The 70,870-nt window shown below is 45.0% G+C and overlaps 3 protein-coding genes and 1 pseudogene across 5 annotated transcripts; 3 read left to right on the top strand and 1 right to left on the bottom strand.

Annotated features, from left to right (window-relative positions):
• The first annotated feature begins 20,645 nt into the window (after positions 1-20,645).
• Positions 20,646-23,640, top strand: LOC129143177 (PRAME family member 10-like). The gene is made up of 3 exons (XM_054678097.1): positions 20,646-20,932; positions 21,329-21,907; positions 23,019-23,640. The coding sequence occupies exons 1-3, from the start codon at positions 20,646-20,648 to the stop codon at positions 23,575-23,577; spliced, it is 1,425 nt and encodes a 474-aa protein (XP_054534072.1). The 3' UTR covers positions 23,578-23,640.
• Positions 23,641-31,540: 7,900 nt separating this feature from the next.
• Positions 31,541-48,543, top strand: LOC129143179 (PRAME family member 15-like). Of its 3 annotated transcripts, XM_063789162.1 has the most exons (5): positions 31,541-31,585; positions 39,389-39,421; positions 44,342-44,650; positions 45,318-45,899; positions 47,648-48,543. In XM_063789162.1, the coding sequence occupies exons 3-5, from the start codon at positions 44,358-44,360 to the stop codon at positions 48,207-48,209; spliced, it is 1,437 nt and encodes a 478-aa protein (XP_063645232.1). In that variant the 5' UTR covers positions 31,541-31,585; positions 39,389-39,421; positions 44,342-44,357; the 3' UTR covers positions 48,210-48,543. The 3 variants fall into 3 exon arrangements, with proteins under 3 accessions (XP_063645232.1, XP_054534089.1, XP_063645236.1); XM_054678114.1 differs by lacking the exon at positions 31,541-31,585 and having other exon boundaries at positions 39,367-39,421; XM_063789166.1 differs by lacking the exons at positions 31,541-31,585; positions 39,389-39,421 and adding an exon at positions 40,887-41,561.
• LOC129143178 (heterogeneous nuclear ribonucleoprotein C-like 1) lies at positions 31,999-33,548 on the top strand. Its single transcript, XM_054678111.2, has one exon. The coding sequence runs from the start codon at positions 32,014-32,016 to the stop codon at positions 32,890-32,892; it is 879 nt and encodes a 292-aa protein (XP_054534086.1). The 5' UTR covers positions 31,999-32,013; the 3' UTR covers positions 32,893-33,548.
• Positions 48,544-65,483: 16,940 nt separating the features above from the next.
• LOC469820 (PRAME family member 1-like) lies at positions 65,484-68,545 on the bottom strand (annotated as a pseudogene).
• Between the last annotated feature and the right edge of the window lie 2,325 nt (positions 68,546-70,870).

Here is a 70,870-nt window from a genome sequence, read left to right as displayed (position 1 = left end):
TGGCCACATCGAAATTATCAACACGTTTCGTTAAGACAGTTAAAACAGCTTTAAAAAGACAGTGATGTCCACCCTAAGAAAATGGATTAAAAAGCTCCTTTATCCAATGGTCACCTGGGTTTTATGTTTTATAACAGGGCAGGTCATATGTGGGTTCAGGTTGAAAAGGGAACCACGGAGGGTGTGACTGATCACAAGACTAAGGTTAAGGCTTCACTGAAGGAAATCAGGACAGAGTGACAAAGTGAGGTGGGGGCTGGGCAGGATGGGACCGGGTGTTCTAATAGAATCCTGGAAAGGAACCAAGACAGCATAAAACATGGTGGGTATTTTGTGGGCATCTCCACAGAAGGATTGAAAGACTCTGTCTAGATTGAGTTTAAAAATTAAAAAGGGAATAATTACAAAAGAGACAGTGCAGACTCCTCAAACACGACATTGTCTTTGAGGGCAGAGGAGGCAGATACAGTCTTGGCCTCTACTACAAGGGAAAGCGTGTTTACTCCCAAAAATGATGGGCTCGCCTCAGAAAATCAGCCTGGGAAGATGGAATCTGAGAATGTGAGCTGGGGCAGATGCCAGAGGAAGGAAGGAAGGAAGGGAGGGAGGAAGGAAGGGAGGAAGAGAGAGAAACTCAGCCTTCCTGTCTTTAAGAACGGTGCACACATCTGGTTGTATTGTGTGCAAATGTACAATACAGTTCCCCAACAAAACCTGGAAGCTCTATTTCATGTTAAAAGATCTGCTAAGTTCAGGGATGGCTCCCATCCTAAGCAGGATCACACAGTCATTCTTCTGCTATTTTAGGGCACAAAGTAGCAAGAACGTCCCCCGCCTCCAGAAAGTCCTCCAGGCCTTTCTCTCCCATTCCATATGAAACCCAAACAGCTCGGAGATGCCACTGGCTTCCAAAACTGCAGTACTTTGAAGGATGTTCTCCATCATGGAATATTTCTGTAAATGTTCTTTCTCCACATTTCTGACCTCACTATCAATGCCCTGCTATGTGTGCAATCGAGTTAAACTGAAACGTGCTCAGTGCGGCTTCTACTTCACCTGCCCTCACTTTGTGAGCCTGAGGCTGAGGGTGAGCTCAGCACCAAAGGTGATCCTGAGTGTCTCTGTTGATTGAGCATGCACAAGGCACAGCAGGGACTGGTACCATTCATCCAAGATCTCAGCTCTCCCTCACGAGGAATCTAAGGCATGTTGCTATATTCCCCATTTTTAAAGTGGTGACCCTGAGACTTGGCTAGGGAGAGGAACCTGCCCGTGTTCAGGCAGCAAATGATGGACAGACCCCTCAGGTGAGGGGCTTAGAGGATCCCCTAAGGATTTCAATAATCTAAATGTTGAAAAGAACTGATTGACAGACTTTCCCTTCCTGCCCAATTCAGAAGGTCCAGCACCATCCCCAGGACCCCATTGAGAATCCCGCACATGGGGGCATTTCTACCATGTCCTGTCACCTGTTCTTCTCAAGGTGCTCATCTGCTGTCAAACTCAGAGCAGCCTTCAGAGCCCCTCTGAGAAGATGACCTGACCCCTTCTCCACTCACAGAATCTCCACCAGAATACCAAAGCTCCCCCAGGCCCTTACTCAGGGTCTCTAGAATATTTCTGAGCTTCTGTTTCCCTCCTCCAGCCTGAGCTGTCAAGGCAGGTATCTCTTTATGCATCCTGGATACCTCAGCCCAAATCTCCTGAACAACAGAACATGGCCACAATGCTGGGAGACCCTCACCCCAGAGCAGTCATTGAGGAATTCTCCCAAAATTCTATTGAGCTATTTTGGTGAACATGAGAAGCCATAAAGCAGGGAGTTCCTCAGCTGCTGCTCTGGCCCTAAAGAGGCCCCTGGGACTGGACTGCTGGAGGGTGACCCTGCCTGGCACGCAGGAGACCTGAGTCCTCTGGTCTTCCTATGGGTGCCAGGCTGAGAAGAGGTCCTGGGAAATGTCCCGGTGCAGGGGCCATCCCTTCCCAGGCTCCCCTGACTCAGCCTTAGAGCTGACAAGGCTGCACCTGGAATGCAGTCAGTCTGTTTCTGTCCAAGTCAGGTCTCTTCTTAGCCTGAGCTGTTCACTCTCTGTGCATTTCTAAGAGTCAAACTCCCTGTTCTGGCCCTGTTGCCCTTCTCTGGTCCTCAACCGGGTCTGATTCCAGGTCAGATTCATGCACATCGTGAGCTAAAGTAGGGGCTTCCTCTCTTTCTTCCTCCAGTCAAGTCTGAGGACAAGGTCACTCTGAAAGCAGACACTTGATGCTGAGGGAGGTGCTCAGAGCCTGGGGTGGGAGGAGGTCTGCACCCTCACTCCGGGCTGGACGGAGCCAGAGGGACTGAAAGTAGGAATGGGGCCAAGAAGGGGCGTGACCAGAGGAGCTGATGGGGCTGAAATAAAGGGGAAGGAAGGAGGTGGCAGCAGAGCAGGCAGCCAGGTTCTCTGGCTCTCACAGAGCTGTGTCTCTGAAAGGCAGGGACTTGTGTCTGAGACCGTGGGGCACTGGGGCTTGGACTTGGGTCTGTGAGTTCCCAAGACATTTTATGTGCCCTGGTCTGAATGAGGTTTTAGTGGCTGCCCCATCCTGCCCCAGGGGGCACAGAGTCAGGAGAGTGGGGAGTCCCAGGAGAGGAAGAGCGGGTGGCGAGTGTCCATCCTGGATCCAAAGACAAGCAGCAGGTCAGAGGGAAGCAGCTGTGGCTTGAGGCCAAGAAAAGGATTCTCTTTGGAAATCATGCAGCTCCATCTTTTCACTGGTCAGAGCCTTATGGGACAGTGAGGACTGGGCTTTTCAGGAGGGAATGAAAGAGAATGGGGTCTGGCTCAGAGTCCCTGACATCCAAGTTATTCCAAACCTCCTCTGACAAGCAAAGGGAAAATCATGGAGGATGGAAGTCAAACCAAGGCTCACGTGGCTGCCCAGAGCTTTCCAGTGGATCCAGAGAGGGCACAATGATCCTCAGTCAGAAAAGTCCTCCAATGTCCAGCACTGAGACCCAACAAGAGTGCCTGGAGGGGACTCTCTGTGACACGTCTGAAGAGAAGATTCTGGCACATGTGACTCCTCCCACACCCTCTGCCTCCCCCTGAATCCTCTCCCCTTGGTTCATTCAAAGACCTTCACTGAGCACCTGGGATTGCTTCCTGCAATTCCGGGTGCTACCAGGGAAGATGAATAAAATGCAAGGAAGCTGGAAAATGAACTCAGCAGAGGACACCAGGCTCAGCACTGCAGTCCCGGTCAGAAAAATGACTGTGCAGGCTGCGAGGTGCAGAGCGATCATAATAACCCATGGGGATAATCACAGGTGTCCCAAATCCTTTAATCACTTTTTGTTGGAATATGAAGAGGTCTCTCACTGCTGAATATAAATATACAGGGAAGTGAAAAACATTAGTAAAACGAACATTTACTAAGTGCAACGTGACTCAAAACACTGAGAAGCCAAGGGCTTTATTTCTTTGAAACAACTTGCCAAGGCAGTTTGAACAGTGATCATCTTGCTCCTGGGCTCAGCACCGCAGAGGCAGCTGGTGTCTTCTCCACCTGGGAGAGTTGTCCTGCTTTTTTTTAAGTTGGGATAGGCCAGTGAGTCGGGAAGTTTGTTCATCTTGGGCTTGGGGTACAGGAGGAGTTGGTGGGGTGCCTGTGGCCACTCCACTGCCCTCTGGGATTAGGAGGAGACAGTGGGGTCAGGACTCACCCCCGGCCTGTGCTTCAGGTGATCCCTCTCCGTCCTGTGGATGTGGGGTTGGGAGCAGGTTTGGGGTCCTCGCCTATCCCCATTGGCTCTTCTTGGGAAGATGAATTTATGGGGCACCTGCAGGTGGCCACGTGTGGGAAGGAATCTCAGAACTTACATGGATCCATGCAAATGAGGCTTCCTTCAGGCAGACACAGGAACTCTGAGCCTCCCTGATGCTGCAGGCACCTGGGTTTGGGGACCCTCTTAGAGACAAATGCATGGAGCGTCCCAGCAAGTTTCCCTGTCTCCCAGCTCCTCCCCGGGCTTCTGCATCTGGGAGTCAGGGCCGGATCAAGAGAAGCCCTGCGGGGAGTGGGAAGGACATAGGATTCTCAGGGTCTCAAGTTCAGCTTTTAACATTATCCTCAAAGGTGGGGTTTTTCCCAGAGGCCTCCTTTCCACAGATCCCATGCCTTCTTGCTGGACTCACGGGAAACTTGCCCTGCTAGAGACATGGGATATTTTACTTTTCTCTGCCATGGAGCCATGCTGGAGAGCTGTGACTTCCTAGCTGACCACACACACACATAAACATGTAAACACCATGAGGTCATTGTAGGGATGCCCACTGGGCCTGCGGTTCTCGATAGCACCCAGTTCATAAAAGCCTCCCTTCCACTCACCTGGGGCCTGGAGTCATTGGCCTCCTCCTGTCTCATTGATCCAGCATTTGGCCTTGACTGGCCAGTGACTCAGACCCCAGCAAGAAGGACAAAATGACTAGTTCACGTGCTTTAGGGGAAACACAGAGAGAATGAGAAGACCAGTGTCTGAAGTGGCAGGTTGTGAATTGACTCAGGGAGATGAGACTGGAGAGGTGCAGCCAGGGGCAAGGGTGACTCAGGGGTCATTGGCAGTTTGGGGTTAGGGTTGTGAGGCCACTTGAAGCCTATTTTCCACATCCCCGAGGTGGCTGAGAGGACCGTGTTCCCTGGGGGGATAACCAGAGGGCAGGGACATGCATCAGAAGATTCTTGCACTGTCCAGACAGGAGGTCCTGGTGTCCACTTGAGTGGCCATGGACAGCATGGGGACATCCTGGAGGCAGAGTCAGCAGGACTTGCTCTTAATTCTTCCTGGGGTGGATGTGAAGCTTGTGTCCTGGCAGAGGGAGTGGCTGGCACAGGAGAGGACTCTGCCTTAGGGCTGAGTTATCCCCTGTGGCCTCAACTGTTTTCCTGATTGTGCCTGTTGTCTTTGAATGTCAACAAAAGTAGCCAACATTTATGGAGGGTTTATTATGCCCCATGCTTTGGACTCAGCATTTTTACCTGAAGATTGAGATTATCCTTCTACACATTTGATGGAGAAAGAGACAGATTCAAAGAGAGAGGGAGAAATTTTCAAGGCCAGACAGTCTGTAAGTGGTGGGACTGGAATGACGGAATGTCTGTTTGTCAACATCTTTGGCGGTGACATGATACTGTCCCAGTCCCTGCAATCTGCTGCTCATTTTCATCCTTTCAAATAAAACTCCACAGTCAGAGGCTTGTGCAAGAGTTGGGGTCCAGAGCATCAGGTCTAATGTTTGCTATGTTTATATTCACTGCCAAATCTGTTATTCCAAAGAAATTTTACTAGTGAAATAGAAATACGTTGTCTGACAGCATTACCCCCTGTGATATGGTTTGGATCGAACCATTGCTCTCCAGCCTGGCAACAGAGTGAGACTCCATCTCCAAAAAAAAGCAATTAATTATAACAACACGTCCATTCACTCTCCAAAGTGTCTGGGACTGGACAATTAATAGTCAGGCCCTCTTCTGTAGCACCATACACTAGAGCATATACGTGGATTAAAATAAATACACACACAAAATGCAAGTATATATTCTTTTTTCATTATTATTATACTTTAAGTTTTAGGGTACATGTGCACGACGTGCAGGTTTGTTACATATGTATACATGTGCCATGTTGGTGTGCTGCACCCATTAACTCATCATTTAGCATTAGGTATATCTCCTATTGCTATCCCTCCCCCCTCCCCCCACCCCACAACAGTCCCCAGCATGTGATGTTCCCCTTCGTGTGTCCATGTGTTCTTATTGTTCAATTCTCACCTACGAGTGAGAACACCTATGAGTTTTCTTCTAGGGTTTTTATGGTTTGAGGTCTAACATGTAAGTCTTTAATCCACCTTGAATTAATTTTTCTGTAAGGTGTAAGGAAGGGATCCAGTTTCAGCTTTCTACTTATGGCTAGCCAGTTTTCCCAGCACCATTTATTAAATAGGGAATTGTTTCCCCATTTCTTGTTTTTGTCAGGTTTGTCAAAGATCAGATAGTTGTAGATATGCGACATTATTTCTGAGGGCTCTGTTCTGTTCCGTTGGTCTATATCTCTGTTTTGGTACCAGTACCATGCTGTTTTGGTTACTGTAGCCTTGTAGTATAGTTTGAAGTCAGGTAGCATGATGCCTCCAGCTTTATTCTTTTGGCTTAGGATTGACTTGGCAATGCGGGCTCTTTTTTGGTTCTATATGAACTTTAAAGTAGTTTTTTCCAATTCTGTGAAGAAAGTCATTGGTAGCTTGATGGGGATGCCATTGAATCTATAAATTACCTTGGGCAGCATGGCCATTTTCACCATATTGGTTCTTCCTACCCATGAGCATGGAATAGTCTTCCATTTGTTTGTACCCTCTTTTATTTCATTGAGCAGTGGTTTGTAGTTCTCCTTGAAGAGGTCCTTCACATCCCTTGTAAGTTGGATTCCTAGCTATTTTATTCTCTTTGAAGCAATTGTGAATGGGAGTTCACTCATGATTTGACTCTCCGTTTGTCTGTTAGTGGTGTATAAGAATGCTTGTGATTTTTGCACATTGATTTTGTATCCTGAGACTTTGCTGAAGTTGCTTATCAGCTTAAGGAGATTTTGGGCTGAGACGATGGGGTTTTCTAGATATACAATCATGTCATCTGCAAACAGGGACAATTTGACTTCCTCTTTTCCTAATTGAATTCCCTTTATTTCCTTCTCCTGCCTGATTGCCCTGGCCAGAACTTCCAACACTATGTTAAATAGGAGTGGTGAGAGAGGGCATCCCTGTCTTGTGCCAGTTTTCAAAGGGAATGCTTCCAGTTTTTGTCCATTCAGTATGATATTGGCTGTGGGTTTGTCATAGATAGCTCTTATTATTTTGAGATACGTCCCATCAATACTTAATTGATTGAGAGTTTTTAGCATGAAGGGTTGTTGAATTTTGTCAAAGGCCTTTTCTGCATCTATTGAGATAATCATGTGGTTTTTGTCTTTGGTTCTGTTTATATGCTGGATTATGTTTATTGATTTTCGTATGTTGAACCAGCCTTGCATCCCAGGGATGAAGCCCACTTGATCATGGTGGATAAGCTTTTTGATGTGTTGCTGGATTCAGTTTGCCAGTATTTTATTGAGGATTTTTGCATCAATGTTCATCAAGGATATTGGTCTAAAATTCTATTTTTTGTTGTGTCTCTGCCAGGCTTTGGTATCAGGATGATGCTGGCCTCATAAAATGAGTTACGGAGGATTCCCTCTTTTTCTATTAAGTGGAATAGTTTCAGAAGGAATGGTACCAGCTCCTCCTTGTACCTCTGGTAGAATTCGGCTGTGAATCCATCTGGTCCTGGACTTTTTTTGGTTGGTAAGCTATTAATTATTGCCTCAATTTCAGAGCCTGTTATTTGTCTGTTCAGAGATTCAACTTCTTCCTGGTATAGTCTTGGGAGGGTGTGTATGTCGAGGAGTTTATCCATTTCTTCTAGATTTTCTTGTTTATTTGCATAGAGGTGTTTATAGTATTCTCTGATGGTAGCTTGTATTTCTGTGGGATCAGTGGTGATATCCCCTTTGTCATTTTTTATTGCATCTATGTGATTCCTCTCTCTTTTCTTCTTTATTAGTCTTACTAGCAGTCTATTAATTTTGTTGATCTTTTCAAAAAACCAGTTCCTGGATTCATTGATTTTTTGAAGGGTTTTTTGTGTCTCGATTTCCTTCAGTTCTGCTCTGATCTTAGTTATTTCTTGCCTTCTGCTAGCTTTTGAATGTGTTTGCTCTTGCTTCTCTAGTTCTTTTAATTGTGATGTTAGGTTGTCAATTTTAGATCTTTCCTGCTTTCTCTTGTGGGCATTTAGTGCTATAAATTACCCTCTACACACTGCTTTGAATGTGTCCCAGAGATTCTGGTATGTTGTGTCTTTGTTCTCATTGGTTTCAAAGAACATCTTTATTTCTGACTTCATTTCGTTATGTACCCAGTAGTCACTCAGGAGCAGATTGTTCAATTTCCATGTAGTTGAGCAGTTTTGAGTGAGTTTCTTAATCCTGAGTTCTAGTTTGATTGCACTGTGTTCTGAGAGACAGTTTGTTATAATTTCTGTTCCTTTACATTTGCTGAGGAGTGCTTTACTCCCAACTATGAGGTCAATTTTGGAATAGGTGTGGCGTGGTGCTGAAAAGAATGTACATTCTGTTGATTTGGGGTGGAGAGTTCTGTAGATGGCTATTAGGTCTGCTTGGTGCTGAACTGAGTTCAATTCCTGGATATCCTTGTTAACTTTCTGTCTCATTGATCTGTCTAATGTTGACAGTGGGGTGTTAAAGTCTCCCATTATTATTGTGTGGGAGTCTAAGTCTCTTTGTAGGTCACTAAGTACTTGCTTCATGAATCTGGGTGGGGCAACCCGCTCGGGTCCCCTTCCACAGTGTGGAGGCTTTGTTCTTTCGCTCCTTGCAATAAATCTTGCTACTGCTCAAAAAAAAAAAAAAAAAAAAAAAAAAAGTATGAATCTGGGTGCTCCTGTATTGGTTGCATATATATTTAGGATAGTTAGCTCTTCTTGTTGAATGGATCCCTTTACCATTATGTAATGGCCTTCTTTGTCTCTTTTGATCTTTGTTGGTTTAAAGTCTGTTTTATCAGAGACTAGGATTGCAACCCCTGCCTTTTTTTGTTTTCCATTTGCTTGGTAGATCTTCCTCCATCCCTTTATTTTGAGCCTATGTGTGTCTCTGCACGTGAGATGGGTTTCCTGAATAGAGTACACTGATGGGTCTTGACTCTTTATCCAATTTGCCAGTCTGTGTCTTTTAATTGGAGCATTTAGCCCATTTATATTTAAGGTTAGTATTGTTATGTGTGAATTTGTTCCTGTCATTATGATGTTAGCTGGTTATTTTGCTCGTTGGTTGATGCAGTTTCTTCCTAGCCTTGATGGTCTTTACAATGTGGCATGTTTTTGCAGTGGCTGGTACTGGTTGTTCCTTTCCACGTTTAGTGCTTCCTTCAGGAGCTCTTTTAGGGCAGGCCTGGTGGTGACAAAAATCTCTCAGCATTTGCTTGTCTGTAAAGTATTTTATTTCTCCTTCACTTATGAAGCTTAGTTTGGCTGGATATGAAATTCGGGGTTGAAAATACTTTTCTTTAAGAACGTTGAATATTGGCCCCCAGTCTCTTCTGGCTTGTAGAGTTTCTGCCAAGAGATCAGCTGATAGTCTGATGGGCTTCCCTTTGTGGGTAACCCAACCTTTCTCTCTGGCTGCCCTTAACATTTTTTCCTTCATTTCAACTTTGGTGAATCTGACAATTATGTGTCTTGGAGTTGCTCTTCTCAAGGAGTATCTTTGTGGCATTCTGTGTATTTCCTGAATTTGAATGTTGGCCTGCCTTGCTAGATTGGGGAAGTTCTCCTGGATAATATCCTGCAGAGTGTTTTCCAGCTTGGTTCCAGTCTCCCCATCACGTTCTGGTACACCAGTCAGACATAGATTTGGTCTTTCCACATAGTCCCATATTTCTTGGAGGCTTTGTTTTTTTCTTTTTATTCTTTTTTCTTTAAACTTCTCTTCACACTTCATTTCATTCATTTCATCTTCCATCGCTGATACCCTTTCTTCCAGTTGATTGCGTAGGTTAATGAGGCTTGTGCATTCATCATATAATTCTCATGCTATGGTTTTCAGCTCCATCAGGTCCTTTAAGAACTTCTCTTCATTGGTTATTCTAGTTATCCATTTGTCTAATTTTTCCCCAAAGTTTCTAACTTCTTTGCCATTGGTTCGAACTTCCTCCTTTAGCTCGGAGTAGTTCGATCTTCTGAAGCCTTCTTCTCTCAAATCATCAAAGTCATTCTCCATCCAGCTTTGTTCTATTGCTGGTGAGGAGCTGCGTTCCTTTGGAGGAGGAGAGGCACTCTGAATTTTAGAGTTTCCAGTTTTTCTGCTCTGTTTTTTGCCCATCTCTGTGGTTTTATCTACCTTTGGTCTTTGATGATGGTGATGTACAGATGGGTTTTTGGTGTGGATGTCCTTTCTGTTTGTTAGTTTTCCTTCTAACAGTCAGGACTCTCATCTGCAGTTCTGTTGGAGTTTGCTGGAGGTCCACTCCAGACCCTGTTTGCCTGGGTATCAGCAGCAGAGGCTGCAGAACAGTGGATATTGGTGAACCGCAAATGCTGCTGTCTGATCGTTCGTCTGGAAGTTTTGTCTCAGAGGAGTACCCAGCTGTGTGAGGTGTCAGTCTGCCCCTACTTGGTGATGCCTCCCAGTTAGGCTACTCGGGGGTCAGGGACCCACTTGAGGTGGGAGTCTGCCCGTTCTCAGATCTCAAGCTGCATGCTGGGAGAACCACTACTCTCTTCAAAGCTGTCAGACAGGGACATTTAAGTCTGCAGAGGTTATTGCTTTCTTTTGTTTGTCTGTGCCCTGCCCCCAGAGGTGGAGTCTACAGAGGCAGGCAGGCCTCCTTGAGCTGTGGTGGGCTCAACCCAGTTCCAGCTTCTGGGCTGCTTTGTTTACCTACTCAAGCCTCGGCAATGGTGGGGGCCCCTCCCCCAGCCTCGCTGCCACCTTGCAGTTTGATCTCAGGCTGCTGTGCTAGCAATGAGCAAGGCTCCGTGGGCACAGGACCCTCCAAGCCAGGTGTGGGATATAAGCTCCTGGTGTGCAGTTGTTACGCCCATTAGAAAAGCGCAGTATTAGGGTGGGAGTGACCTGATTTTCCAGGTGCCATCTGTAACCCCTTTCTTTGACTAGGAAAGGGAATTCCCTGACCCCTTGTGCTTCCCAGGTGAGGCGATGCCTCGCCCTGCTTCAGCTCACGCATGGTGCACTGCACCCACTGTCCTGCACCCACTGTCTGGCACTCCCCAGTGAGTTGAACCTGGTACCTCAGTTGGAAATGTAGAAATCACCCGTCTTCTGCATCACTTATGCTGGGAGCTGTAGACTGGAGTTGTTCCTATTCGGCCATCTTAAGTATATATTCTAAATACTTGCTATATACTTATATTCTAAGAGGTCACATGCAAATTCAAGGCTAGGTCAAAGAGTAGAGTGGCTATCTATGGAAAGGGGAGTGGAAGTGAATTATGGTAATAAAAATTAAGTATAGATAGAGATAGGAATAGATAGACATACACACATATAGCTGCAAGAAAGGGGAATGTCATGGACCAATGATGACAGCGAGCCATGTAAAAAGGCTACAATTCTTGTGATTATGTGTCTGTTTTCAGGATGGGTTGTAGCTTACCTTTTTAGAAAGGCTGATGCCACAGCCATAGTGAATAAATGATTATAAAATGTGTTTCCTTTCTGGGGCGTCTCTGGAGAAATCTCCAGTGGTAGGAGAACTCCGTTTACTGGGCGGGTGATCACACAGATAAGATTTTTCAGATCCAATGGCACTACCATTAACTTCATTATCCTTGGCATCCTACAAAGGTCGAGTGAAGAAATGGTATCTTGAAACTAAAATTAGCTAAACTAACAAAGGAGACTGGGTTAATTTTTTTTTTTTTTTTTGAGACAGAGTCACTGTTACCCAGGCTGGAGTTCAGTGGTGCTATCTCAGCTCACTGCAACCTCTGCCTCCTGGGTTCAAGTGATTCTCATGCATTAGCCTCCCAAGTAGCTGGGATTAGAGGTATACCACCACACCCAGCTAATTTTTGTATTTTCAGTAAATAATGGGGTTTCACCATGTTGCCCAGGCTGGTCAACTCCTGGCTTCAAGTGTTCCACCAGCCTCAGCTTCCCAAAGTGCTGAGATTACAGGTGTGAGCCATCATGTCCAGCAAGACTGGATTACTTTAATGAAATTGTTACCACCCCCTATAGGAAAACACAGCCAGATCCCCCATAAGGTATTTTATTTTCACCAACTGCAATCAGAAACACTGATAATTAAGTATTTACTGGAGAACCTATGCCTTTGATAATAGAACCTCATGCATCCCCTGCACTTTTTAGCTCTGATCATGTAACCAGAGGATCAACTCCAACAGATTAGTCATTGCTTAAGTTGTTACAGGTGATGACGCAAAGCCCAAATTGCTCAGGCATGTCCGATGGGAAAAAGGTTTAACCTCTTAACTATTAACACAGCCAGGCAGACTGTTTGAACTGGCATCATCTGAAACCAGTTGGAAAGATGATGCAAGCTTGGTCCACCATCCCCAGATTGGGGAGACAGGTTTAGAACTTGTCTCCTATCTGCTTGTCAGTTAACTCTTTTTTATTTTTATTTTTATTTTTTTCTTTGAGACAGAGTCTCGCTCTGTTGCCCAGGCTGGAGTGCAGTGGCATGATCTTAGCTCACTGCAACATTGGCCTTCCGGGTTCAAGTGATTCTCCTGCCTCAGCCTCCCCAGTAGCTGGGATTACAGGCATGCACCACCATGCCCAGCTAATTTTTGTATTTTTAATAGAGAGGGAGTTTCACCATATTGGTCAGGCTGATCTGGAGCTCCTGACCTTGTGATCCGCCCACCTTGGCCTCCTAAAGTGCTGGGATTACAGGTATAAGCCACTATGCCCAGCCCAGTTAACTCTTAATAAATTTTTTTTCCCAAAATGGAGTCTTGCTCTGTCACCCAGGCTGGAGTGCAGAGGTGCAATCTCGGTTCACTGCAACCTCTGCCTCACAGGAACAAGCGATTCTTCTGCCTCAGCCTCCTAAGTAGCTGGGATTACAGGCATGGGTCATCACACCCAGCTAATTTGTGTATTTTTCATAGAGACAGGGTTTCACCATATTGGCCAGGCTGGACTCGAACCCCTGACCTTGTGATCCGCCTGCCTTGGCCTCCTAAAGTGCTGCAAATATAGGTGTCAGCCACCATGCCCAGCCTTTTTTGCTTTTCTATGCACTTAGGAGAGTGAGCCCATCGTTCAGTAACAATATGACTCAGTACCGCAAGACCTTTCAAAGCCTATTTCCAGTTGGTGAAGGAGGGTTTTGATGATCACTGGACCTTCATGCCCTACCATTTGGAGACTGCATCTTTTATTTTTTTATTATTATTTTTTAATTGATCATTCTTGGGTGTTTCTCGCAGAGGGGGATTTGGCAGGGTCATAGGACAATAGTGGAGGGAAGGTCAGCAGATAAACAAGTGAACAAAGGTCTCTGGTTTTCCTAGGCAGAGGACCCTGCAGCCTGCCGCAGTGTTTGTGTCCCTGGGTACTTGAGATTAGGGAGTGGTGATGACTCTTAACGAGCATGCTGCCTTCAAGCATCTGTTTAACAAAGCACATCTTGCACCACCCTTAATCCATTTAATCCTGAGTGGACACCACACATGCCCCAGAGAGCACAGGGCTGGGGGCAAGGTCACAGTTCAACAGCATCCCAAGGCAGAAGAACCCCTCCCAGTACACAACAAAATGAAGTCTCCCATGTCTACTTCTTTCTACACAGACACAGAAACAATCTGATTTCTCTATCGTTTCCCCACCTTTCCCCCTTTTCTATTCCACAAAACCGCCATCGTCATCATGGCCCGTTCTCAATGAGCTGTTGGGTACACCTCCCAGACGGGGTGGTGGCCGGGCAGAGGGGCTCCTCACTTCCCAGAAGGGGCGGCCGGGCAGAGGCGCCCCCAACCTCCCTCTAGGACGGGGCGGCTGGCCGGGTGGGGGCTGAACCCCCACCTCCCTCCCAGATGGGGCGGCTGGCCGGGCGGGGGCTGAACCCCCGCCTCCCTCCCGGATGGGGTGGCTGCCGGGAGGAGACGCTCCTCACTTCCCAGAAGGGGAGGCTGCCGGGCGGAGGGGCTTCTCACTTCTCAGACAGGGCGGCTGCCGGGCGGAGGCGCTCCTCAATTCCCAGACGGGGTGGCTGCCCGGCGGAGGGGCTCCTCACTTCTCAGACGGGGCGGCTGCCGGGTGGAGGGGCTCCTCACTTCTCAGACGGGGCGGCTGCTGGGCGGAGACGCTCCTCACTTCTCAGACGGGGCGGCTGCTGGGCGGAGACGCTCCTCACTTCTCAGACGGGGCGGCTGCCGGGTGGAGGGGCTCCTCACTTCCCAGACAGGGCAGCCGGGCAGAGACACTCCCCACCTCCCAGACAGGGTCGCGGCGGGGCAGAGGCACTCCCCACATCTCAGACGATGGGCGGCTGAGCAGAGACACTCCTCACTTCCTAGACGGGGTGGCGGTCCGGCTGAGGCTACAATCTCGGCACTTTGGGAGGCCAAGGCAGGCGGCTGGGAGGTGAAGGTTGTAGCTAGCCGAGATCATGCCACTGCACTCCAGCCTGGGCAACATTGAGCACTGAGTGAACGAGACTCCGTCTGCAATCCCGGCACCTCAGGAGGCCGAGACTGCCGGATCACTCGCGGTTAGGAGCTGGAGACCAGCCCGGCCAACACAGCGAAACCCCGTCTCTACCAAAAAAATACGAAAACCAGTCAGGCTTGGCGGCGCGCGCCTGCAATCGCAGGCACTCGGCAGGCTGAGGCAGGAGAATCAGGCAGGGAGGTTGCAGTGAGCCGAGATGGCAGCAGTACAGTCCAGCTTCAGCTCGGCATCAGAGGGAGACCATGGAAAGAGAGGGAGACCGTGGGGAAAGGGAGAGGGAGAGGGAGGGGGAGAGGGAGGGGGAGAGGGAGGGGGAGAGGGAGAGGGAGGGGGAGGGGGAGAGGGAGAGGGAGGGGGAGAGGGAGAGGGAGGGGGAGGGGGAGGGGGAGAGGGAGAGGGAGAGGGAGAGGGAGAGGGAGAGGGACTGCATCTTTTAAAATGACACCAAGGGAAATCTGCCCATGAGCAGCATTGGATGGGACCATACCAGGTGACTTAAAATTAAGGATAACCAAGGAACAAAGCCTTTCTTACAAGTAGACATCATCACATGGTAGACAGCTTTTTTAAGAAAATGGGACAAAACTCCATTTGATCTCCTTCCATTGACTGAGACTTGGTTTTGTTTTGTATTAACACAAAATGATCAAGCCTACATTTTATTTTGTTACGTACTTTCACCAGTCAAAGCAAACACTTTCTAAGGTCTCCTATTCAAAATTTAGCCACTCTCACTAACCAAAGCAATTACTGGCTATGGAGTCATTTAGATGAATGGGAAGGATCACAACTAATTGTAGAATCTGCTCTCACACGTGGTTGGTTAATATTTATAATTAAATGACTTGGCACTGAGCAGAAGCTATAGATGCAAATGAGTGGCCTATGACTCTTGTTGATTTCATTACTTGTAACTTATCTCCATGCATAGGAAACATTAGTGTAACCGGGTCTAATCTAGGTAGTGTCCCAGACTCCCCCTAGAATCAAAGTCTTCCATTTGACACACATTATGAAGACTGAAATGCTATAAGTATTGACATAGACACAGAATCAGAACATGACCATGTTACCCTCTGCCATATAATCAGAGAACTTACTGAAACTAGACATTTGTTCATTGGAAACTCGAGGCAAATAGAATGCATCTATAGCTCTGCTATATGAAATAAACAATAGTTTCATTTATTGGATGCATCCGTACTCAGCACATATTTGGAGAAGACCCTATTCATTCTTCAATGGAGATGACATGCAAGGATTCTTTAATAAAATTCATAAAAATATTTTTTCATCCCACCCCAGTTCAAACTGTCACCATGCAACCTGGTGTCAGTGGAAGGTAAGGCTCTTAAGGCAGAAATAATTAAATAAATCTTCATTGGAAGCTAAATGTGAGAATCAATGTGGAAGACACAGACCAACAAAGTGGGTGTGTTCCAAAGTCTGTTACAAGTTGGAATGCTTTTGTGAGAAAAGTTAAAAGAAGGGAATGAGACTCCTCCTATCAGTTTTTTTTTTTTAAATTTTCTTTTGTTTTACTGACCTGGCAAGGCTCAAATAGAGTTGAGTTTTTGTTTTGTTTTTGTTTCTTCCATTGGAAGGTACAATACAGAGGTTACAATCATTGACTTTAGCTGACAACATAACAAGTTAAACATTTTCCTTGCAAGACAACCAGTGAAACTTCATGATCAGAATCAAATCAGTGTCCTTCTCACTGTCAGGGGGTGAAGCTTCATCAATACATGTAGAGTTTGAGGCACTCATGAACTCAAGATCAGATTCTTTACTCAGGGACAGAATGTAAGCCAATCATAAGACCTTCCACAGGTGGTTAATTTGGACTCCTGAAAAATGTGACCTGTAAGTTTTCACTGGCAATATGCAGGTGCACATATGACAAATAATAACCAGGACCATTATATCACCCCCAGCTGGTGGGGAATGGGATCCTTTTGACCCTTTCTCTCCATAATACCAGGCTACTCATCTTGTGTGGCAATAAAATATATGGTCTACTTCACAGAGAAAGAGATTCTTTTTAAAAAAAAAGGATTTTTATTATGAAATGAGCAAAGCAATGGGAATAGATGTGAGATTATTCAGGGAGGTAAAGGAAGACAAAGGTTTTGAAAGGAAAAATCAGGAGAATTACATACACTGTTTTGGAAGACTCATTCTTGGTCACAAATATCAACACCAAGGGGGCCTCAGTGCAATGTTGGAAAGATTCCTCCTCCACACCCTCAATAACCCCCAACATGTTTACCAAGTCTTGGTTCACTCCCCGGATCCCATTAAAACACACAGCTCAACCCTGACCAGCCTCCACCTTCACTTCCCTTTGTAATTTTGACATGACTTTTTTACAGGACCATCAGGTTCCTATGCCTGCAGCACAGTAGCATACTAATATTCTTAGACAGCAGGGTTTGCAGCAGAGAGTTTAACGATCACAGGGTGGCAAAATGAAAAGCTGGGAGGAGACCCTCAAATTCATCTCCCCAAGAAGTACTGAGAGTTTTCAGAGGATCATGGATAGCAAGGGGCTGGAAAGTTGGTGCAGTTTGGTGGCAGTAAGAGGTATGAAGTCATCAGGATGTCAAAACTGCATTCCTTGGTGAGTTGGTGCCTTGCAGGGCCCTTCAGATCACCTGCCATCAGTAGCTTCACTGACATGCAGAACCTGAAAGAATATGTCAAATGAAAAAGTTAATGTTTTACAAGGCCTAAATTGTTGTCTGCAGGGCAGTTAAGGGGAACTGTAATCTAAGGTCTACATGATTTTGGGACAGTAGGCTGCCAGCAACCATGAGGAAGCAGGTCAGAGAGCAAGCTGACCTTATGATGAATGCTGAATGCGCTGCAAGCTTGGTTTATGTTTGTTTCTCCCCCTCCCTTCTTCACTGATTAAATTTATAAAGTTTATAAGTATGGTTGCAATTTCTTCCAGAGTAGCCTTAACCTAAGCCCTGAGACCACTCAAGCCCTCAGTGACACCTCTCTTCCACCAGCAGGAGTGAAAAAATTGCTACCTTAGGTGATATAAAACCCACAAGACCATTCAATACATGGAGATTTTTATTCTGATTTTGTAGGGACGACTCCTCTGTTTTTATAAAGCTATTTTAACTATAAAACATTTTTGTGATTTTGATGTGGCCAAAGATCTCCCAACAATACTACTTTCAGATTTTAGTTTTCTGTCTAATATCTGGGAAAGATTAGACCCTTCCCTGCCTCAAACTCAGGACTATGCAGGTCACATATTAGTGAAATTCCATCAGTGTTTGTGAAGTTCCTGAATGAATGAATTTTTTTTTTTTCTGACAAAGTCTTCCTCTGTCACCCAGAGTGGAGTGCAATGGTGCAATCTTGGTTCACTGCAACCATTGCCTCTTGGGTTCAAGCGATTCTCCCACCTCAGCCTCCTGAGTAGCTGGATTACAGGCATGCGCCATTGTCCCTGGCTAATTTTTGTATTTTTGTAGAGACGGGGTTTCACCTTGTTGGCCTGGCTCATCTTGAATGTCTGAACTCAGGTGACCCACCCAACTTGTCCTCCCGAAGTGCTGGGATTACGGGCGTGAGCCACCTTGCACGGTCTTGAATGAATGCATTCTTGATTCCCACCCTATCCCTAACACTGTCAATTTCTTGATTCATGAACTTAATATGGATATCTGATATGAATGGATATCTGATTCAATCCATTAATCTGGGGAGAGCCAAAAACCCAATCAGGATTAACTGGGTGGAGCTTCAGAAATGCAATCAGATATCACTTGTTGATTGGAAGCTAGCAGTGGATACGTGGAGGGGTGTGGGTGGGAGTTGTGATTAGAAAGGTCAATAAAAGCTTCTAAAGACCCACAGAAGAGACACAAAGTCTTCAAGTCTGGAGTTCCTGCTTGGTTCTTCCTGAGGTCTGAGCACCCTGCAAACTGAGTCCAGATCTGGTAAGTCACTAATCTCTCTGTAAGGACACTCCCATCTGACCTACAGTCAGCTGGTCTGGGATGGTGACAGTGCAGCCTAAGATGGCATAGAGTTATATCCTGTTTTGTTTTTTTTCTCATATGAACAATTTGAAGCTTTGCATTTTTTCCTCTAAATGCAGTTTTGTCTTTATTTCAAAAAATTGGATTGTGCTTTGGTTTATGTCATTTCAAAATTCTTGAAGGGAGCAGTGACTCATGCCTTTAACCCCAACACTTTGGGAGACCAAGGCGGGAGGATCATTTCAGCCCAGGGGTTTGAGACCAACCTGGACAACACAGCAAAAACCCATCTCTATAAAATATTCTTTATTGAACGGGGGATGGAGTCTTGCTCTGTTTCCAAGGCTGGAGTGCAGTGGCACGATCTCAAATCATTGCAACCTCTGCCTCCCAGGCTCAAGCAATTCTCATGCCTCAGCCTCCTGAGTATCTGGTATTACATCCAACTGCCAACTTGCCTGGCTAAATTTTGTATTTTTAGTAGAGGTGGGGTTTCACCATGCTGGCCAGGTTGGTCTCAAACTCCTGACCTCAAGTGATCCACCTGCCTTGGCCTCCCAAAGTGCTGGGATTACAGCCATGAGCCACTGGTGCTTGGCCTCTACAAAATATACATATTTTTTAATTAGCCGGGCATGGTAGCATGCATCTGTCTTCCCAATTGTATGGGTTGCTGACATGGGAGAAACAATTGAGCCCAGAAGATTTTGGCTGCAGTGAGCCATGCTCACACCGCTGCTGTACTCCAGCCTGGGCAACATTGTGAGACCCTATTAAAGAAAAAAAATCTTAACCAAAGAGGATCTTTGACCTTAATTTTAAACCAATCACATCCTCATTGTAACTCTTCCACCCAAACGGAGACATGGGTGTGGAGGTGCATGCCTGTAATCCCAGCTACATGGAAGGCTGAAGCATAAGGATCACTTGAACCTGGGAGGCAGAGGTTACAGTGAGCCGAGATGGCACCACTGCACTCCAGCCTGGGTGATGAAGTGAGACTCAGCTCCCCCGACACGAAAAAAATTAAATTATACCACCCAGGTGATCATTGGATTCATGAAGATTTCTACTGTGTTTTCTTAGGGACTGTCATGTCTATCTTTGTAAAACTGTTTTAACTCTGAAATATTTTGATAAATTTGATGTGGCCAAGGATCTCTCAACAAAGATACTTTCAAGTTTTTTTCTTTCTGTCTAATGTCAGGAAGAGATTCAACTCTTCCCTATCTCACACTCAGAACTACAAAGGACACATATTAGTAAAATTCCATGTTTGTGGAGTAAATCAGTGAATGAGTCCTGGACTTTCACCATATCCCTAAATATTTCACTTTCATGGATGAATAACTAATTTGATAGTTAATCTGGAAGAAAGACAAAAATCCAACCATGATTAACTGGATGGAGCTTAAGAAGTCTAATCCAATGTAGTTCTCCCTCTCTCTCTCTTTTTTGAATCTAGCCAATTTCCCAGGCTGGATTGTAGTGGTATAATCTCAGCTAACTGCAACCTGTGCCTCCTGGGTTCAAGCGATCCTCCTGCCTCAGCCTCCCTAGTAGCTTGGACTATAGGCGCAGACCACTGCACCTGGCTAATTTTTGTAATTTTAGTAGAGGTAGTGTTTTACCATGTTGGCCAGGATGGTCTCAAACTCCTGAACTCAGATGATCCAATGCCTCTGCCTCCCAAAGTGCTGGGATTACAGGTGTGAGTCACTGTGCACAGCCAAAGTGGTTCATTTTGAACATGTGTAAGAGGTGTGTACTGGAAACATCTGTGTCTTGCGAATGATGCATAACACTGTCACATAGCTTTCAAAGCTTCTTGCTGAAATTTTCAATAATGAGGCCGGGAAGAGGATTACGCCTGTAATCCCAGTACTTTGGGAGGCCAAAGTGGGTGGATTGTTTGAGTCTAGGAGTTCAAGACCAGCCTGGACAACATAGTGAAACCCACTGTCTTTACAAAAAGTCAAAAAATAAAAGATTAGCTGGGCATGAGATCCGAGCTTCAGAGATCCTCGGTAATATTTCCCAGTGCTATGAGTTTATTGCAACAGTGGCTAATAATTCATGGACTAGGAGGGATCTTGCCTGCTCTTTAGAGGTTGGGACACACTCTTCTTGGTACCAGAAGGGCAGAACTATGCCTCTGTGGCCACTTATTGCAGAATGGAATTGGAGTAAACTGAGGGCTCTTTCACACATGCTAGAGAAATGACTTTGGCCCTAGGAGAAGCGGGGATTGCAGGGGATTGGCCCGAGAAACTTGCCTTTTCACTTGATTGTCCTCTAGAGTTTTTCCTTGGAGATTTCTCAGAATGAGCCTCCAGTCCCCATCCAGACTGCTGGAGCTGGCAGGGCAGAGCCTGCTGAGGAACCAGTTCTTGACCATCTTCACCCTGGATGAGCTGCCCAGGGAGGTCTTCCCTCTGATGTTCATGGAGGCCTTCAGCATGAGACGTTTTGAGGCCCTGAAGCTGATGGTGCAGGCCTGGCCCTTCCTCTGCCTCCCTCTGGGATCCCTGATGAAGACACCTCATCTGGAGACCTTGCAAGCTGTCCTGAGGGGACTTGATACACTGGTGGCCCAGAAGGTTCGCCCCAGGTGAGGTGACTCAGGTGGCTTGCGGGGAAGGGTCCAGGCATCCAGGGAAGGGACAGCTGGCTCAGGAGGAGTGGTGGGGTTGGGGAGCTAGGGTGGCTCAGAGCCTTCTGACAGTGCCCATGAGAGGCCTTGGCCTTTGCCCAGATCCTCTGGGAAAGGACTGCTCACCATACAGGGTCCACTGAGGAAACAGGAGCCTGCTTCCTCCCAGCAGAAAGTAAAGGTATTAGAAGTGGGTACAAGGCAGAATCCAAGGGGGAACAGGATGGAGAAGAGACAGAAGGAGGAGCACTGAGGACAGGAGCAGCTGACTGATGTCCTGGATGTGGAGTGAAAGCTCAGGTCAGGGGTGGGTCCTTGCCTACATTCTGAGCTTTTCCCCTATGTTACTCACAGGAGGTGGAAACTTCAAGTGCTGGATTTGCGGGATGTTGATGAGAATTTCTGGACCATATGGTCTGGAGCCAGGGTCCTCTCCTGCTCCCCAGAGGCCATGAGTAAGAGGCAGACAGTGGAGGACTGTCCAAGGATGGGAGAGCGCCAGCCCTTGAAGGTGTTCATAGACCTCTGCCTAAAGGAAAGTACACTGGATGAATGCCTGAGCTACCTTTGTGGGTGGATCCACTACAGAAGAGGCCTAGTGCACCTGTGCTGTAATAAGGTGCAGGATTACTCAATGTCCACTTCAAGTTTCTGCAATTTATTGGAAAGGATATACCCAGACAGTATCCAGGAGTTGGAAGTCTGGAAAGAGTCCTCTCTGAATAAAACAGGAAAGTTTGCCCCTTACCTGAGCCAGATGAGCAATCTTCGTGAACTCTTTTTAGCCTTCGGTTATGAGCGTGAGTTATACGTGAGCATCCAGTGGCCGTGCATTCCTGACTTGGACTCTCCATTCCTCTGCCTGTACTACCCCCAGATGCTTTATATAAAAAAGATCAGTAATATCAAAGAGCACCTGGAGCACCTGCTCAGGTAAGAAATGATGGTGAGCTTTCTCTGCAGACCATACCACAGACTTATGTTCTTTTTCACAGTAAATGTTAATGGGCATCTACTGTGTGCCAGCCACCGGTGATGTCACAGGGAATGGGACGCTAGAATGTCAACTCATTATGCTCTTCAGTGCTCTATATCCTGAAGTGGGTATCACAAGACCAGTCAAATAAGGGCAGAGGGATGGCCTGGGGTAGATGCCACAGAGAGAGGTGTGTAGGGAGCTGGTTAGTTGAGGGTTCAGATCTAGTGAGGGTGCATTTGTGAACTCCTTGTGAGGAACAGTGTATAAAGTTAATATGATGAAAACACATTCTTCATACAGAGGATGGTATGAAAGAAGGGAAGGTGTGGCCGGTTGTGGTGTCTCATGCCTGTAATCCCAGCACTTCGGGAGGCCAAGGCAGGGAGATCATGAGGTCAGGAATTTGAGACCAGTCTGGCCAACACAGTGAATCCCCGTCTCTACTAAAAATACAAAAAAAAATGTCACCGGGCATGCAGACAGGCATCTGTAATCCCAGCTGCTTGGGAGACTGAGGCAAGGGAAGTGGAGGCTGCAGTAAGCTGGGTTGGTGCCACTACACTCCAGCCTAGGTTACAATGTGAGACTGTCTCAAAAAAAAAAAAAAAGAAAGTACATCAAACCTGTGCATTTCACAGTAGCAGCTCTGTCTTCAGCAGCTTAGCAAACTGCTCTAATTCCCTGTCTGTAAAATGTTGTTTTGAACTCCAGGAAAGATAATTGATATCAGAAGTGCATGCTTCTGGGATGGAGGGTGAGGGAGTAGGTGTGAGAGTGGTACCAATCACACAGGCAAGGGTGAAAGGACTGAGCCTAAAATGGAGTGGCCCCTGAATGATCTGGGTCTTCATCAGGCAGCACCTTGCACGCAGACCATCATCTGATGATGGGAACAAACTTGTGTTTGGGTGAAACAGGCTTCCACATTGCAGTTACTATAACACCTGTGTGGTAGTAAGGTGCAGAATTAATCAATGCCCACTTCAAGTTTACCGTTGAGATGATTTCCCACCCCCCTCCTCTAACTGGCACCATTGCCCATAACTAACTTCTTGCTCTCCCCAGGTACCTCAAGAACCCCTTGGGGGCCTTTATATTCAGTGATGCTTACCTAACTGATCGGGACATGGAGTGTCTGTCTCAGTACCCAAGCCTCAGTCAGCTAAAGGAGCTGCGTCTGATTCATATCCTAATGTGGACCACCAATCTTGAGCCCCTTGGCGTTCTGCTGGAGAAAGTTGCTGTTACTCTCAAGACCCTCGTCTTAAAGGACTGTCGGATCCAGGACCCCCAACTCAGGGTCCTCCTGCCTGCCCTGAGCCACTGTTCCCAGCTCACCACCTTCAACTTTCATGGAAATGAGACCTCCATGAATGCTCTGAAAGACCTGCTGCGTCACACAGGTGGGCTGAGCAAGTTAGGCCTGGAGTTGTATCCTGCCCCTCTGGAGAGTCTTGACTACAAGGGTCATGTCAATTGGGAGATCCTCACCCCAATTCGGGCTGAGCTGATGCGTACACTCAGGGAATTCAGGCAGCCCAAGAGGATCTTCTTTGGTCCCGTCCCTTGCCCTACGTGTGGCTCATGGCCATCTGAGAAAGTGGACTTCCATCTTTGCTCCTAGGGAAGGCCTGGTTCGTGGGATGGATAAGCTTTCTTCTGGACACTTGGGAACTAAAATATTGTACATGGGTGCATTTTTTAAATTTTTATTTTATTTTTTATATTTTTTATTTTATTTTGTTTTATTTTATTTTTATTTTATTTTATTTTTTGGGACAGAGTCTCACTGCGTCCCTCAGGATGAAGTGCAGTGGCACAATCTCAGCTCACTGCAAGCACCACCTCCTGGGTTCAAGTGATTCTCCTGCCTCAGCCTCCCAAGTAGCTGGTGTTGTGGGTGTATGTCCCCACGCCCGGCTAATTTTTGTATTTTTAGTAGAGACAGGGCTTCACGATGTTGGCGAAGGCTGACCTCAAACTCCTGACCTCAAGTGATCTGACCACCTTGGCCTTCCACAGTGCCAGGTTTACAGGTGTGAGCAGCAGGGCCCGGTCAGCCGCTTCTTCAAGGAAGCACACAGCCGCGTATTTGAGGCACGTGCTCACTGTGAGTGGAAAAACAAAGGTGACTCAGCCAGGGGCAGGACTGGGTAAAAATGCTGACTTGGCATCAATGAGGCCTTCAGGGACCTGTGTCCTAGACTTAGAAATAGAACCTGAAGTTCTAGAGTGATGCAGGAGTTACCACCGCAAGGATGGTTATTTAAAAATGTCAAAAATAAATGGAACCTGAATGGAAACTTTCTGGTGTCTTCCATGATTGATCAACCTGTTTTAGACATTTATACATCAGAAGTCTCTAGAAATCTGCCTCCTGGGTTCAAGCAATTCTCCTGCCTCAGCCTCCTGAGTAGCTGGAACTACAGGGACCCGCCACCATGCCTGGCTAATTTTTGTATTTTTTATAGAAAGGGGGGTTTCACCATGTTGACCAGGCTGGTCTTGAACTCCTGACTTCAGGCAAACCATCTGCCTCAGCCTCCCAAAGTGCTCAGATTGTAGACATGAGCCACTGCACCTGGCCTGAAATTCTGATATAAGCATAAGATGTGTAATGTTCAAATCATGGTAACAGGGATAGCCACCATCTCAAGAATTTATAATTTCTTTGTGTTAGCAACATTCCAATTCCATTGTTTTAATTATGTAGAAATTTACTATGAAGTATTGTCAACATGATTTGCCCTATTGTGCTACTGAACCCTGGATCTTATTCCTATCTGTGTTTTTATTCCCATTAACCATCCCCTTCTTATTATCCGTTTCCCAGTACCCTTCCTAGCTTCTGATAACAGTCATTTTACTATTTTTAAGTTTCGTGTTTTTAATTCCCAATTATGAGTGAGAAGATGCCATGTTTGTCTTCTATAGCTGGCTTACTTCACTTAACATAATGCCCTCCAGTTCCATCCATGTTGTTGCAGATGACAGGATTTCATTCATGTTTATGGCTGAATGATATTCTATTGTGTGTATTTACCACATTTTCTTGATCCATTCATCTGTTGATGGACACTTTGTTTGATTCCATATTTTGGCTATTGTGGATAGTGCTGCAATAAATAAGGGAGTGCAGGCTGGGTGCAGTGGTGTATGCCTGTAATCCCAGAATTTTGGGAGTCTGAGGCAGGTGGATTACTTGAGGTCACGAGTTCGAGACCAGCCTGACCAACATGGTAGTGTAGATATCTCCTGGATGTATTTATTTAATTTTGGATATATATCCAGCAGTGGGATTTATGGTTCATATGCTAATCCTATTCTTATTTTTTGGAGGAAACTCCATACTGTTTTCCATAGTAGCTGTACTAATTTACATAACTACCAATGTTGTACCAGGGTTCTCATTGCTCCATATTCTCTGTAGTATCCATTATTTTCTGTTGGATTTTTATTTTTATTTGTTCAGAGACAGAGTTTTGCAATGTTCCCCAGGTGGGTTTTGAACTTCTGGCCTCAAGTGATCCTCCCACCTCAGCCTCTCAAAGTGCTGGGATTACAGATGTGAGTCACTGCACCGATCTACTGAGTAAATTAGAATCCTCGCAGGAGGCTGTGACTGTGGGTTACCTGGTTTATATCAGTTGACACAAATGTATTAGGACCTGGGAAAGCCTAAAAGTGAATGACTACAGCAGGGTGGAAAAAGCCTGAGGAAAGTATGAATATTGTGTAACATTCTATTACACAAACCTGGGTTTATACTTTTTGTTGATAGATTTTATGCCAAAAATGTAGGAGAAAAATGCCAAGCAGGAAATGCTATCACTTCTGAAGATGAACTCATAGAGATGGAAATTCTTTCAGAATTTATTTTTCCAGCTTTTTTGGGGTTTTTTGTTGTTGTTTTGTTTTTGTTTGTTTGTTTTGAGATGGAGTCTCGCTCTGTCACCAGCTTGGAGTTCAGTGGCGCGATCTTGGCTCACTGCAACCTCCTCCTCCTGGGTTCAAGCGATTCTGCTGTCTCAGCCTCTTGAGTAGCTAGGACTACGGGCGGAGACCACCATGCCCAGCTAATTTTTGTATTTTTTAGTAGTGATGGGGTTTCACCATGTTGGCTAGGATGGTCTCAATCTTTTGACCTCGTGATCTGCCTGCCTTGGCCTCAGAAAGTGCTGGGATTACAGGTGTGAGCCACAACCGCGACCTGCCTTCTTTTTTTTTTTGAGACGGAGTCTCACTCTGCTGCCCCGGTTGGAGTGCAGTGGCGAGATCTCAGCTCACTCTAAACTCTGACTCCGTAGTTGAAATGATTCTCCTGTCTCAGCCTCCTAAGTAGCTGGGATTACAGGCCTGTGCCACCATGCCTGGCTAATTTTTATATTTTTTAGTAGAGATGGGGTTTCACTATGTTGGCCAAGATGGTCTCCATCTTCTGACTTTGTGATCTGCCTGACTTGGCCTCCCAGAGTGCTGGATTACAGACATGAGCCACCGCTCCCAGCCTATTTTTCCTGTTTTAAAAGTTGGTTAATTCTGTTGCGTTTATTTTAGAGTTTATATCAGAACAATTTACAGTAAGATACACCCCTACTAGAGCTTGTCATACAGTCAAAGACAAAGTAGTTAGTACTTTTACAAATAGTAGATATGCCTTTGGAGTGATTCATAATTTTAAAATGTTATGTAAACTATGAGAATTTCTCACTTCTAGTGGAAGCACATTAAATATACACCACGAGTGAACAAGGTTTTGTCCTGAAAGGACGTGTGTGTGTGTGTGTGTGTGTGTGTGTGTGTGTGAGAGAGAGAGAGAGAGAGACAGAGCCTCACTCATTCACCTAGGCTGGAGTGCAGTGGTGCAATCTCAGCTCACTGCAACCTCCACCTCCCAGGTCCAAGTGATTCTCCTGCCTCAGCCTCCTGAGTAGCTGGGACTAGAGGCACACACCACCATGCCTAGCTAATTTTCTTTTTGTATGTTTTGTAGAGAAGGCGTTTCACTGTTTCACCAGTGAGCCACTGCAACTGGCCAACATCTCTTTATGATAAAACTCTCCATAAAACCTCAGAATAATAAAGAGTATTTTTCACACACCCACAGCCAACATCATACTGAATGGAGAAATTGAAAGCCTTTTTTTCTATGATCTGGAGCAAGACAGCAAAAGTTCTTAATAAAATGTCAGCTAATAAATGCAACAGTGCATTAAAAAGTATTATATAGGCCAGGCATTCTGAATCTCGCCTGTAATCCCAGCACTTTGGGAGGCCAAGGTGGGTGGATCACCTGAAGTCGGGAGTTTGAGACCAGCCTGACCAAAATGGAGAAAACCCATCTCTACTAAAAATACAAAATTAGCCAGGTGTGGTGGTGGGTGCCTGTAATCCAAGCTACTCAGGAGGCTGAGGCAGGAGAATCCCTTGAACCCAGGAGACAGATGTTGCAGTCAGCCGAGATCACGCCATTGCACTCCAGCCTGGGCAGCAAGAGTGAAACTGCGTCTTAAAAAAAAAAAAAAAAAAAAAGGAAAAGAAAGTAATATATAATGGCCATTCCAGGAATGCCAGACAATCTCAGAAAAATCTATGCATAATTCACCACACTAACAAATTAAAGGAGGAAAAGCAAGGTTCCTAAAAAATGCAGAAAAATCAAAGTAAATGTATAATAACATATTTTGGAAAATGAAATGTTATATATTAAAAATTTGCATTAAACATCAGATGTAATGGATAAACATTAGCTCCCTTCCTACTGAGATATGAAACAAGGTAAGACCCTCAGCAGCTTAGGATTTAGAGGCACATAGGTATTTTGGTCAGTAGGAAAGATTCCAGATCCAGATTGATTAATTTAGGTTCAAATCTGGCTCGGTGGCCAATGGCTGTATGATCTTATCCAACTTACTTAACCTCTGTGCCCCAGCTAACTCACCCATAAAAAGGAATAATCACAAGATTGACTTCACAGAGTGCTATGAGTTAATCTATTTAAGTACTTCAAGCTGGATTTGACATAGGGCAAGCAATACTTTTATTCTTATTATATTTGAAAGATATGTTAGTTAAAAATTTGGTAAGAGACCAAGGTCTATAGTTAAGTTGATTATAAGCCTTCATTCACCCTGTTGTTCTGAAAATCTGAATGACAACAAGGACGGACAAGATGGCTCATGCCCGTAGTACCAGCACTTTGGGAGGCTGAGGTGGGTGGATCACCTGAGGTCAAGAGTTCGAGACCAGCCTGGCCAATATGGTGAAACCCCATCGTAATAAAAATACAAAAAATAGCCAGGCATGGTGGCGGGCGCCTGTAATCCCAGGTAGAGTGGAGGCTGAGGCAAGAGAATCACTCAAACCCAGGAGGTGGAGGTTGCAGTGAATCGAGATCATGTCATTCCATTCCAGCAGCCTGGCAACAGAGTGAGGCTGCATCTCCGAAAAAAAAAGAAAAGAAAGAAAATTAACTATAGCAGCATGTTCATTCACTCTCCAGTGTCCAGGACTGGACAATTGTCAGGCCGTCTTCTGTAGCACCATACACTATAGCATACATGTGGATTAAAATAAATACACATATGAAATGCCAGTATATATTCTATATACTTTCCATATACTTATATCCTATAAGATCACATCCAAATTCAAGGTTGGTCAAAGAGTAGAGTGGCTATCTATGGAAAGGGGAGTGGAAATGAATCATGGTAATAAAAGGAAATAGATATAGATATCGATATGAATAGATGGACATACACACATCTAGCTGTAAGAAAGAGGAATGTCATGGACCAATCATAACAGTGAGCCAGGTAAAAAGGCTACAATTCTTGTGATTGTCTGTCTCTTTTCAGGATGCGTTGTAGCTTACCATTTTAGAAAGGCTGATGCCACAGTCATAGCAAATAAATGATTATAAAATGTGTTTCCTTTCTGGGGCATCTCTGGAGAAATCTCCAATGGTAGGAAACCTCAGTTTACTAGGCAGGTGATCACACAGGTAAAATTTTACAGATTCAATGGCACTACCATTAATTTCACTATCCTTGGTATTCTGCAAAGGTATTCAAGAACAAATGGTATCTTGAAACTAAAATTAGCTAAACTAACAAAGAAAACTGGATTATTATTATTAATATTCTTTTGAGACTGAGCTTCTGTTGCTCAGGCTGGAGTACAGTGGTGCTATGTCAGCTCACTGCAAAATCCACCTCCCAGGTTCAAGAGATCCTCCTGCCTCAGCCCCCTGAGTAGCTGGAATTATGGGCGCACCCCATCACACCCAGCTAATTTTTGTATTTTTAGCAGAAACAGGATTTCACCATGTTGGCCAGGTTGGTCTCGAACCCCTGACCTCGTGATCTGCCTGCCTCAGCCTCCTAAAGTGCTGGGATTATAGATGTGAGCCACCACATCCAGCTGAATCTTTTTTCTTTTCTCAAAAGATAGTGTCATAGTATTGGCTTCTATGCACTTAGGACAGTGAGCCCATCATTCAGTAACAATGTGACTCAATACTGCAAGACCTTGATGCAGTATTTGAAAGACTATTTCCAGTAAGTGAAGGAGGCTTTCAGTGATGCTTAGACCTTGATGCCCTAGCGTTTGGAGATTGCATCCTTTAGAAATGACGCCAAGGGAAATCTGCGCATGAGCGGCAATGGATGGGACCGTACCAGATGACTTAAACTTAAAGATATCCGAGGAAAAGCCTTCCCTAGAAGCAGACATCATCACCTGGTAGACAGCTTTTCCAAGACAATGGAACAAGACTCCATTTGATCTTCTTCCATTGACTGAGACTTGGTTTTGTATTAACACAAAATTATCAAACCTATATTCTATGTTGCTAGGTAGTTCCACCACTCAAACCAAACACTTTCTAAGATCTTCTGTTCAAAATGTAGCCACTCGCACTAACCAAAGCAATTGCTGGCTATGGAGTCATTTAGATGAAAGGGAAGGATCATAGCTAATACTACAACGTGCTTTCATCACAGTTGGGTAGCAATTGAGGATGCTACATTCATGATAAGATTTGTAATTTTGGCATGATTTTATTACAGGACCATCAGGTTCCTATGCCTGCTGCACAGTAGCTTAGCAATATTCTGAGACAGCAGGGTTTGCAGCAGAGTTTAATGATCACAGGGTGGTTGAATGATAAGCTAGGAGGAGATCCTCAAATTCATCTCCCCAAGGAGTACTGAGGGTTTCCAGTGGATCCCAGATAGCAAGCGGCTGGAAAGTTGGTGTAGCAGTAAGAGGTATGAAGTCATCAGGATGTTGAAACTGCATTCTTTGGTGAGTTGGTGCCTTGCAGGGCCCTTCAGATCACCTGGCATCAGTAGTTTCACTGACATGCAGAACCTGAAAGAATATGTCAAATGAAAAAGTTAATGCTTCACAATGCTTAAATTGTTGTCTGCAGGGCAGTTAAGGGGAACTGTAATTTAAGATCTACATGATTTTCGGACAGTAGGCTGCCAGCAACCATGAGGAAGCAGTTCAAGCTGACCTCATGATGAATGCTGAATGAGCTGCAAGCTTGCTTTATTTTTGTTTCTCCCCCTCCCTTCTTCACTGATTAAATTCATAAAGTTTATATGTATGGTTTCAATTTCTTTCAGAGATGCCTTAACCTAAGCCCTGAGACCACTGACACCCTCAGTAGCACCTCTCTTCCACCAGAATGAGCATATAACCTGCTACCTTAGGTGATATAAAACCCACAAGACCATTCCATACATGGAGCTTTTTATTCTTATTTTGTAGGGATGACTTCTCTGTTTTTATAAAGCTATTTTAACTATAAAGCATTTTTAAAATATTGATGTGGCCAAAGATCTCCCAACAACACTACTCTCAGGTTTTATTTTTCTGTCTAATGTCCGGAACAGATCAACCCCTTCCCTGCCTCACACTCAGGGCTATGAAGGTGACATATCAGTAAAATTCCATCAGTTCTTGTGGAGTTCGTGAATGAAGGCATTCTTTTTTGTTGTTGTTGTTGTTGTTGTTGTTGTTGTTGTTGACAGAGTCTCCCTCAGTCACCCAGTCTGGAGGGCTGTGTGCAATCTCAGCTCACTGCAACCTCAGCCTCCTGGGTTCAAGCAATTCTCCCACCTCAGCCTCCCAAGTATCTGGATTACAGGCAGCTGCCATCATGCCCGGATAATTTTGTATTTTTGTAGAGACAGGGTTTCACCATATTGGCCAAGCTGGTCTTGAACTCCTGACCTCAGGTGATCCGCCTGTCTTGGCCTCCCAAAGTGCTGGGATTACAGGCATGAGCCAACTCAGCCGGCCTTAAATGAATGAATTCTTGACTTCCACTCTATCCCTAATGCTGTCAATTTCTTGATTCATGAAATGAATATGGATATGTGATATGAATGGATATTTGGTTCAATCCATTAATCTGCGGAAAGCCAAAAACCCAATCAGGATTAGCTGGGTGGAACTTCAGAAATGCAATCAGATATTGCTTTTTGATTGGAAGCTAGCAGTGCATACGTGGAAGGGCGTGGGTGGGAGTTGTGATTAGAAAGGTCAATAAAAGCTTCTAAAGACCCACAGGAGAGACCCAAAGTCTTCAAGCCTGGAGTTCCTGCTTGGTTCTTCCTGAGGTCTGAACACCCTGCAAACTGAGTCCAGATCTGGTAAGTCACTAATTTCTGTAAGGACACTCCCATCTGACCTACAGTCAGCCGATGTAGAATGATGACAGTGCAGCCTACGATGGCACAGAACTATATCCTGTCTTTTTTTCTTTTTTTCATAAGAACGGTTTCAAGCTTTGATCTTTTTTTTTCTAAATGCAGTTTTGTCTTTATTTCAAAAATGTTGATTGTGCTTTTCTTTACGTCATTTCAGAATTCTTGTTGGGAGCCATTTTGTGAAGAGAGGAAGACTGAGCTGTTTTGGCTGCATTTCTGGCCTCGAGCTGCAGTCAGCTTCTCCACGTAGAACCCGGCAGTAGGAGACTTAGAATCGAATCTCTTCTCCCTCCCTCCTCCTGTTTTTGGCTTTTGGAGAAACCTTATCATCCAACACAATGGCCAGCAACGTTACCAACAAGATGGATCCTCACTCCATGAACTCCCGTGTGTTCATTGGGAATCTCAACACTCTTGTCAAGAAATCAGATGTGGAGGTGATCTTTTCCAAGTATGGCAAAATTGCAGGCTGCTCTGTTCATAAGGGCTTTGCCTTCGTTCAATATGATAAGGAGAAAAATGCCCGGGCTGCTGTAGCAGGAGAGGATGGCAGAATGATTGCTGACCAAGTTGTAGATATTAACCTGGCTGCAGAGCCAAAAGTGAATCGAGGAAACGCAGGTGTGAAACGATCAGCAGCAGAGATGTACGGCTCCTCTTTTGACTTGGACTATGGCTTTCAACGGCATTATTATGATGGGATGTACAGTTTCCCAGCACGTGTACCTCCTCCTCCTGCTATGGCATTGGCTGTAGTGCCCTCGAAACGTCAGCGCGTATCAGGAAACACCTCACGAAGGGGCAAAAGTGGCTTCAATTCTAAGAGTGGAAAGCGGGGATCTTCCAAGTCTGGAAAGCTGAAAGGAGATGACCTTCAGGCCATTAAGCAGGAGTTGACCCAGATAAAACAGAAAGTGGATTCTCTCCTGGAAAACCTGGAAAAAATTGAAAAGGAACAGAGCAAACAAGAGGTAGAGGTGAAAAATGCTAAGTCAGAAGAGGAGCAGAGCAGTAGCTCCATGAAGAACGATGAGACACATGTGAAGATGGAGTCTGAGGGGGGTGCAGATGACTCTGTTGAGGAGGGGGACCTACTGTATGATGATGATAATGAAGATCAGGGGGACAACCAGCTGGAGTTGATCAAGGATGATGAAAAAGGGGCTGAGGAAGGAGAGGATAACAGAGACAGCACCAATGGCCAGGATGACTCTTAAGCACATAGGGGGGTTGAGAAATCTTATCCCATTGTTTCTTTACCTAGGAGCTTGTCTAACATCAAATTTTTCACCAGATCCTCTCCCTTAGTATCTTCAGCACATGCTTACTGTTCTCCCCATCCTTGTCCTTCCCACATTCATTAATTCATATTGCCCTGCACCTGGTTCCATTTTCACTTCCCTTGATGCTCCTAGAAGTTTTCTTAAGTCTTACCCTGTAATTTTTGCTTTTAATTTTGACACCTCTTTATGACTTAACAGTAAAAAGGATGTATGGTTTTTATCAACTGTCTCCAAAATAATCTCTTGTTATTCAGGGAATACGGTTCTTTTCTTTCATACATAAGTTCAGTAGTTGCTTCCCTAACTGCAAAGGCAATCTCATTGAGTTGAGTAGCTCCTGATAGCAGCTTGGAGTTAGAAGTATGTGTGTTACACCCCATATTAGTGTGCTGTGTGGGGCAGTTCAACAAAAATCTAACAATGTATTTTTGTGAATGAGAGTTGGCATGTCAAATGCATCCTCAGAAAAATAATTAGTGTTATACTCTTAAAATGTGTTTTCTAAAGTTGATACTGTGGGTTATTTTTGTGAACAGCTCCATGTTTGGGACCTTTTTTCCTCAAAATAAACAAGTCCTTATTAAACCAGGAATTTAAAGAAAAAAATTATTGTTGGGAGCAGTGACTCATGCCTATAATTCCAACACTTTGGGAGGCCAAGGTGGGAGGATCATTTGAGCCCAGGGGTTCGAGACCAACCTGGGCAACATGGCAAATCCCTATCTCTACAAAACATTTGTTTTGAGGGGTGGGGATGGTATCTGGCTCTGTTACCCAGGCTGGAGTGCAGTGGCATGATCTCAACTCACTCCAACCTCTGCCTCCCAGGCTCAAGCGATTCTCATGCCTCAGCCTCCTGAGTAGCTGGGATTATAGCCACCCGCCACCATGCCCGGCTAATTTTTATATTTTTGGTAGAAACAGGGTTTCACCATGTTGGCCAGGCTGGTCTCGAACTCCTAACCTCAAGTGATCCACCTGCCTTGGCCTCCCAATGTGCTGGGATTACACCAGTGAGCCACCAATGCCCTGCTTCTTTTTTAAAAAATTAGCCGGGCTTGGTGGCATGGATCTGTAGTCCCAGCTACTTGGGTGGCTGAGGTGGGAGAATCCCTTGAGTTCAGAAGATTGAGGCAGCAGTGAGCCATGTTCACACCACTGCTGTACTCCAGCCTGGGCAACAGAGTGAGACCTTGTCAAAAAAAAATCTTAACCAAAGAGTTTTTTAAGACAACCAATTAATTGTAATCAGTAGGCAGATCCCAAATTCCCCAAAAAAAGAAGAGAGAGTTTAGAAGGCTCTACGTGCTAGCATCCCGTTCAGACTGTTTAATCCTACAATTGTGGTTTTGTAAGAAAAACAGTCTTAAAGATTTCCAATAATTCCCACAATGGCCATAAATTATCCTGGGTGTCATTTTCCCATCAATTTAAAAAGGCACATGAGAGGCCGAGTGCAGTGGCTCAGGCCTGTATTCCCAGCACTTTCGGAGGCTGAGGCAGGTGGATCAGCTGAGGTCAGGAGTTCAAGACAAGCCTGGCCAACATGGAGAAACTCCATTCCTACTAAAAATACAAAAAAGAGCCAGGCGTGGTGGCGGGCACCTGTAATCCCAGGTACTCAGGAGGCCGAGGCAGGAGAGGCACTTGAACCCAAGAGGTAGAGGTTGCAGTGAGCCGAGATCATGCCATTGCACTCCAGCCTGGCCACAGAGCCAGACACTATCTCCAAAAATAATAATAATTATTATAACAGCATGTCTATTCACTCTCCAAAGTGTCTGGGACTGGACAATTAATTGTGAGGTCCTTTTCTGTAGCACCATACGCTATAACATATATGTGGATTTAAATAAATACACATACAAAATGCAAGTATATAGTCTATATGCTTTCCATATACTTATGTTCCATGAGGTCACAAGCAAATTCAAGGCTAGGTCAAAGAGTAGAGTGGCTGTCTATGGAAAGGAGAGTGGAAGTGAATCATGGTAATAAAAGGAAATAGATACAGATATGAATAGGTAGACATACACACATATAGCTGCAAGAAACGGGGTTGTCGTGGACCAATGATGTCAGTGAGCCATGTAAAAAGGCTACAGTTCTTGTGATTGTGTGTCCGTTTTCAGGATGGGTTGTAGATTACCTTTTTAGAAAGACTGATGCCACAGTCATAGTCAAAAAAATGATTATAAAATTTGCTTCCTTTCTGGGGCATCTCTGGAGAAATCTCCAATGGGAGGAGAACTCAGTTACTGGGCAGGTTATCACACAGGTAAGATTTTACTGATCCAATGGCACTAATATAAACTTCATTATCCTTCGTATTCTACAAAGGTTGAGTGAACAAACTGTATCTTGAAACTAAAATTAGCTGAACCAATAAAGGAGACTGCATTCTTTTTATTTTTTGTTTAGAGACAGAGTCTCTGTTGCCCAGGCTGGAGTACAATGGTGCTACCTTGGCTCACTGCAACTTCTGCATCCTGGGTTCAAGTGGTTCTCCTGCCTCAGCCTCCTGAGTAGCTGGGATTATAGGCACATGTCACCACACTGAGCTAACTTTTGTATTTTTAGCAGAAAGGGGGTTTCTCCATGTTGGCCAGGTTGGTCTCAAACCTCTGACCTTGGGATCTGCCTGCCTCAGCCTCCTAAAGTGCTGGGATTATAGGCGTGAGCCACCATGCCTGGCTGAATCTTTTTTACTTTTCTCAAACATGGTGTCATAGTATTGGGTTCTATGCACTTAGAAGAGTGAGCCCATCGTTCAGTAACAATATGAATCAATACTGCAAGACCTTGATGCAGTATTTGAAAGACTATTTCCACTAGGTGAAGGAGGCTTTCAGTGATGCTTAGACCTTCATGCCCTAGCATTTGGAGATTGCATCCTTTAGAAATGACACCAAGGGAAATCTGCCCATGAACAGCATTGGATGGGACCGTACCAGATGACTTAAACTTAAGGATATCTGAGGAAAAGCCTTCCCTAGAAGCACACATCATCACCTGGTAGACAGCTTTTCCAAGACAATGGAGCAAGACTCCATTTGATCTTCTTCCATTGACTGAGACTTGGTTTTGTTTTGTATTAACACAAAATTATCAAACCTATATTTTATGTTGTTAGGTACTTTCACCACTCAAACCAAACACTTTCTAAGATCTTCTGTTCAAAATGTAGCCACTCTCACTAACCAAAGCAATTGCTGGCTATGGAGTCATTTAGATGAAAGGGAAGGATCACACCTAATACTAAAACCTGCTTTCGTACACCGTTGGGTAGCAATTGAGGATGCTAAATTCATGATAAGATTTGTTATCCTTCCTTTGGTAGGTTGGTTAATATTTATAATTAAATGACTTGGCATTGAGAAGAAGCTATAGGTGCAAATGGGTGACCTATGACTATTATTGATTTCATTACTGGTAACTTATCTCTATGCATAGAAAACATTAGTGTAACTGGGTCTAATCTAGATGGTGTGCCAGACTCCGACTAGAATAAACTCTGGTTTGACGCATATTATGAAGACTGGAACGCTATAGTTATCGACATAGACACAGAATCAGAACATGACCATGTTACCCTCTGCCATATAATCAGAGAAACTTACTGAAACTAGACATTGGTTCATTGGAGATTCTAGAGGGAAATAGAATGCATCTATAGCTCTAGTATATGAAATAAATATTAGTTTTGTTTATTGGATGCATCAATACTCAGGACATATTTGGAGAGGAACCTACTCATTCTTCTATGGAGATGACATGCAAGGATTACTTTATAAAAGACATAGAAATATTTTTTCTTCCCACCCCAATTCAAACCATTACCATGCAACCTTGTGTCAATAGAAGATAAGGCTGTTGAGGTAGAAATAATTAACGAAAGCTTCACTGGAAGCTAAATGTGAGGATTGACCTGGAAGACACACACTGACAAAGTGGGTGTTTTCCAAAGTCTGTTACAAGTTGGAATGCTTTTGTAAGAAAGGTTAAAAGAAGGGAATGGGACTCCTCCTATCAGTTTGTTTTTAAATTTTCTTTTGTCTTATTGACCTGGCAAGGCTCAAATAGAATTGAGTTTTTGTTTTTGTTTTTTTCCATTGGACAGGACAAGACAGAGGTTACAATCATTGGCTTTAGATAACAACATAACAGGATAAAACATATTCCTTGCAAGACAACCAGCAAAACTTCATGATCAGAATCAAATCAGCGTCCTTCTCACTGTCAGTGGGTGAAGCCTTCATCAATACTTGTGGGGTTTGAGGCACTCATGAACTCATGATCAGACACTTTACTCAGGGACAGGATGTAAGCCAATCGAAAGACCTTCCACAGGTGGTGAATTTGGAAGCCTGCCCAATGTGCCCTGCAAGTTTTCACTGGCAATATGCAGGTGCCGATATGACAAAGAATAACCATGACCTTTACATCACCCCCAGCTGTTGAGGAATGGGATCCTTTTGACCCTTTCTGTCCAGAGAACCAGGTTACTCATCTTGTGTGGCAACAACATATATGGTCTACTTAACAGAGAAGAAGACTCTGTAAAAAAAAATGTTTATTATGAAGTAAGCAAAGAAATGGGAATAGATGTGAGATTATTTGGGGAGATAAAGGAAGTTGAAGGTTTTGAAAGGAAAAATAAGGAGGATTATACAAATTGTTTTGAAAGACTCATACTTGGTCATAAGGATTAAAACCAAAAGGGCATCAGTGCAATGTTAGATAGATTCCTCTTACACCCACTCAATAACCCCCAACATGTTCAGCAAGTCTTGGTTCACTCCCAGGTTCCCATTAAAAACCCAGCTCAACCCTGACCAGCTCCACCATCACTTCCCATTTGTAATTTTCACATGACTTTATTACAGGACCATCAGGTTCCTATGCCTGCTGCACAGTAGCTTAGCAATATTCTGAGACTGCAGGGTTTGCAGCAGAGAGTTTAATGATCACAAGTTGGCTGAATGAGAAGCTAGGAGGAGATCCTCAAATTCATCTCCCCAAGGAGTACTGAGGGTTTCCAGTGGATGCTGGATAGCAAGGGGCTGGAAAGTTGGGGTAGCAGTAAGAGGGAAGAAGTCAACAGGATGTAGAAACTGCATTCTTTGGTGAGTTGGTGCATTGCAGGGCCCTTCAGATCAGCTGGCATCAGTAGTTTCACTGACATGCAGAACCTGAAAGAATATCTCAGATGAAAAAGTTAATGTTTTACAATGCGTAAATCGTTGTCTGCAGGGAAGTTAAGGGGAACTGTAATCTAAGGTCTATATGATTTTGGAACAGTAGGCTGCCAGCAACCATGAGGAACCAGGTCAGAGAGCAAGAAGACCTCCTGATGAATGCTGAATGTGTTGCAAGCTTGGTTTATTTTTGTTTCTCTCCCTCCCTTCTTCACTGATTAAATTTATAAAGTTTAGGGAAGTGGTTTCAATTTCTTCCAAAGAAGCCTTAACCTAAGCCCTGAGACCACTCACGCCCTCAGTGGCACCTCTCCTCCACCAGAACGAGCATGTAATCTGCTACCTTAGGTTATACAAAATCCCAAAAACCATTCAATACCTTGAGATTTTTATTCTGATTTCATAGGGATGACTCCTCTGTTTTTATAAAGCTTTTTAAAGTATAAAGCATTTTTATATTTTGATGTGGCCAAGGATCTCCTAACAACACTACTTTCAGATTTTATTTTTCTGTCTAATGTCGTAAACAGATCAAATCCTTCCCTGCCTCACACTCAAGACTATGAAGTTCACATATTAGTAAAATACCATCAGTGTTTGTGGAGTTCATGAATGAATGATTTTTTTATTTTTTGACAGAATGTCCCTCTGTCACCCAGACTGGAGTGCAGTGGCACAATTCTGGCTCACTGCAACCATCGCCTCCTGGGTTCAAGCAATTCTCCTGCCTCAGCCTCCCAAGTAGCTGGGTTTCAGGCGCCTGCCATCATGCCCAGCTAATTTTTGTATTTTTGTAGAGACGGGGTTTCACCTTTTTGACCTGGCTGGTCTTGAACCCCTGACATCAGGTGATCTACTCACCTTGTCCTTCCAAAGTGCTGGAATTACAGGTATGAGCCACCTCGCCCACCCTTGAATGAATGTATGCTGGACTTCTACCCTATCCCTAACACTGTCAATTGTTTGCTTCACGAACTGAATATAGATATGTGATATGAATGGATATCTGACTCAATCCATTAATCTGGGGAGAGCCAAAAACCCAATCAGGATTAACTGGGTGGAGCTTCAGAAATGCAATCAGATATTGCTTTTTGATTGGAAGCTAGCAGTGCATACGTGGAAGGGCGTGGGTGGGAGTTGTGATTAGAAAGGTCAATAAAAGCTTCTGAAGACCCACAGGAGAGACCCAAAGTCTTCAAGCCTGGAGTTCCTGCTTGGTTCTTCCTGAGGTCTGAGCACCTTCTAGACTACATCCAGATCTGGTAAGTCACTCATTTCTGTAAGGACACTTCCATCTGACCTACAATCAGTCGGTCTGGGATGGTGACAGTGCAGCCTACGATGGCACAGCGCTATATCCTGTCCTTTTTTTTTTCATATGAACAATTTGAAGCTTTGAATTTTTTCCTCTAAATGCAGTTCTGTCTTTATTTCAAAAAAGTTGATTGTGCTTTGGTTTAGGTCATTTCAAAATTCTTGAAGGGAGCAGTGACTCATGCCTTTAACCCCAACACTTTGGGAGGCCAAAGTGGGAGGATCATTTCAGCCCGTGGGTTTGAGACCAACCTGGACAACACCACAGAAATCCTCCTCTACACAACGTTTTTTTTGGGGGTGGGGTTGGAGTCTCACTGTGTTGCCCAGACTGGAGTGCAGTGGCACGATCTCAACTCACTGCAACCTTTACCTCCCGGGTTCCAGCAATTCTCATGCCTCAGTCTCCATCCTCAGAAGCTGGTGTCACAGACATCTGAAACCATGCCTGGCTAAGTTTTGTATTTTTAGTAGAGGTGGGGTTTCACCCTGCTGGCCAGGTTGGTCTCGAACACCTGACCTCAAGTGATCCACCTGCCTTGGCCTCCCAAAGTGCTGGGATTACAGCTGTGAGTCACTGGTGCTTGGCCTCTATTTTTTTTTTTTTTTAATTAGCCGAGCATGGTGGCATGCATCTGTAGTCCCAGCTATTTGGGTGGCTGGTGTGGGAGAATCACTTGAGCCCAGAAGATTGAGGCTGCAGTGAGCCATGCTCACACCACTGCTGTACTCCAGCCTGGGCAAAAGAGAGAGACCCTGTCCAAAAAATAAAAACAATATCTTAACCAAAAAGGGTCTATGACCTTAATTTTAAACCAATCACGTCCTCACTGTAATTCTTCCACCGGAATGGAGACATGGGTGTGGGGGTGCATGCCTGTAATCCCAGCTACGTGGAAGGCTGAAACATGAGAATTGCTTGAATCTCAGAGGTGGAGGTTACAGGGAGCTGAGATGGCGCCCCTGCACTCCAGCCTGGGCGACAAAGTGAGACTCAGCTTCACACACACCAAAAAAAATTAGATTATACCACCCAGGTGATCATTGGATACATGAAGATTTCTATTGTGTTTTCTTGGGGACTGTCAACTCTGTCTTTGAAAACTGTTTTAACTCTGAAATATTTTGAGAAATTTGATGTAGCCAAGGATCCCTCAACAAAGACACTTTCAAGTCTTTTCTTTCTGTCTAATATCAGGAAGAGATTCAACCTTTCCCTATCTCACACTCAGGACTGTGAAAGACACATATTAGTAAAACTCCATTTTTGTGAAGGGAATCAGTGGATGAGTCCTGGACTTCCACCCTATCCCTAAATCTTTCACTTTGATGGATGAATATCTACTTCCATCAGTAAATCTGGAAGAAAGCCAAAAGTCCAATCAGGATTAACTGGGTAGAATTCGAATCAAATGTCGTTCTGTCTCTCTCTTTTTTCTTTTTCTTTCTTTTTTTTTTTTTGAATCTAGCCTATTTCCCAGGCTGGAGTTCAGTGGTGTATTGTCAGCTCACTGCAACCTCTGCCTCCTGGGTTCAAGCGATCCTCCTGTCTCAGCCTCCCTAGTAGCCTGGACTATAGGCGCAGACCACCGCAACTGGCTAATTTTTTAATTTTAGTAGAGGTAGGGTTTTACCATGTTGGCCAGGCTTGTCTCAAACTCCTGACCTCAGATAATCCACCTGCCTCTGCCTCCCAGAGTGCTGGGATTACAGGTGTGAGCCACTTCGTCTGGCCTTGAATGAATGTATTCTTGACTTCAACCCTATCCCTAACACTGTCAATTTCTTGCTTCATGAAGTGAATATGGATATGTGATATGAATGGATATCTGATTCAATCCATTAATCTGGGGAGAGCCAAAAACCCAATCAGGATTACCTGGGTGGAGCTTCACAAATGCAATCAGATATCATTTTCTGATTGGAAGCTAGCAGCGGATACGTGGAGGGGCGTGGGTGGGAGTTGTGATTAGAAAGGTCAATAAAAGCTTCTAAAGACCCACAGGAGAGACCCAAAGTCTTCAAGCCTGGAGTTCCTGCCTGGTTCTTCCTGAGGTCTGAGCACCTTCTAGACTACATCCAGATCTGGTAAGTCACTAATTTCTGTAAGGACACTTCCATCTGACCTACAGTCAGCCGGTCTGGGATGGTGACAGTGCAGCCTACGATGGCACAGAGCTATATCCTGTCCTTTTTATATATATATATGAACAATTTGAAGCTTTGAATGTTTTCCTCTAAATGCAGTTCTGTCTTTATTTCAAAAAAGTTGATTGTGCTTTAGCTGATGCCTTTTTAAAATTCTTGAAGGGAGCAGTGACTCATGCCTTTAACCCCAACACTTTGGGAGGCCAAAGTGGGAGGATCATTTCAGCCCGTGGGTTTGAGACCAACCTGGACAACACCACAAAAACCCTACTCTACACAACGTTTTTTTGGGGGGTGGGGATGGAGTCTCACTGTGTTGCCCAGACTGGAGTGCAGTGGCACGATCTCAACTCACTGCAACCTTTACCTCCCGGGTTCCAGCAATTCTCATGCCTCAGTCTCCATCCTCAGAAGCTGGTGTCACAGACATCTGAAATCATGCCTGGCTAATTTTTGTATTTTTAGTAGATGTGGGGTTTCACCACGCTGGCCAGGTTGGTCTCGAACACCTGACCTCAAGTGATCCACCTGCCTTGGCCTCCCAAAGTGCTGGGATTACAGCTGTGAGTCACTGGTGCTTGGCCTCTACTTTTTTTTTTATTTTAATTAGCCGAGCATGGCGGCATGCATCTGTAGTCCCAGCTATTTGGGTGGCTGGTGTGGGAGAATCACTTGAGCCCAGAAGATTGAGGCTGCAGTGAGCCATGCTCACACCACTGCTGTACTCCAGCCTGGGCAAAAGAGAGAGACCCTGTCCAAAAAACAAAAACAATATCTTAACCAAAAAGGATCTATGACCTTAATTTTAAACCAATCACATCCTCTTCCACCCAAATGGAGACATGGCTGTGGGGGGTGCATGCCTGTAGTCCCAGCTACGTGGAAGGCTGAAGCATGAGAATTGCTTGAATCTTGGAGGCCGAGGTGACAGTGAGCCAAGATGGTGCCACTGCACTCCAGCCTGGGCAACGAAGTGAGACTCAGCTCCCTCAACACCAAAAAAAATTATATGACCCAGGTGATCATCGGATACATGAAGATTTCTATTGTGTTTTCTTAGGGACTGTCATCTCTGTCTTTGAAAACTGTTTTAACTCTGAAATATTTTGATAAATTTGATGTAGCCAAGGATCCCTCAACAAAGATACTTTCAAGTTTTCTTTCTTTCTGTCTAATATCAGGAAGAGATTCAACCCTTCCCTGTCTCACACTCAGGACTTTGAAGGACACATATTAGTAAAACTCCATGTTTGTGAAGGGAATCAGTGAATGAGTCCTGGACTTTCACCCTATCCCTAAATCTTTCATTTTGATGGATCAATATCTAAATCGATCAGTTAATCATTAAGAAAGACAAAAATCCAATCAGGATTAACTGGGTAGAGATTAAGAAGTCTAGTGAAATGTAGCTCTCTCTGTCTCTCTGTTCAATCTAGCCTATTTCCCAGGCTGGAGTGGAGTGGTATAATGTCAGCTCACTGCAACTTCTGCCTCCTGGGTTCAAGCGATCCTCCTCCCTCAGCCTCCCTAGTAGCTTGGACTACAGGCGCAGACCACTGCACCTGGCTAATTTTTGCTGTCTTAGTAGAGGCAGGGTTTTACCATGTTGGCCAGGCTCGTCTTGAACTCCTGATCTCAGATGATCCACCTGCCTCGGCCTCACAAAATGCTCAGATTGCAGGTGTGAGTCACTGCATCTAGCCAAAGTGGTTCAGTTTGAATATGTGTAAGAGGTGTGCATTGGAAACATCTATCTTGCAAATGATGCATAACAGTGTCACATAGCATTCAAAGCTTCTCACTGAAATTTTCAATAATGTGGCTGGGGCAGAGGCTCACACCTATAATCCCAGTATGTTGGGAGGCCAAGAGGGGTAGATTGCTTGAGTCTAGGAGTTCAAGACCAGCTTGGACAACATAGCGAAATCCACTGTCTTTACAAAAAGTCAAAAAATAAAAGATGAGCTGGGTGTGGTGATGCATAACTGTGGTCCCAGCTACTTGGGAGGCTGAGGAGGAAGAATCCTTTGAGCTGGGAGGTCAAGGCTGCACTGAGCTGAGATCCCACCACTACACTCCAGGCTGGGTGACAGAGCAAGACCCTGTCAGAAAGAGAGTGAGAGAGGGAGAGAGAGAAAGAGAGAGAGAATGAGAGAAGGGATATAGGGAAAGAAGACAAAGAAAGAAGGGAGAAGGGGAAAGAAAGAAAGAAGGGAGGGAGAGAGGGAAAGAAGGAAAGAAGAAAGAGAGAGAAAGAGAAAGCAAGCTTAAATAATGAAAAGAAAACAAATAAAACCTGTTCTAGGGATGCCCCATGAATGTTCCCAACAAGCTTATTTGTAGGAACTGAAAATGTGGGCATGTAGGCTTGTGACACTCCCATTCCCATTGTTTTAGAACCTTGAGTAATTAGTAATTTCCCCCAATGGTAGGAGGCGTTCGCTTTCAGGTTCCTCCACACTCACTAGTCACTGGATGGAGCACTGGATAGAAAGGAAGGGCTAGTTGTGGCCCTGCTTCCTCACTGCTTCGGAGACGCTCATGCTGATGCAGCAGAGGCAGAATGCTGGCTTAATGGCCACTGAGTACAGAGTAGAATTCGAGTAAACTGAGGGCTCTTTCACCATTGCCAGAGCAGTGACTTTTGCCATAGGAGAAGATGAGATTGCATGGGCTTGGCCTGAGAGTGATGCCTTTTCTCTGGGTTTGTCCTCTGGAAGTTTTCCCTGCAGATTCATGAAGATGAGCATCCGGACTCCACCCAGACTCCTGGAGCTTGCGGGGCGGAGCCTGCTGAGGGACCAAGCCTTAGCCATGTCCACCCTGGAGGAGCTGCCCACGGAACTTTTCCCCCCACTGTTCATGGAGGCCTTCAGCAGGAGACGCTGTGAGGCCCTGAAGCTGATGGTGCAGGCCTGGCCCTTCCGCCGCCTCCCTCTGAGGCCTCTGATAAAGATGCCTTGTCTGGAGGCCTTCCAAGCTGTGCTCGATGGGCTTGATGCACTGCTTACCCAAGGGGTTCGTCCCAGGTGAGGTGGGCCAGGTGGGCTGGTGGGGTGGGCCCAGGTGTCCAACAGAAGGAACAGCTGGGTCATGAGAAGTGAGGAGGCCCAAGGGGGCATGGTGGTGGTGAGGAAGCTGAGAGGACTTGGCCATTCACCAGCTCCTCAGGGAAAGCACTGCTCACCACACAAGGTCCATGGAGGTACCAGGAACCTCTCCTCTAATGGCACTGAAAGGCACCATGAAAAGTGAGAACTGGGCCAGGCACGGTGGCTCACAATGTAATCCCAGCACATTGGGAGGCTGAGGTCAAGAGTTGGAGGCCAGCCTGTCCAACATGGCAAACCCCAACTCTACTAAAAATACTAAAATTAGCTGGGCATGGTGGGGGTTCCTGTAATCCCAGCTACTTGTGAGGTTGAGGCAGGAGAATCATTTGAACCCGGGAAGCAGAGGTTGCAGTGAGGTGACATCACACCACTGCACTCCAGCCTAGGCGACAGAGGGAGACTTGGTCTCAAAAAAAAAAACAAAAAAATGTGGAAGTGGGCAGGATCCAAGGGGAAAACAGGGTGAAGAAAAGTCAGAGAGAGGGACAACAAGCAGGGAGGGGAGGAGCTGCTATCCAGGATGTGGAGTTTAAGTTCAGAAATGAGTTCTGAAGTTCTCAGTCTCACGTCTATTTTCCCACAGGAGGTGTAAACTTCAAGTGCTGGATTTACAGGATGTCTGTGAGAACTTCTGGATGGTTTGGTCTGAAGCTATGGCCCATGGGTGCTTCCTCAATGCCAAGAGGAACAAAAAACCAGTGCAGGACTGTCCAAGGATGAGAGGACGGCAACCCTTGACTGTGTTCGTAGAACTTTGGCTCAAGAACAGGACTCTGGATGAATACCTCACCTACCCCCTTCTATGGGTCAAGCAGAGGAGAGATTTACTACACCTGTGCTGTAAGAAGCTGAAAATTTTGGGAATGCCCTTCCGCAATATCAGAAGCATCCTGAAAATGGTGAACCTAGACTGTATCCAGGAGGTGGAAGTGAATTGCAGGTGGAAACTGCAATTCCTGACACAGTTTACCCCATACCTGGGCCACATGAGGAATCTTCAGAAGCTCGTTCTCTCCCACATGGATGTCTCTCGCTACGTTTCCCCAGAGCAGAAGAAGGAGATTGTTACCCAGTTCACCACTCAGTTCCTCAAGCTGCGCTGCCTCCAAAAGCTTTATATGAACTCTGTTCCTTTCCTCGAAGGCCACCTGGACCAGCTGCTCAGGTGAGGGAGGGTGGTGAGCTTTCTCTGCAGACCACAGCAGAGCCTGTTACAATAAACACTAGTGGGCATCTACTGTGAGACAGCCTATGAGGATGTAACAGTGAAGGGGACACTAGAATGTCCATGCATTGTCCTGTTGGCGGCCCTGTCCTGAAATGTGTATCACGCAACCATCGCAATAGAGGCAGAGGGATCAGCTAGGGGAGATGCTATAGAGAGGTTGCCATAATAGGAAGCTAGCTACTGGGGGTTTCAGATCTAGTGAGGGTGCCTTTCTGAATTCTTCCTGAGGACGTGTGTCTAAGTTAAGATGATGAAAAATCGGCCAGGGGCGGTGGCTCATGCCTGTAATCCTAGCATTCTGGGAGTCTGAGGCAAGAGGATAGCTTGAGCCTAGGAGTTTAAGACCAGTCTGGGTAACATACCAAGACCCCTGTCAGAAATGAATAAATAAAAGTAAAAACAAACAAGATTACTTTTTTTTTCTGAGATGGATTTTCACTTTGATGGTCCAGGCTAGAGTGCAGTTGTGACATCTCAGCTCGCAGCAACTTCTGCCTCACAGGTTCAAGCGATTCTCCTGCCTCAGCCTCCTGAGTGCCTGGGATTACAGGCGTGGGCCACCACACCTGGCTAATTTTTATATTTTAAGGAGAGACAGGGTTTCACCATGTTGGCCAGGCTATTCTCCAACTCCTGACTTCAGGTGATCCATCCACCGTGAACTCCCAAAGTGCTGGGATTATAGGCGAGAGCTACCACGCCCAGCCAACAAGATACTTTTTAAGAAGATGATGTGAAGTAGGGAAGTGAAGTGGGCACTGAAGAGGGGAATGCTCAGCAAACCTGCACATGTCAGAAAATCAGCTTTGTGCCCCACAGTTCGGTGAACATGAATGATCCCATCTCTAATTCCCTGTTGTAAAAGTTTCTTTTGAGCTCCAGGTAAATTAATTACCTAGGAAATGCATGATTCTGAAACAGAGGGTCAGGGAGCAGGCACAAAGAATGGTGAAAGTGATAGATGGTTTGCTGATGATACAGGCGTGTCAGGTACGCCTGCAGCCCGCCCACCCCAGCTGATGTTGCAGGATCCTGTCTGGGTTTGTCCTTTATGCCTGCATCTCCACTGGGCTCCTGTGGCCCAGGGATGTGGTTTTCTGCCTGACAGATGAGGAAAGGGAGCTTGAGGGATTCTGTGAACTTGATCCATTCCTATAAATGATGGTGAAATGAGTCAGCCTCAAATGGAATTATTTTTTCTCCTTTTTTTTTTTTAATACAGAGTCTCGCTCTGTCACCCAGGCTGGAGTGTAGTGGCATGATCTCTGCTCACTGCAACCTACACCTCCTGGGTTCAAGTGGTTCTTCTGCCTCAGCTTCCCAAGTAGCTGGAATTGCAGGCTCCCGCCAGCACACCTGGCTAATTTTTGGATTTTTAGTAGAGAGGAGGTTTTGCCATGTTCACCAGGCTGGTCTCAAACTCCTGATCTCAAGGAATCCACCAGTCTCAGCCTCCCAAAGTTCTGGGATTACAGGTGTGAGTTACTGGGCTGGGCCTAAAGTGGAATTGACCTCGGTGGCAAAGCTCTTCATCACGCATCATCCTAAGTGTTGACCATCAGGCCATCAGAATGACCCTGGACTTGGGCAAAAAGGTCTCCATCCATTACCTTGAAGCCATTCCCCACTACCCTCCACTCACCCCTATGATTCCCCAGAATTAACTTCTTGCTCTCTCTCCCCAGCTGTCTGAAGACCTCGTTAAAGGTCCTCACAATAACTAACTGTGTGCTTTTGGAATCAGACTTGAAGCATCTATCCCAGTACCCGAGTATCAGTCAACTAAAGACCCTGGACCTGAGTGGCATCAGACTGACCAATTTCAGTCTTGTGCCTCTCCAAATTCTCCTAGAAAAAGTTGCAGCCACCCTTGAGTACCTGGATTTAGATGACTGTGGCATCATGGACTCCCAAGTCAATGCCATCCTGCCTGCCCTGAGCCGCTGCTTTGAGCTCAACACCTTCAGCTTCTGTGGAAATCCCATCTCCATGGCCACCCTGGAGAACCTGCTGAGCCACACAATCATACTCAAAAACTTATGCGTGGGGGTGTATCCTGCCCCGCGGGAGAGTTATGGTGCTGATGGTACTCTCTGCTGGAGCAGATTTGCTCAAATTAGGGCTGAGCTGATGAACAGAGTGAGGGACTTAAGGCACCCCGAGAGGATCTTTTTCTGTACTGACAACTGCCCTGACTGTGGCAACAGGTCATTTTATGACCTGGAGGCAGATCAATACTGCTGTTGAATGCCTGCCTATTTGGATGGGTATGTCAAACGCTTTCTTCTGGACACTTGGAAACTAAAACCTAGGTCTTAGGTACATCCTAAAGGGATCACAGAACCCATCCTTTCACACATAGGCTCTGAAAGTGGGAAAGGAAAGCTGATCAAGCAGGGGCTGGACTTGGGGGAAATGTTGCCATGGATTCGATGGGACTTTGGGGACCTGTGTCCTGTAGAGTCGAAAATGGGAATCTGAATGTCTAGAGTGGAATTCAGGCTTGAGAATACATGAGGGAGTTACTCTTGCATGGATGGTTGTAAAGAAACAATCAGAAATAAAGGAAAACTGAGCAGAATCTGTCTGGTGCCCTCTATTATTAAGTAACCTGTTTTCCAGTTTAAGCCTCAGGAATCTTCAGTTATTGATGGAAGAAACAAAAGGAACTGACTGAGTTGTCCAATCAATAAGATGCAGCCCAAGAAAATCAAGGCATTTAAATGAAATTTGGTTATTGTAATCAGTTTCCTCCCATTCTTTTATTTGAGACAGAGTTTCACTCTTGTTGCCCAGGCTGGAGTTTAGAGTGCAATGGTGCCATCTCAGCTGACTGCAACCTCCACCTGGGGTTTAAATGATTCTCCTGCCTCAGCCTCCCAAGTAGCTGGGATTACAAGCATGCACCACCATGCCCAGCTAATTTGTGTATGTTTAGTAGACACAGGGTTTCCTCACTATGTTGGTCAGGCTGGTCTCAAACTCCTGACTTTGGGTGATTCACGCAAGTAGGCCTACCAAAGTGCTGGGATTACAGGTGTGAGCCACTGTGTCAGGCTTTTTTTTTGTTTTTGTTTTTTAGAGGTCTCCTGTCACTCAGGCTACAGTGCAGTGGCACAATCATACCTCACTGCAACCTCAATTTCCTGGGTTCAAGCGATCCTCCCACCTCAGCCTCCTGAGTAGCTAGGACTACAGCTGTGTGAGCCACCACACCTGGATACATTTTTTTAGTAGAGAGAAGGCCTCGCTGTCTTGCCCAGGCTGATCTGGAACTCCTGAGCTTGTGATTCTCCTGCCTTGGCCTCCCAAAATGCAGGGAGTATAGGCGTGGACCACCACGCTTGGCTTGGCCTCCTCCAATTCTTCACTTCTTTAGATGTCTGTTAACTCCTTGTTAGTTGCTGTGGCTGTTCAGTGGGTTAATACACACTAGGTGGACACCAAAGGCCTGGAACATTACTGGGCAAGAACAGTGAGCCAATCCACACGGAAAGCACCTTCTTCTCAGCGTCTTTCACCACTAGCCAGATGCTGAGACCCCGCCCACTCCCTGTGAGTCTCCACATGTTTCCAGAAGCCTTAGTTGGTGGACGTCAGCTTCACTGCACAAGGAGCCACTCTCTTCCCGCTGCCGTGGAAGGGGATGTCCATATTGTGTATTGGCTGGAGACTCTGGGCAGCATCAACCCTTGCTTGTTCTCCTGATGACCAGCAGCCCTTCTTGAATTAAACTCGTTGTAGCCAGTAAAGACAGCCACATTCCCTTTAAGTAAAATACTAAAACTATACAGGCATGTAACACTTTTTAAATATTTCCATCTGACATTTTAAAAGTTACATCTTTTTGGGGAGCTAGGTCAGATTGATGAGAGATTTTCTCATAACACCTTCCCTCTCTCCCTATGAAGGAAGAGACTAGTGCAGCGTGTTCTGGAATCTGACAGCATCAAAGGGTGGATAACGATCAAGTGCCTGTGGGTGATGAGTGACCTTCCCTGTGCTGAGGAAGCCTGCATAATGGGCACCCAAGTGAAGGATCCTGCTGAGTACTCAGGGGCTGGTGTTGCTGTCAGGGATGTTAGCCAAGAGCCTCAGCTTCCTGTAAAATGAGGATGATGATGTCCAACAGCTTATGGGACCTTGGTAGGATCCAATGAGATGGTTCATGTTTAGGGCTTGGCATGGGGTCTGGCATACAGTAAGATCAATACATCTTGTTCTTTTTTCTCTTCTCAGCAGAAGTGCCAGCACTTTTCATCTTTCAATCTCACCTCCTTTTCCTGATAATAGAGAGGCAACAAGAACTCAGGGCATGCAATGGGGCTCAACTTCTACTCTCTGCCACAATTTCATCATGATTCCCCCAAAGAGCAGAGCCCCAGGAGCCAGCAGGGGGCAGGGTGGGCATTTCTGGACTGGATTCATTCATAATAAGATCAAAATTTCCAATCCGTATGTCTCGGGTGCCATCTGCTGATAGATCCGACCAGATGGTATAATTGAGTGTTGCAAGGATTATATTTTATGGTGTTTTTACAAATGTACTATTATGAGCCAGGTGCAGTGGGTCATACCTGTAATTCCAGCACTTTGGGAGGCTGAGTCAGGTGGATTACCTGAGGTTGGGAGTTTGAGACCAGCCTGAGCAACATGAAGAAACCCCTTCTCTACTTAAAATACAAAAAATTAGCCAGGCGTGGTGGCGCACGTCTGTAATTGCAGCTACTTGTTAGGCTGAGGCGGGAGAATTGTTTGTACCTGGGAGGTGGAGGTTGTGGTGAGCTCAGACTGAGCCATTGCACTCCAGCCTGGGCAACAGTAGCAAAACTCCGTCTCAAAAAAAAAAGATAAAATAAAATTTATTATTATGGCCGGGCATGGTGTCTCACACTTCTAATCCCACCACTTTGGGAGGCCAAGGCAGCCTCGGGATTTTGAGACCAGCCTGGCCAACATGGTGAAACCCCGTCTCTACTAAAAATACACAAAATTTGCTGGGAGTGGTGGCATTCGCCTGTAATCCCAGGTATTCAGGAGGCTGAGGCAGGACAATCACTTGAACCCGGGAGGTGAGGGTTGCAATGAGACGAGATCGCACCACTGCACTCCAGCCTGGGCGACAGAGGATGAAAAAAAATTTACTATAATGTGAATACTATTAGAGTATAAATATTTGTGTTGTAACTTATGTATATGAAAGATTAGAAGTTTTAAAGAATGCAACGTGATATTTCAAGAATGGTTAATGGCCAGGTGTGGTGGTTCATGCCTGTTTTCCTGGCACTTTGGGAGGCCGAGGTGGGCAGATCACGAGGTCAGGAGTTCCAGACCAGCCTGGCCAACATGATGAAACCCCGTCTCTACTAAAAATACAAAAAATTAGCCTGGCGTGGTGACAGGTGCCTGTAATCCCAGATAGTCAGGAGGCTGAGGCAAGAGAATCGCTTAAACCTGCGAGGCAAAGGTTGCAGTGAGCCAAGAATGCAGCACTGCACTCCAGCCTGGGTGAAAGAGGAAGACTCCATCTCAAGGAGGGTGAGAAAAAGAATAGTTAACTTGGTTTGAAATGTCAAAACAAATGAGATTTTAAAAACTAATTTTAAAGACACTGAACAATAATCATTTCTGCTTTAAAATATATTTAGAATAATACAATTTTAGCTTTGAAAGGAAATATTACAGTTTTTAAAAATATTGAGTTTATTTTATTTTATTTTATTTGGAGACAAAGTCTCACTCTGTCGTCCAGATTGGAGTGCAGTGGCATGATCACGGCTTACTGCAGCCTTGACCTCCTAGGCTCAGGTGATCTCCCTGCCTCAGTCCCCCTAGTAGCTGGAACAACAGGCATGCACCATCATGCCTGGCTTATTTTTGTATTCTTAGTGAAGACCAGGTTTCACCATGTTGCCCAGACTGGTCTTGAAATTCTGGGCTCAAGCGATCCACCTGCCTCGGCCTCCTAAATTGCTGGGAGTGAGCCCTTATAGGCATGAGCCACCGCACCCAGCCTTGAGTTTATTTATTTATTTATTTTGGAGATGGAGTCTTACTCTTTCACCCAGGCTGGAGTGCAGTGGTACGATCTCAGCTCACTGCAACCTCTGCCTCGAGAGTTCAAGCAGTTCTCCTGTCTCAGCCTCCAGAGTAGCTGGGATTACAGGCATGCACCACCACACCTGATTAATTTTTGTATTATTATTATTATTATTTTTTAGTAGAGACAGGGTTTTGTCATTTTAGCCAGGCCGGTCTCGAACCCCTGACGTCAGGTGATCCACCCTCCTCGGCTTCCCAAAATGCTACGACTATAGACATCAGCCACCACACCCAGCCTATTTTTTTCTTTACAGCAGTTTTAGATTCACAGAAAAACTAAGCAGAAACTGCAGAGTTCTCATCTACCTTCTTCCCCCTTCAATACACAGCACCCCCACAGGATCAGCACCCACACCAGCACAGAGCATTCATCACAACCAATGAGCCACAGGGAAACACCGTTATCACCCAATGTCCATAGTTCGCATGAAGGATCATTGCTGGTTTTGTACATTCTATGGATTTTAACAGAGGGATAATGACATGTATCCACCATTAGAGCATCATGGAGAGTAGTTTTCTTTCCCTAAAAGTCCTCTGTCCTCTTCCCATTCATCCCATTGTACTCCCAACCCCTTGCATCCACTGGGCTTTCTACTGTCTCCTTAGAAAAACGCAAAAGCTTTTTCTGGAATGTCTAATAAAATGAGTCTTTTCAGATTGCCTTCTTTCACTTGTACAATAACGTGCATTTAGGAATTTTTCATGTCTTTTTACAGCTTTATAATAGTTCACTGACTGGATGGATCAGTTTGCTTAACCAGTCACTGACCGAAGGGCAACTTGCTAGCTTCCAAGTTTTGGCGATTATGAATAAGTTGCTGTAAACATCCGGGTGTGGGTTTACTCACTTCATTAAATATCCAGGAGCATGATTATGGAATTGTAGGGGTATGGTATGTTTTACAATAATTTCTTCTTTCTTGTAAATCTCACTTGTGCAATATTGCTGCTAAAGGTCAGGAACTTTGTCTCCATCATCCTCTGTTCCCACTGCTGAGCATGGAACGTGGCACTTGGTAGCAAATGCTGTTGACCACATGATGTATGGAAACGTTTATCATTGGTATAGTCACTAAATTGCTACCTTGGCGACATCAACATTAGCTCACTACCAATAATATAAATAAATTGGATTATGGAAAAAAATGACCCTTGTGATACTGTGGATACTCCAGGTGTATCATGAACGTCCAGCAATTGACCAGGCACAGTGGCTCACATCTGTAATCCCAGCACTTTCAGAGACTGAGGTGGGTGGATCACTTCAGTCAGGAGTTCAAGACGACTCTGGCCAACATGATGAAACCCTGTCTCTATTAAAGATAAAAAATTAACTAGGGGGTTGAGCCAAGATGGCCGAATAGGAACAGCTCCAGTCTACAGCTCCCAGCATGAGCGGTGCAGAAGACGGGTGATTTCTGCATTTCCAACTGAGGTACCAGGTTCTTCTCACTGGGGAGTGTCAGAAAGTGGGTGCAGGACAGTGGGTGCAGTGCACCGAGCATGAGCCAAAGCAGCGTGAGGCATTGCCTCTCCTGGGAAGTGCAAGGAGTCAGGGAATTCCCTTTCCTAGTCAAAGAAAGGGGTGACAGATGGCACCTGTAAAATCCGGTCACTCCCACCCTAATACTGCGCTTTTCCAACAGTCTTAGCAAATGGCACACCAGGAGATTATATCCCGTGCCTGGCTCAAAAGGTCCTATGCCCATGGAGCCTCACTCATTGCTAGCACAGCAGTCTGAGATCAAACTGCAAGGTGGCAGCAAGCCTGAGGGAGGGGCGCCTGTCATTGCCGAGGCTTGAGTAGGTAAACAAAGCAGCCAGGAAGCTGGAACTGGGTGGAGCCCACTGCAGCTCAAGGAGGCCTGCCTGCCTCCGCAGACTCCATTTCTGGGGGCAGGGCATTGCCAAACAAAAGGCAGCAGAATCCTCTGTAGACTTAAATGTCCCTGTCTGACAGCTTTGAAGAGAATAGTGGTTCTCCCAGCACGCAGCTGGAGATCTGAGAATGGACAGACTGCCTCCTCAAGTGGGTCTGTGACCCCTAAGTAGCCTAACTGGGAGGCACCCACCAGCAGGGGCAGACTGACACCTCACATGGCCAGGTACTCCTCTGAGACAAAACTTCCACAGGAACGATCAGGCAGCAACATTTGCTGTTCACCAATATCCACTGTTCTGCAGCCTCTGCTGCTGATACCCAGGCAAACAGGTTCTGGAGTGGACCTCCAGCAAACTCCAACAGACCCGCAGCTGAGGGTCCTGACTTTTAGAAGGAAAACTAACAAACAGAAAGGACATCCACACCAAAACCCAGTCTGTACATCAGCATCATCAAAGACCAAAGGTAGATAAAACCACAAAGATGGGGAAAAAACAGAGCAGAAAAACGGGAAACTCTAAAAATCAGAGTTCCTCTCCTCCTCCAAAGGAACGCAGCTCCTCACCAGCAATGGAACAAAGCTAGAGGGAGAAGGATTTTGATGAGTTGAGAGATGAAGGCTTCAGATGACCAAACTACTCTGAGCTAAAAGAGGAAGTTCGAACCCATGGCAAAGAAGTCAAAAACATTGAAAAAAAAATTAGAAGAATGGCTAACTAAAATAACCAATGCAGAGAAGTCCTTGAAGGACGTGAGGGAGCTGAAAACCATGGCACGAGAACTACGTGACAAATGTACAAGCCTCAGCAGCTGATTCAATCAACTGGAAGAAAGGGTATCAGTGAGGGAAGATCAAATGAATGAAATGAAGCGAGAAGAGAAGTTCAGAGATAAAAAAATAAGAGGAAATGAACAAAGCCTCCAAGAAATATGGGACTATGTGAAAAGACCAAATCTATGTCTGACTGCTGTACCTGAAAGTGATGGGGAGAATGGAACCAAGCTGGAAAACACTCTTCAGGATATTATCCAGCAGAACTTTCCCAATCTAGCAAGGCAGGCCAACATTCAAATTCAGGAAATACACAGAATGCCACAAAGATACTCGTTGAGAAGAGCAACTCCAAGACACATAATTGTCAGATTCACCAAAGTTGAAATGAAGGAAAAAATGTTAAGGGCAACCAGAGAGAAAGGTCGGGTTACCCACAAAGGGAAGCCCATCAGACTAACAGCGGATCTCTCGGCAGAAAATCTACAAGCTAGAAGAGAGTGGGGGCCTATATTCAACATTCTTAAGAAAAGAATTTTCGACCCAGAATTTCATATGCAACCAAACTAAGCTTCATAAGTGAAGGAGAAATAAATTCCTTTACAGACAAGCAAATGCTGAGAGATTTTGTCACCACCAGGCCTGCCCTATAAGAGCTCCTGAAGGAAGCACTAAACACGGAAAGGAACAACTGGTACCAGCCACTTCAAAAACATGCCAAATTGGAAAGACCATCGATACTAGGAAGAAACTGCATCAACTAAAAAGCAAAATAACCAGCTAACATCATAATGACAGGATCAAATTCACACATAACAATATTAACCTTAAATGTAAATGGGCTAAATGCTCCAATTAAAAGACACAGACTGGCAAATTGGATAAAGAGTCAAGACCCATCAGTGTGCTGTATTCAGGAAACCCACCTCACATGCAGAGACACACATAGGCTCAAAATAAAGGGATGGAGGAAGATCTTCCAAGCAAATGGAAAACACAAAAAGGCAGGAGTTGCCATCCTAGTCTCGGATAAAACAGACTTTAAACCAACCAAGATCAAAAGAGACAAAGAAGGCCATTACATCATGGTAAAGGGATCAATTCGACAAGAAGAGCTAACTATCCTAAATATAGATGCACCCAATACAGGAGCACCCAGATTCATAAAGCAAGTCCTTAGAGACCTACAAAGAGACTTAGACGCCCACACAATAATAATGGGAGACTTCAACACCCCACTGTCAACATTAGACACATCAATGAGACAGAAAGTTAACAAGGATATACAGGAATTGAACTCAGCTCTGCGCCAAGCGGACCTAATAGACATCTACAGAACTCACCATCCAAAATCAATGGAATATACATTCTTCTCAGCACCACACTGCACTTATTCCAAAAATTGACCACATAGTTGGAAGTAAAGCACATCTCAGTAAATGTAAGAGAACAGAAATTAAAACAAACTGTCTCTCAGACCACAGTGCAATCAAACTAGAACTCAGGATTAAGAAACTCACTCAGTGTGTGATGTTCCCTTTCCTGTGTCCATGTGTTCTCATTGTTCAATTCCCAGCTATGAGTGAGAACATGCAGTGTTTGTTTTTTTGTGCTTGTGATAGTTTGCTGAGAATGATGGTTTCCAGCTTCATCCATGTCCCTACAAAGGACATGAACTCATCATTTTTTATGGCTGCATAGGATACCATTAGGAGGTATACCTAAGGCTAAATGACAAGGTAATGTGTGCAGCACACCAACATGGCACACGTATACATATGTAACAAACCTGCACGTCGTTCACATGTACCCTAAAACTTAAAGCATAATAATAATAATAAAAGAAACTCACTCAAAACCGCTCAACTACATGGAAATTGAACAACCTGCTCCTGAATGACTACTGGGTACATAACGAAATGAAGACAGAAATAAAGACACTCTTTGAAACCAATGAGAAAAAAGACATGACATACCAGAATCTCTGGGACACATTCAAAGCAGTGTGTAGAGGGAAATTTATAGCACTAAATGCCCACAAGAGAAAGCAGGAAAGATCTAAAATTGACACCCTAACATCACAATTAAAAGAACTAGAGAAGCAAGAGCAAACATATTCAAAAGCTAGCAGAAAGCAAGAAATAGCTAAGATCAGAGCAGACCCGAAGGAAATAGAGACACAAAAACCCCTTCAAAAAATCAATGAATCCAGGAGCTGGTTTTTTGAAAAGATCAACAGAATTGATAGACTGCTAGCAAGACTAATAAAGAAGAAAAGATAGAAGAATCAAATAGACGCAATAAAAAATGATAAAGGGCATATCACTACGGATCCCACAGAAATACAAACTACCATCAGAGAATACTATAAACACCTCTATGCAAATAAACTAGAAAATCTAGAAGAAATGGATAAATTCCTCAACACATACACCCTCCCGAGAATAAACCAGGAAGAAGGTGAATCTCTGAATAGACCAATAACAGGCTCTGAAATTGAGGAAATAATTAATAGCTTACCAACCAAAAAAAGTCCAGGACCAGATGGATTCACAGTCGAATTCTACCAGAGGTACAAGGGGGAGCTGGTACCATTCCTTCTGAAACTATTCCACTTAATAGAAAAAGAGGGAAACCTCCCTAACTCATTTTATGAGGCCAGCATCATCCTGACACCAAAGCCTCACAGAGACACAACAAAAAAACAGAATTTTAGACCAATATCCCTGATGAACATCGATGCAAAAATCCTCAATAAAATACTGGCAAACCGAATCCAGCAGCACATCAAAAAGCTTATCCACCAATATCAAGTCGGCTTCATCCCTGATACGCAAGGCTGGTTCCACTTACGCAAATCAATAAACGTAATCCATCACATAAACAGAACCAATGACAAAAACCACATGATTATTTCAATATGTGCAGAAAAGGCCTTCGATAAAATTCAACACCCTTTCAGGCTAACAACTCTAGATAAACTAGGTATTGATGGAACATATGTAAAAATAATAAGAGCCATTTATGACCAAACCACAGCCAATATCATACAGAATGGGCAAAAGCTAGAAGCATTCCCTTTGAAAACCAGCACAATGCATGGATGCCCTCTCTCACCACTCCTATTCAACATAGTATTGGAAGTTCTGGCCAGGGCAATCAGGCAAGAGAAAGAAATAAAAAGTATTCAAATAGGAAGAGAGGAAGTCAAATTGTCTCTGTTTGCAGATGACATGATTGTATATTTAGAAAACCCCATCGTCTCAGCCCAAAATCTCCTAAAGCTGATAAGCAACTTCAACAAAGTCTCAGGATACAAAATCAATGTGCAAAAATCAAAATCATTCCTATACATCAACAATAGACAAACGGGGAGCCAAGCATGAGTGAACTCCCATTCACAATTGCTAAAAGAAAATAAAATACATAGGAATACAACTTAAAAGGGATGTGAAGGACCTCTTCAAGGAGAACTACAAACCACTGCTTAAGGAAATAAGAGAGGACACTAACACATGGAAAAGCATTCCATGCTCATGGGTCTGAAGACTCAATATCATGAAAATGGCCATACTGCCCAAAGTAATTTATAGATTCAATGCTATCCCCATCAAGCTCTAATGGAGTTTCTTCACAGAATTAGAAAAAACTACTTAAAACTTCATATGGAAGCAAAAAAGAACCTGTATACACAACACAATCCTAAGCAAAAAGAACAAAGCTGGAGGCATCACGCTACCTGACTTCAAACTATACGACAAGGCTACAGTAACCAAAACAACATGGTACAGTTATCAAAACAGATATGTAGACCAATGGAACAGAACAGAGGACTCAGAAATAATGCCACACATCTACAACCATCTGATCCTTGACAAACCTGACAAAAACAGCCAATGGGGAAAGGATTCCCTATTTAATAAACGGTGTTGGGAAAACTGGCTAGCCATATGCAGAAAACTGAAACTGAACCCCTTCCTTTCACCTTATACGAAAATTAACTCAAGATGGATTAAAGATTTAAATGTAAGACCTAAAGCCATAAAAACCCTAGAAGAAAACCTAGGTGATACCATTCAGGACATAGGCATGGGCAAAGACTTCATGGCTAAAACACTAAAACCAATGGCAACAAAAGCCAAAATTGACAAATGGGATCTAATTACAATAAAGAGCTTTTGCACAGCAAAAGAAACTATCATCAGAGTCAACAGGCAACCTATAGAATGGGAAAATTTTTTGCAATCTATCCATCAGACAAATGGCTAATATCCAGAATCTACAAGGAACTTAAGCAAATTTACAAGAAAAAAACAAACAACCCTGTCAAAAAGTGGGTGAAGGATACTAACAGACAACTCTCCAAGAAAACCATTTATCCAGCCAACAAACATATGAAAAAATGTTCATCACCACTGGTCATTTGATTTGCATTTCTCTAATGCAAATCAAAACCACAGTGGGATACCATCTCAGGCCAGTTAGAATGGTGATCATTAAAAAGTCAGGAAACAACAGATGCTGGAAAGGATGTGGAGAAATAGGAATGCTTTGACACTGTTGGTGGGAGTGTAAATTAGTTCAACCATTGTGGAAGACAGTGTGGCAATTCCTCAAGGATCTAGAACCAGAAATACCATTTGATCCAGCAATCCCTTTACTGGATATATATCCAAAGGATTATAAATCCTTCTACTATAAAGACACATGCACAAGTATGTTTATTGCAGCACTATTCACAACAGCAAAGACTTGGAACCAACCCAAATGCCCATCAATGATAGACTGGATAAAGCAAATGTGGCACATATACATCATGGAATACTATGCAGTCATAAAAAATAAGTTCATTTCCTTTGCAGGGACATGGATGAAGCTAGTAACCATCATTCTCAGCAAACTAACACAGGAACAGTAAACCAAAACACCACATAAGTGGGAGTTGAACAATGAGAACTCATGGTCACAGATAGGGGAACATTACACATCAGGGCCTCTCGGGGTGTGGAGGGCTAGGAGAGGGGTAGCATTAGGAGAAATACCTAATGTAGATGACGGGTTGATGGGTGCAGCAAACCACCATGGCATGTGTATACGTATGTAACAAAACTGCACATTCTGCACATGTACCACAGAACTTAAAGTGGAAAGAAGAAAGAAAGAAAGAAAGAAAGAAAGAAAGAAAGAAAGAAAGAAAGAAAGAAAGAAAGAAAGAAAGAAAGAAAGAAAGAGAAAAGAAAAGACAAGACAGTGGAGGGGAGGGGAGAGGAGAGGAGGTGAAGCGAAGGGAAGGGAAGGGAAGGGAGAAGAAAGGAAATACCCATAAAATAGGAAAGCTGGCTGGTCACAGGAGAAGCATGAAAATATCAAGCAGTGATTTCATATAGCAGCAAGAAAAGAGCTTGTAAAATTAGCTGCAAGAATAAGGATAAGCCTTGACCAATAAGATCCGAACAAGCAGGAAGGGGCTATGCTGGCTGACACTGAATTGGTCAGACATGGCACTGGGTTTGACCCTTGCCCTACCCCAGGCCTAATTATACACCTATTATGACAGTAAGTCACACACCAGCGCCAGGACGGTTCTGAGAATGCCCATATTTAGTATAAAAATAGTTAACACCTAGCCAGGTGCAGTGGCTCATGCCTGTAATCCCAACATTTTGGGAACCTGAGGCAGGCGGATCACCTGGTGTCGGGAGTTTGAGACCACGCTGACCAACATGGAGAAATCTCGTCTCTACTAAAAATACAAAATTAGCCGAGTGTGGTGGTGCATGTCTGTAACCCCAGCTACTCCAGAGGCTGAGGCAGGAGTATTGCTTGAACCCGGGAGGCGGAGGTTGCAGTCAGCCAAGATCGCGCCATTGCACTCCAGCCTGGGCAACAAGAGCGAAACTCCATCTCAAAACATAAATAAATAAATAAATAAATAAATAAATAAATAAATAAATAAGTGACACCTCAGTTCTAAGGAAACTTCACCATTTTTTCTTAAAATCCTAATGATTATTTCAACCTCTCCTTAGAAATCCTATAAAATTAGAAACCCAAACTCTCTTGTACCTGACTCGCTCTCCTGAATAAGCCCTCTCTTGAGTGTGTTCCTTTGCTTTGCAATAGACACTTCTTGCCTTTTGCTTCATTCTGCCTACTTCCTAAACTCTTTCTTGCAGCGGTGACAAGAATGTGGACACTGGTTGGTGATTGAGTCCCTGGGCACCTGGAGACGACCTAAGAACTATGGCAATAGTCAGTCTAAAAATCACACAGGATATCCCAATTCACTCTCTGGTTTTCTTGGGGGAAAAATCCAGTAACTTTGGCCCCATATCCCCAAGGGGCATCACTCAGCACAAACTGAGAAGCAGCAGTCCTACCGCTGGGTTGTAAGTATGTGGCTTTATTCCGGGGTTCTCTATTCCATTCCATTGGTCTATGTCTCCACCTTCATACTGGCACCACGCAGTTTTGCTTACTATTGCCTTACTGTATAAATTGAAGTCAGGTAATGTGATGCCTCCATATTTGTTCATTTTGCTTAGGATTGCTTTGGCTCTTCAGCCTCTTTTTCATCTCCATATGAATCTTAGGATTCTTTTTTTAATCTTGTGAAAATGGTGTTTGTATTTTGGTGTATGAAATTTTTAGACTGACGTTTTTAGATTGATGTTTGATGTTTGCAGTTTTTAGATTGCTTTGGGCAGTGTGGTCATTTTCACAATATTGTGTCTGTCAATCCATGAGCATGGGATGTTTTTCTACTTTTTTGTTGTCTATGATTTTTTTCAGCAGTGACTTGTAGTTCATCTGATAGAGATCCTTTACCTAATGGTTAAGTGTATTCCTAGGTTGTTTTTGTTATTGTCACTGTTTTTGTTGTTGTTTTGCAACTATTGTGAAGGGATGGAGTTCTTGAATTGATTCTCAGCTTGCTTGTTGTTGGTATCAAACAGTGGTACTGATTTGTACATATTCATTTTGTACCTGAGATTTAAGTGAATTCACTTATCGCATCTACGAGTCTTGGTGGAATCTTTCCAGTTTTCTAAGCACATATGATCACATCATTGGCAAACACAGGTAGTTTCACTTCCTTCTTTCCAATTTAATTATACTTTATTCCTTTTGCTTACCAGATTGCTCTGACAAAAATTTTCAGTCCTATGTTGATTACAAGTGGATAAAGTGAGCATTTTTGTCTGCTTATAGTTCCTAGCAGGAATACTTTCAACGTTTCTTCATTCAATATGATGTTGCATGTGGATTTGTCATTTTTGGCTTCTATTATTTTGATGTATGTTCTTTCTAGGCATAGTTTGTGTAAGCGTAGTCTATTATTTTACAAGCTCAGATTTGTATTCTGTTTTACCTGAGTGCATTGTGAGATTTGGCATCTATTTTACCTGATATAAGTACAGCTACTCTTGCTGTTTTTGGTTTCCAGTTGCATGGAATATCTTATTCTACCCCTTCACTTTCCATCTACATGTATGCTTATAGGTGAATTGAGTTTCTGGAAAACAGCCTATAGTAGGGTCGTATTTTTTTACTCATTCAAAGACCCTATGCCTTTCACTTGCAGAAGTGAGATAAATTATATTCATTGTTTTTATTGATAAAGGCTTAGTGCTCCCATTTCATTTCTTGTTTTTTGGTTGTTTAGAGGCTTCTCTCTTCCATCCTTTTCTTATTGTCTTTCTTTGTGTTTAAGTAATTTTCTCTTCTGGAATCCTTGGAATGTGACTCTTCTGGCCAGAAACCTCTGTGGCTGGGGGCACCTTTGCCAGAGTTTTGATGGGGTTCACTGGGTTCGTTCTGCCCATGCAGCCTGGTAGACTATGCTTGGCTCATGTTTCAGGCCTGGAGCACATGCCTATTAAGGGCGGGTCAGGGCTGGAGTGGTGAGGGGTGTGTGAGGGAGCAGGGGGTCTGGCCACTTTGGACGGTCACCGGCTGCTGCTGCTGCAGCAGTGGGATGGGCAGCTCCAGGTGCCAGCATGGGTGCCAGATTTCTGCAAGGCTGCAAATGAATCAGGCGCAGCACAAACAGCTTCCATGGTTGTCACTGGAATACACAGTGACACCAACACTGAAAGCTTGGAAATGCCAGGAACTGCAGAACCCCCAAAAGGGAGTCACAGCCCTGGCTCAGGAAGCTCCCACATCTGGGCTCCTGGAAGAGTAGTCGCTCTTCTCTTTTTCTCTTCACCTACAATTTGGTGAGCAAGGGGCATGTTTCAGCTTTATTTGTGTTATTGCTCTTTTACCCCAACATTAGGCGGGTCCCAAGTTCTTGTTCGGTGACCAGGAAGAATGAATTATGCAGACAAGTGGAGGGTGAGTGAGATAAAGAGGAGCTTTACTGAGCAATAGAACAGCTCAGAGACCTACAGTGGGTAACTTCTTTCTGCAGCCAGGGCGTCCTGATGAGTGTTTAGCTCTGAGCAGAGAGGAGGCCCTGGGCTGGGTGACCCCTCCCTCCTGGCAGGTTATTCCATCATCACCACAGCTCTCAGTAGAGAGAAGGCCCTGGAGTGGGTTGCTGCTCTCTGCAGGAAAGTCATCTCATCATCTCTACAGCTCTCAGCAGAGAAAAGGACCCGGAGTGGGTTGCTTGTCTCTACAGGAAAATCATCCCAACAGTGGGTAGTTCCTCTCTGCCACTGGTCTTCCTAATGTTCTCCCTGAGTCTGGGTTTTTTTTGACATCAGACAGGAGAAAGTATGCACTCATTGGGTCATAGGTGGCCATGAGCAGGCACAGAAAAGGCAACACATGTTCCCACTCTGGTCCATAGGACTGGTGGCCCAGCCCACGGGCTTCAGGCCCTCCTTGATCAGAAGGTGGAGCTTCACCAGTGACCCTCACCTTCCTGTCCAGGATTCTGTCTGCCTCCCACCACCAACCATGGAGTCCAGGTCACTTGTACCAAGGAGCATCCAAAGACCAGTGCTGATCAGTCCGCAACACCCCTCAGCCTCCCTCCTACACTCATCAAGGCCCAAAGTCCAGAGGGTTCAAGACAGCAGTGGGATGGTGCATCAGCACTGACCCGAGTGTGCACAGACCCACCTGGGCTGTGACAGCATCTGGGCTTGACCACAACCACACTCCAAAATTAGAGCAGGTGCCATGAGAGATGAGGCAGTGAGAGCAGACACCCCCAAGCTGCAGGAGAAGGGGGGATCTCCTGGACCCTCGAGAGTACTGGGGGACCTCATTTGGTAACTGTGACCTGGACAGCTTCAGTTGCGTCTTTGGAGCTACTGCCCTGCCAACTCAGGAGGACCAGGACTCCCTCTTGTCCCAGGCTCCCATCAGCTCTGAAGTGTACGCAGCCTTGGCTGTGCCCTTTCTCTGTGTTTCCCTGCAGAAGTGACAGGTGAGAAGCAGGTACACAGCAGCTCTGGCCAACCCCGCACAAACAAACCCAATGCTCCTGGGTGTGGTTTAACCAGCCCCAACTGCACTATCATCCAGGAGCTTGCAGGCTAACAGCAGGCAGTGAGCAGTGAAGTAGAGGCTGTGGTGGAGACTCCAGACCTGGGACAAGGTTCCATTTTGCCATGAGAGGGTGTGGGTGGCACAGCTGGCTGCCTCAGGGAAATGGAGCACAGGCCTGCCTCATGACCCAGTCAACGGGGGTGCCTCCAGGAGTGGTTCATGGTTCCCAGGCCCAGCAATCGGGCTGGTCACCCCTATGGGGGGCGGATCTCGGAAACACAGCATGGGGTGGTTCCGCATAGAACCTCCCTTCAAGACCTGGGAGCTTGACACTGTTAGCAGGATGGGCACAGTGGCCAGATAGCTGGCCAGGTCCTTGAAGCAGGTGCCATTTCTGCTTCTCACCCTGGCCCCCTGATGGATGGCCCCAGCTATGCCTTCTGGGCCTGGCATCCGCACATCTTGTGCGAGCGTGGCACCACCCCATTCCTATCTTCTCCTTGGGGCCCCTCTCTGCCCATCCCTTCGTGCCTGACCAAGCTGCTCCCCTTGGGCAAAAAAGTAAGAAAAAAACTGATGACTGAAGAGAAGTAAAGAATGGGTGGAGATCATCTGTATGCCTGTTTTCCCAGCGCTTTGGGAGGCCAAGGTCAGTGGATCACTCGAAGCCAGGATCTTGAGACCAGGCTGATCAACATGGAAAAACCCCATCTCTATTAAAAATACAAAAATCAGCCAGTCTTGGTGGAACGTGCCTGCAGTCCCAGCTATTTGAGTGGTTGAGGCACAAGAATCACTTGAGCCCTGAAGGAAAGGATTGCAATGAGCCCAGATTGCACCACTGCACTCCAGCCTAAATGACGAACTGAGATTTTGTCTCCAAAACAAAACAAAGAACAAGAATGGGTGGGAAATACTTAAAATGATCAAATTTTATTTGGTTGCTTTGATGTTCTACAGCTGAAACTCAATCACAGACAAAGTAGTATTTCATTATTTTTCCATCAGTAACTCAATAACTAGATATTTCTGGTGGATAAATTGCTACAACAGGTTAAAAGTTTTCATTCAGGGGCTCTTTATTTCTGATATTCCTTGGTAACCATCCTTGCAGGGATAACATTCTCATCACTGTAGAACTTTAGCTTCTCTTTCCGACTCTGTAGGACACGGGTCCCTGAAGTTCTCATTCATGTCACCTCAACATTTTCCTCCAGCCTTGCCCCCTGCTGTTATGTTTTTTTCCCTCACACTGAGCACTTCCCTGTGCCTCCTTTAAGTTGCGTGTGGCCTGGACACAGTCACTCACGCCAGTAATCCCAGCACTTTAGGAAGCTGAGGCAGGAGGATCCCATAAGCCCAGCGGAGGCAGGAGGATCCCAGAGCAACACAGAGAAACCCTGTCTCAAATTGTCTTTAATAAAAATTTTGGAATTATTTAAAAATGAAATAAATAAGAAAAGAGAAAAATAGTTTGCACCTACATAGTAGATTTTAGTGTCCAAGTGCCTGGAAGAGAACTTTGGATTTCTCTACCCCACTGGGCACGCCTTCCCTAGCAGCAAAGATGGAGCTCCAGTTCCTCAGACGGTGATGAGCCACAGGAAGGGCAGGGGGTGGGGCCAATGAAGATCCTCTTGGGCTGCCTGACTTCCCTCAGTGTACACATCAGCTCAGCCCGAAGTGGGGTGAAGATCTCCCAAATGACACGAACCAAGGAATTCAAACTCTCCTCAGGGGCAGGATATGTCTCCAGGCTTAACTTGCTCAGCCCACGGGTGTGGCGCAACAGGTCCTTCAGGGCGTCAATAGACATGCAATTTCTGCCAAAGTAGAAGGTGGTGAGCTGGGAGCAGTGGCTCAGGCCAGGCAGGACGGCACTGAGTTGGGAGTAGTGGATCTGACAGCCCTCCAACACGAGGGTCTCGAGAGAGGCAGCAATTTTCTCTAGCAGAGCTCCTAGGGGTTCAAGACTGATGCGGAACAGCAGCACGTAGCTGAGATTCAGATGCTTTAGGTAACCGAGGCTTGGGAACTGGGAGAGACACTTCACATCCTCTTCCAATAGGTTGCCATAAGTTAATTCCAAGTTCTCCAAGGGGTTCTGGAGGCACCTGTGGAGATCAAGAAGTTAGTTCTGGGCAATGGTACCAGTTAGATGAAGGTAGTGGGGAATAACCTCAAGGAAAATACCTGCTTCAAGCAAACACAAGTTTGTTGCCACCATCTGATGATGGTCCTCATGCAAGTTGCTGCATGATGAGGACCCTGATCGTTCAGGGGCTGTCCCATTTTAGCCTCAGCCCTTTCACCATTGCTTGTGTGATTGGTTCAAGGCCATAAAATCTCTAAAGCCTTTTTTTTTCATCTTTTAGCAGAAAACTTCATCTCTGGGCCACAGGTACCCAGTGGGAGATGTGCACAAAGAACTCAACTGAGCAAGGTCTAGGGACATCAGCTAGGGCTACATGTCGGCAGGGGCTCCCTGACATGCCTGCATCTGCAAACCAGCTGTCACTTTTTACCACTCTCATGCCTACTCCCTCACCTCCGTCCCCGAAGCACGCATTTCCCATGTCAATTACCTTTCCTGGAGTTCAAAACAACCTTTTACAGACAGGGAATTAGAGACAGGATCATTCGTGATCACTAAGCTGGTGAGGACAGACCTTCTATTGTGAAATGGACAGGTTTGATGCGCTTTCCCTCCTTTCATACCCTCCTCTATTATCTCTTTGACATCATATCAACTTGAAACACACTTTGTAACAGGAAATTCACACGTGCACCCCCAATAGAGCTGAAACCCCCACTAACTAGCTTGTACATGATGTCCCTCTCTAGCTTCTACCCCAGGTGACCCCTCTGCCCTTATTGCAGTGATCCTGTGATAGCCACTCCAGGACATGGAACACTGAATGGGACAATGTGTTGACATTCTGGTGTCCCCTTCACTGTGACGTTGCCACTGGCTGGCACACAGTACATGCCTTCTAGTGTTTGCTGTAACAGAACAAGTCTGTGCTGTGGTCTGCATACAAAGTGCACAATCCTTTCTCACCTGATCAACTGTTCCAGGTGCCCACTGAAGAAGGCGATCAATTTTATTTTAAGCAACTGGAGGTGTTCCAGCCTGAGGAACACAGAGCTGAATTTGGCGACTAACCGTCCTTCGAGTTCATTATCTGACGTGTAATGGTGGCACCTGGAGAAAACGAGTTTGCCAAGAGTCTTCATCTCCTTCAGGTAACAACGAAGCTTTCTTATCAGATGTGGCCAGCACGTGTTGTGAATTTCCAGCTCCTCAATACTATTCAGGTATATTATTTTCCTTTTTTTATTATCATACTTTAAGTTTTAGGGTACATGTGCACATTATTTTCAATGACTTTCTGAGATATTTAATTGGCGTTAGATGATTGACCAGCTTACTACAGCACAGATGTACTAAACCTCTCCTTTGGTAAACCCACTGGAAGAGGTGTCTCAGGCATTCATCCTGGGGTATTTCCTTGAGGCAGATGTCTATGAACACCTTTAAGGGCTGGTGCTCTCCCGTCCTTGGACAGTCCTCTGCTGTCTGCCTCTTACTCATGGCCTCTGGGAAGCAGGACAGGGCCCAGGCTCCAGGCCATCTGGCCCAGAAATTCTCATCAACATCCAGCAAATCCAGCACTTGAAGTTTCCACCTCCTGTGGGTAAAGTAAAGGAGAGGCTCAGAATTTAGAAGGACCCATCCCTGACCTTTGCTTTCATTCTCATCCCATAAATCAGCTGCTCCTGTCCTCAGTGCTCCCTGTTCTCTCTGTCTTTTCTTGGTCCCTTTTCCCTTTGGATTCTGACTGGTCCCCACTTTTCTATTCCCTTTACCTTCCACTGAGTAAAGGTCGGTTTCTGTTCCCACAGTGGACCCTGTATGGTGAGCAGTCCTTTCTCTGAGGATCTGGACAATGGCCAAAGCCTCCCTGAGCTTCCTCGCCAACACCATCAGAAGACTCTGGGCCACACTTGGGTTACTTCTCTGCCTGACCCTGCTGTTCTTTCCCTGGACACCTAAGCCCTATCTACCAGCCCTCCTGGGTCACCTCACCTGGGGCGATCCTTCTGTATAAGCAGCCTATGAAGCCCTTCCAGCAATGCTTTCAACGGCTCCAGATGAAGCATCTTCATCAGCGATCCCAGAGGGAGGCAGGTGAAAGGTCAGGCCTGCACCATCACCGTCAGAGTCTGGAAGTGTCTCCTGCTGAAGGCCTCCATGAAGAGTGGGAGATAGAGCACCCTGGGCAGCTCCTCCATGGCAGAGATGGACAAGGCCTGGTCTCTCAGCAGGCTCTGCCCTGCCAGCTGCAGGAGTCTCGGTGGGGCCTGGATCCTCATACTGATGGATCTGCAAGAAAAATCTCTAGAAGACAAATCCAGGGAAAATGTATCACTCTCAGGGCAAACACAATCACCTCATCTTCTCCTAGGACCAATATCATTGCTCTGGTAGAGGTAGAAAAATTACTACTTTACCCCAATTCCACTGTGCTTGGTGGCCTCAAATCTATACTTCTGCTTCTGCTGGTACCAGGAAGAGTATCTTCCAAACACCAAGGAGGGAGGGGTCAAAGAGACCATTGACCCATTAATTTTCATCCTTCGCTCCACTGAATCCCAGAACCACTGGACAGTGCCACTGAGGATCCTGAAATCCAAGCTCTACCTCTTTGAGGAAAAATTTCTTGTCACTTACCACCCTAAAGCAGTGAGAATGAGAGTGTCCCGTGGGGCCAGACAGCCTCCATTCTCAGTTCACACCATGAACATGCTGGGGAAACGCTAAAGGGATTCCCTAAAATCGATGCCATTATTTTTTATTTTGAAAATTTTCTACCAGAAATGGACCAGGTGCTGTGGCTCATGTCTGTAATCCCAACACTGCTGGACACCAAGGCAGGCAGATCACTTGAGGTCAGGAGTTCGAGAACAGCCTGGGCCTACATAATGAAACCATGTCTCTACTAAATATACAAAAATTAAGAATCATTTGACTCCAGAAGGCAGAGGTTTCAGTGAGCCGACATCGTACCACTGCACTCCAGCCTGGGTGACAGAGTTGGACTCTGACTCAAAAATAAACAAATTGATAAATTAATTAATTTAAATATTACCCAGGTGTGGTCATGCATGACTGTAATCCTAGCTACTCTGGAGGCAGAGGAAGGAGAATCACTTGAAGCCCAGAGGCAGAGTTTCCAGGGAGCCCAGCTCAGGGCCCTGCACTCCAGTCTGGGTGACACACTCAGAGTACATCGCAGAAAAAAACAAACTAATTCACTGGAACTGTAAAAGTGGTGTGATGGTATTCCACAGCATTTGGAAGGTATGTATAGAAATGCTAACTGTAGCTGGGCGTGCTGGCTCACTCCTGTAATCCCAGCACTTTGGGAGTCTGAGGTGGGCAGATCTCCTGAGGTCAGGAGTTTGAGGCCAGCATGGCCAACATGGCAAAACCCTGTGTCTACTAAAAATACAAAAATTAGCTGGGCATGGTGGTGAGTGCCTGTAATCCAAGCTACTCAGGAGGCTGAAGCAGGAGAATCACATGCAACTAGGAGGCAGAAATTTCAGTGAGCCAAACCACACCATGGCACTCCAGCCTGGGCAACAATAGGGAAACTCCATCTCAAAAAAAAAAATTAACCAGAAACTGTAAAAGTGCTACCATGCTATTCTAGAGCACTGTAACTCTAAGATGAAGGTTCCTATAGACATCACTTCCACATACTCACAATTAACCACTTTTTGATGGATCCTAGAGGCAAAAATAAATCCCACGATCTGAGCAAAACTGCACTCTTGAGATTGGTGTGTGGGATACCTTTAAGGATTTTATGAAAATGAAAGCACACTTGTAGAATCACAATAACACCAAGTCTATGAACTGTAATTGAAGGGCACAAAAACAAATAACTTCAAACGTCAAGAAATAAAAATTCATCTCACTGTAAATTTTTAATATATTTTTTAAAAACCTGCTTCGATAAGAATTTTAAAATGACAAAAACCAAGCACAAATCACAATCTGATGGATGAAGACAAAACTACATTTAGAGAAAAAATGAAAGCCTAAATCTGTTCATCTCATGAAACAGACAGAAAAATATTGTGTGCCACTTTGGGATGTGTCACCGTCCCTGACTGGCTGGCTGCTGATCAGATGGGCATGACCCTAAGCAGGTGGTGACTTACCAACGCTGGACTCACTTTGCAGAGTTCTGGGACCTCTCAGAGAACCAAGCAGTAGCTCCAGGAATGAGTGCTGTGGGTCTCTTCTGGGTACCCTCAGGAGCTTTTATAGACCTTTCTAACCCCACCCTTCCCTTCTCAATCACCAGCTTCCAATCAGAATGTGATACCTGATTAGATCTTGTAGTCACACCCAGTTAATCCTGATTGAGTTTTCAGCTTTCTTCTGACCAACTGATTGAATTAGACACAGATTTATGGAAGTAAAAGAATAAATAATAGAGTGAAAGTCCAAAACTCATTCATTCATTTATTCCCCAAATACTGATGAAGTTTGGTTAATAGATGACTTTCATAGTGATACAGGGAAGGGATTAATCTGTTCCTGATATTAGACCAAAAAAAAAAAAACCTTAAGGTGTCCTTATTGGAGGATGTTTGGCCACATCAAAATTGTCAAAATGTTTCAGA

This window comes from Pan troglodytes, chromosome 1 (assembly GCF_028858775.2).
Source record: "Pan troglodytes isolate AG18354 chromosome 1, NHGRI_mPanTro3-v2.0_pri, whole genome shotgun sequence".
NCBI lineage: Eukaryota > Metazoa > Chordata > Mammalia > Primates > Hominidae > Pan > Pan troglodytes.
The sequence above is the reverse complement of the archived record's forward strand: the minus strand, read 5'-3'. Positions and strand labels throughout refer to the sequence as shown.

Excerpts from the sequence above, each read along its gene's own strand:
- LOC129143177 (XM_054678097.1), top strand. The coding sequence starts at position 20,646 with ATGAGCCTCCAGTCCCCATCCAGACTGCTGGAGCTGGCAGGGCAGAGC. Across the intron at positions 20,933-21,328 it reads GCCCAGAAGGTTCGCCCCAG|GAGGTGGAAACTTCAAGTGC; the intron begins GTGAGGTGACTC and ends TGTTACTCACAG. Across the intron at positions 21,908-23,018 it reads CACCTGGAGCACCTGCTCAG|GTACCTCAAGAACCCCTTGG; the intron begins GTAAGAAATGAT and ends TGCTCTCCCCAG.
- LOC129143178 (XM_054678111.2), top strand. The coding sequence starts at position 32,014 with ATGGCCAGCAACGTTACCAACAAGATGGATCCTCACTCCATGAACTCC.
- LOC129143179 (XM_063789162.1), top strand. The coding sequence starts at position 44,358 with ATGAAGATGAGCATCCGGACTCCACCCAGACTCCTGGAGCTTGCGGGG. Across the intron at positions 44,651-45,317 it reads ACCCAAGGGGTTCGTCCCAG|GAGGTGTAAACTTCAAGTGC; the intron begins GTGAGGTGGGCC and ends ATTTTCCCACAG. Across the intron at positions 45,900-47,647 it reads CACCTGGACCAGCTGCTCAG|CTGTCTGAAGACCTCGTTAA; the intron begins GTGAGGGAGGGT and ends CTCTCTCCCCAG.